This window comes from Dama dama, chromosome 15 (assembly GCF_033118175.1).
Source record: "Dama dama isolate Ldn47 chromosome 15, ASM3311817v1, whole genome shotgun sequence".
NCBI classification, from domain to species: Eukaryota; Metazoa; Chordata; class Mammalia; order Artiodactyla; family Cervidae; genus Dama; species Dama dama.
Window position 1 is genome coordinate 15818057 of NC_083695.1, and position 70809 is coordinate 15888865.

General features: G+C 46.5%; 2 protein-coding genes across 7 annotated transcripts; one reads left to right on the plus strand and one right to left on the minus strand.

The window, feature by feature from the left end:
• Positions 1 to 6992: 6992 nt before the first annotated feature.
• On the minus strand, positions 6993 to 34581 carry TAF5L (TATA-box binding protein associated factor 5 like). Of its 6 annotated transcripts, XM_061161528.1 has the most exons (7): positions 33740 to 33890; positions 32860 to 33014; positions 26088 to 26220; positions 23481 to 23625; positions 20262 to 20366; positions 13185 to 13909; positions 6994 to 8926 (listed from the first exon to the last, which is right to left on the minus strand). In XM_061161528.1, the coding sequence occupies exons 4-7, from the start codon at positions 23620 to 23622 to the stop codon at positions 8129 to 8131; spliced, it is 1770 nt and encodes a 589-aa protein (XP_061017511.1). In that variant the 5' UTR covers positions 23623 to 23625; positions 26088 to 26220; positions 32860 to 33014; positions 33740 to 33890; the 3' UTR covers positions 6994 to 8128. The 6 variants fall into 6 exon arrangements, with proteins under 6 accessions (XP_061017513.1, XP_061017511.1, XP_061017509.1 ...); XM_061161526.1 differs by lacking the exons at positions 26088 to 26220; positions 33740 to 33890 and adding an exon at positions 34443 to 34523; XM_061161529.1 differs by lacking the exon at positions 26088 to 26220 and having other exon boundaries at positions 32905 to 33014.
• Positions 34582 to 34770: 189 nt separating this feature from the next.
• On the plus strand, positions 34771 to 60005 carry URB2 (URB2 ribosome biogenesis homolog). The gene is made up of 10 exons (XM_061161531.1): positions 34771 to 34994; positions 36766 to 36904; positions 38937 to 39113; positions 40965 to 44286; positions 46925 to 47085; positions 49115 to 49225; positions 49722 to 49964; positions 53547 to 53634; positions 56182 to 56321; positions 59562 to 60005. The coding sequence occupies exons 2-10, from the start codon at positions 36779 to 36781 to the stop codon at positions 59757 to 59759; spliced, it is 4566 nt and encodes a 1521-aa protein (XP_061017514.1). The 5' UTR covers positions 34771 to 34994; positions 36766 to 36778; the 3' UTR covers positions 59760 to 60005.
• Positions 60006 to 70809: the final 10804 nt, after the last annotated feature.

The window sequence follows — 70809 nt, forward strand, 5'->3', positions numbered from 1 at the left end:
GGGCAGCAGGGTCACTGGGGCTGTCCCAGACAAGATGCCAGCATCAGGGAAACTCTCTAGTTCTCTGGTTTTTTCCTTCATATTTTGAAAAAATAGTCTCAAGTTCAGAGAGACTAAAAGTCACTTGCTCCAGGAAGCATATCGGTCATCAAAACTGAATGATGTGAACAAAACCTAATATAGAGATAATCCCAGTGAGCAAACGTATGTGGGTCCTGAAGCTCATTCTTTAATCTACAACCCGCCTCCCTTGCCCTTGCTTTTCCTTGACTCCTGTCGCCAAGCTTCTCTCTGCCAGCAATGTGCCTCTTGCTCACCTCTCTCCACTCTGGGCTTCTCTTGCCAGCATTCAGGAGGCCTAGACAGCACAGACCCATCTGCCTGTGACGGCCTCACTCAGGGGTTGTGAACCTCTTTGGTGGGGTGGCTGCATGGCTTGTGAGATCTTAGTTCCCCAGCTAGGGATTGAACTCGCAACCAGCGGACCACCAGGGAAGTCCCTTGTGGGCCATGAACTTAATGCAGGCGTTGTGACCAGTATTAAAGGTAGTATCTCACAGCACATCATACGTGGAAATGGTTTTCTACGTGCTGTACTCTTTTGAGGCTACAATGGAATTTATGAAACACACTTTTGAACATTTCTGGAATCGGGAGAGGACGGGCCTCACAACTGGATGCCACCTTGGCCAGGTGGCAGCTGTGACATGTGAAGTCGTTTGTCAGTCCAGGTGCCAGGCCCTCAACGCTGCAGTCACTCGTTAGTTCTGTCAGCAAAATATTTAAGGATGATTTAGGAAGGAATAAGAAGCCTGTTTGCTTTCAGAAAGCTTCTATTGACACCAAGATAAAGAAGGTGCCAACAGCAAGCCTTGCCAAATGGGTATTGATGACCTGGAATAAAACCCTGGGGACAAGAGCCTGCCCTCTTCTAAGCTATCTGTTCCATCCAAGGTGTATTTGGGGTCAAAGAGGGGCAAACTTAGACACTGATGATTGACTCAGGAAGTTGGACTCAGGGTGAGGAAGCTTTAGGAAAACCCATACCAATGTATTTCACTTATAAGACTGTGTAAGTTGGAAAGTGCTTCAAATAAACATCAGTTCAATTCAGTTCAGTTGCTCAGTCATGTCTGACTCTTTGCGACCCCATGGACTGCAGCCCACCAGGCCTCCCTGTCCCATCGCCAACTCCCAGAGCCTGCTCAAACTCATATCCTTCGAGTCAGTGTTATCATCCAACCATCTCATCCTCTGTTGTCCCCTTCTCCTCCTGCCTTCAGTCTTTCCCAGCATCAGGGTCTTTTCCAATGAGTCAGTTCTTCACATCAGGTGATCAGAGTATTGGAGTTTCAGCTTCAGCATCAGTCCTTCCAGTGAATATTCAGGACTGATCTCCTTTAGGATGGACTGGTTGGATCTCCTTGCAGTCCAAGGGACTCTCAAGAGTCTTCTCCAACACCACAGTTCAAAAGCATCAAATAAACATAAAATAAAACTTACAAACAATAACAAAGCATTGTTCATCATTTGATGAGAATTTAAAAACGCCTCTTATGTTCAATGAAACCCTGTATCTATGTGTTCTCTGTCACAGTATAAAATATATTTTTTTCCTGTAGGTTGAACTCTAAAAGTTTAAAAGCCTTGCTTTGGGAACTTTCATTAACATCAACAAAAACAAAAAAGGCAAACGAATTCTGTCTGCTTCCACACGTGTTTCTGCCCCTTTTAAGACATCGCCTGCACTAGCTCCACCCTCCACTCTCAGCTCACCTTTTTACTCTTTTGGAAATGTTTTAAACATAATGGAAATAAAGCTTACCTGCACCACATAACACATAAGGGACGGTTCTCAAGTGTCCACGGGGGTCACCACTGCCTAAGTCACCCCGACACACTAGTGGCCCCTTCGGATCTGGACTCCAGCCCTTACAGTTTGTCTTTGAACACATATTAGAAAATAATATGGTTCATTCTGTGAGATTTGAACTCTGTGTAAATGGATATTCTGTGGAATTTTCTCTTCACCCAACACTGTGAGGGACAGCCACTTCATCGCCATGGCTCTGCCGGTTTTTCTTGCTGCAGTTTATCACCACGTGACTACTCAGTAGTGCATGTCTCCTTTCTCCTCAGGAGCACTTGGTTTGTTTTCAGCTCTTGGGAATGGAGAACGCTGTTGTGTGGATGTTTCAGGGTCCACTCCTGGGCAGTGTAAGCCTGCCGCCCAGACAGCGGTGGGATGATAGGTGATGGCAGAGTCTGCCTTTCTCCAGCTTCGCTGTGTAATTCCAGACTGTGTCTGAAAGACATCAGGAATATCCATTCCCAACCTGTGTTAGGAGGGTCCCAAAACACAAACACTTAGAACTGTTGAGCTTTAATGGTGTTGTTAGTCTGATGTGTCTATAATAGAATCTCACTGTTTTTAAGTTGCATTTTCCTGAGTAATACAAGGATGAATAATTTTAAATTTGTTTACTGGCCAATTGAGTTTCTTTTCTGAAGTGTCCCTCTTTAAGACTTTTGCTTTTCTTCGCCATTGACTGTAGGCTTTTTTTCTCACTGGTTTACACGATTTCTTCATAATTTAGAATTCTGCAGACTAATATGTTAGACAGTCTCAAGAGGTTAGTTAAATTCATTAAATTAAAAAAACCCCACATCCTCCATTACACTATCACTATTTCAAATGCTGACATATGCTACCAGCTACCTTCCTGGACAGCAGAGAACAGAACATTCCCAGCCCTACAGAATGTTCCACAGGACAGAACCAGAGCACATTCCCAGCCCCGCAGCTGATTCCACTGCGAAGTACGGTTGCAGACTTTTTGTCTCTGTCCCTCCCATGTTACAGGTAGCTGCTCCCATTCATACCCTGCCCATGATTTCTTTTTGTGGTTCTTTTGATGAATGGATGTTTCTGAATTTAATCAATCCTTTTCTTCTTTCCTGTCTCAAAGCCATGAGAATATTCTTTTAAATGCTTTGTATTTCTGTCTTTCACATCTAGGTTTTCATTTACCCCAAACTGATTTTCACATGCAGTGAGGTAGGGGTCTAATTTTAACTTTTCCCCTGTGGACGGCCAGTTGTCTCGGTGCTGTGGTCCAGTTCTGTCCTTCCGTTTTCTTGGTGCCACCTTCACAGTCTTCATATTTGCTTCCTATTACCCTTTTACTTTTTGGGCACTTTCAATGCTCTAATTCATTATTCAACCATAACTTTTAGTGCTCTGCCCCCACCCCTCAAATCTAATGGATATTCTTGAATCCTTATCTCATTTGAATTCTTGGTAGTAAGCTGACCACTCTGATTTTGAAGCATTTTCTCCTCTAGGCTTCTGGAGGAGAAGCCCATGCCTGTTTTTCTTCCTCTGTTGGCTGTGACTCCTTTCTGACCTATAAATGTCAGAGAACTTCAAGGCATAGTTTTAAGCCCTGATTGCCTCCCGATTATCCTTGGCCACCACATCTATTTCCAAACTTTCCAATTCCAACTACACGTCAAGGATTCTTGCCTTTGTCAGGGTCTGGCTCAGTGATTGGCAGGCCTAATTCAAATTGGAGGTTTGACGCCAGTTCTACAAAGGTCACATGCCTACGTGACATGGATGAGGGGCTGTCTGGCTGTCAGAAGCCATCTCACAACCTTGAGGAAAGCCGGCCTATGAGGAAGGCAGCCAGGAAAAGCAGTGGATCACAGACAGAGCAGAATCCTCAGTGAGAGCCCATGAGATAGCTGACCTCTCCCCTTTGTTGTATGAACTAATAAGAGTCCTTACCTTAAAAGCCACTTGGAGTCCTGTTTCTGTTCCGAGGGGCAGAAAGTGCTGTAATGAAGACAACCTCTGAACTAGCCGGTCAGGCTCGACCTCTCCTGAGCGTGTCATCTGTCCCTCTCTAAAGGCCAGTCTGACATCTTCACTTGGTTCTCTCATAAGCACCTGAAACCTAAGAGGTAAAAACTATCTTTTCCTGGAAACTCTTCTTCCTCTAGTATTTTCACCACAGTGGGTGACAACACGAGCCACCAGAAACACAGGGGTCAGCCACGTGTCCTTTCTTCTTCCCTCCCGTCCCGTCCAGGACAGAGTCCAGCCAAAGCCCACTCTGAAGCACGCAGCACATCTATCCTCTTCTCCTCATGCCTTCTGTGGCCACTCTGGCCCAGCCGCCTGCCTCCCTCCCCTGCACGACTGCGGTGAACTTCCTTGGGCCCCCTGCTCTGTGTTCCTTCTGCCTGCCACTGATTGTTTTTAAAATCAGTAATTCTGTCATTATCTGTACTGTACTAGTTGAGAGAGTAGACTGTGGAGTGCGACAGATGGGCTGGTTATCTATTGCTACACAAGAAATCAGCCCAACTCCAGTGTGGGCCGGGATCCTGTACACTTATGCAATGCCTCTGCCTCCTGGTCAACCAGGAGCAGCCATATTTGAAGGCTTGGCCAGGCAGAGTCTGCACCCAAGCTCACCGGTGTGGCTGTCAGCAGAATTGGGTCCTCGCTGGCTCCTGGTTGGAGGCGGCTCTGAGTTCACTGCCCCAGGGGCCACTTGGTAGGGCAGATGGCTTCCATCTCGCAGCAGTGCCCTGCAGTGCCTGGCACTGTGTTCAGTAAACAAAGCCTAGTTATCCTGACATTGAATTCCAGTTGTGAACGTGAAGTCTGTATGCCCCCTGTTGCCAGTGACATTAACAGGGAAACTCTTCTATATCCTGCAGTGGCTCCCACCACACCAGGGATGAAACCCAAACTCCTGATGGTGTGCAAAGCTGTGCCAGTTACATGTGGGCTCGTCACACTGCCTCGGCCCTGCTGGACCCCTTGGTGTACCGGGTCCCCTCCTGGACTCCACCTGGCTAACTCCTTCCCACCCTCCAGGTCTGAGCTGAACTACTTCTTCAGGTCCCTGGGTTCACTCTTCCACAGCATCCACAGCGTAGTACAGCACGCACCACACACTGAAATGATGTTTCAATGTGAAACAGTCCACAGCCCTCTCTCAACTAGTAATCTGGTTATCGTTTGATTAATACCTGCCCCCTCTCTAAACTCAAGCCAGGGACTTTATCTGTTTTATTTCCACCCACTAACACAACATTTGATCGTAACAGACACATTACATTAATGTAACTTTTTTTGAATTTCAGTCACTCATAGGCGAGTATCCAATTTATTGAAAAGCAAGAGAGTTCCAGAAAAACATCTATTTCTGCTTTATTGACTACGCCAAAGCCTTTGACTGTGTGAATCACAACAAACTGTGGAAAATTCTTAAAGAGATGGGAATACCAGACCACCTGACCTGCCTCTTGAGAAACCTGTTTGCAGGTCAGGAAACAACAGTTAGAATTGTACATAGAACAACAGACTGGTTCCAAATAGGAAAAGGAGTACGTCAAGGCTGTATATTGTCACCCTGCTTATTTAACTTATACGCAGAGTACATCATGAGAAGCGCTGGGCTGGACGAAGCACAAGCTGGAATCAAGATTGCCGGGAGAAATATCAATAACCTCAGATATGCAGATGACACCACCCTTATGGCAGAAAGTGAATAAGAACTAAAGAGCCTCTTGATGAAAGTGAGACTGAAAAAGTTGGCTTAAAACTCAACATTCAGAAAACTAAGATCATGGGATCCAGTCCCATCACTTCATGGCAAATAGATGGGAAAACAGTGGAAACAGTGGCTGACTGTATTTTGGGAAGGCTATATACATGCCTTCTAAATTTATTTATATTTCCTTTTCAGAGTTTTTTTTTTTTAAGTTTTTCTATCTTCAGGGCTATATCCTTTATCTAAAACTTGAATATTTGGAATATAGACCCTCTCTATAACATACCTGAGACATGACTACTCCATGTTGGGTATAGATAGATAAAACAGTTCTTCCAGGTATCTTAGTATTTCATGAGTCCTGTCTGCCTCACAGGATTGCTCTGAAGATAAAACAACACAAGAGAGGAGCCTGAAGAGCTGAGTGTAACCATGTTCTTAGGCACCTTGTGGACATAAGGACACACACAGACCATTACAATGTTTCTAAGATTCTGGGAAAGTAGTGAGAGGCATTCTATAAAGTTAAATTACTCCACATTAAAATTAACCCAGAAAAGAAAATGGCCAAAGATGCAGCTCATTAAGAGCCTGAAATGAAACCACAGTGTGTATGTGATCTGTAGTATGAAGGCTGACCAAACTAAGGCACTTTTGTGTTTAATCAAAGAAATTCTGCATTAAAAGACAAACATGAAACCTAAAATCAGTGATATTTTCACTTCTGAGAATGATTCAGCTCAATTTAGGAATTCATGGTTTCTAGCAATAGACCACACAATCTAAGAGCTCATTTATTACAGATAAGAACACATCTGAATCCCAGGCTTAACAGTAGACCATGTGGAAGGTGATGCTGTCTGGCTAAGTTGCCAAAGATTTCTTAGAATGTCTCAAATACATGAGTTTTTATGAATAAGAAACATTTCCTGTTAATTAGTATTTTAGGCTCAAGTTAAAAAAAACTTTCTGGGCATAGAATTCTAGTGTCCTTGTCAGAAAATTATGTTTTAAAAGTACATTAAAAAAATTCACACATCATTTACATCTTTAAATAAGTCCTTTACCTGAAATGGCTCAATAAATGGTTTGAGTTAATTAAATGACATCATTTGTAATGCCCCTTAGGGATTTTATCATGGGGTCTTTAAAGAAAACTGAAGTAGGATCTCACCAAATAACTATAGATAGAAAAATATATGTCATCTCTGGTCAGCAACTGGCAAGTTTGGATGTGTGAAAAAAGTGTTAAATGCTTTCAATAATCCCTGTGAATGCCAAGATGAAACACAATCTGAAGCCAGCTGAACAGAATACAAGGGGAGACAAGAGGGCATCTGGGGAGTCCAGTCTGCACCACCGGCTGTCACTCCGAAGACAGGTGTGCTGTGCCTTCCAAAACAGCTCACACACCCGCCTGTCCTCAGTTTAAAAGAGATGCCAACACTGTTTTTTTGAAACTAAACACATTTTAATAGAAAACAAAATACAAAATAACTCTTTTCAGAAAACAGAAATATTTAATCCTTTTCCCACAAATTAGAAGTCGCTTCATCCTCAGAGCATAGTTTTCGATGCATGTGTTCGTACTTATGATTTGTTTCACAGACTGTTCGTTAAACTGCTATCGCAAAGCAGGTGGGAGGGATGATCTCAGGAGGAAAAGATGCTGGAAAAGCCACACCTCGGAATCATTTGGAAATTCAACATTTTTTAATTCTTTCTTTTGACTTTTCACTTCTAATTATTTTCATTTCTTTACCACAATCCGACCTTTTGGGGGACAGAATTGTTAATAGAAGTGCAGCCACAAAAAGAATCTTTCTTTCCCACCATTGCTGCAAGAGCCCAAGACTTTCTCAGTCAAATCTGCCCACCCACTTCTAGAAACATATCAGCTGGAGTGGTCCAACTGTCACCCAGAAAATTTCCCTTTCTCCCAACACACTGTGCGACCAAGTTCTCTGAATTCCCTGAACCTCAAAATTCCAAGTGTCACAGCCAGTGCCAGGAGTAAAACCTGAAAGATGAGAGCAGAGAAGCCCCCTCTGCCAGTGCTAGGTCTCCTCTTCTCAATAATAATTATAATAACAATAATAAACAGTCCTGGTTCTCTGTAATCACAGAAAAAGAAAAACATTTGCCAGGATGACCCTGCCCCCTTGCCTAATTCTCACCCCCGCATTCCTACCTGGAGAGAGTCCCTTCTACCCGGTGACCCTGCGGCACTGCTCCTGGGGAGGGTGCCTGGCAAACATCCTCAGGTCAAGTGCAGTCCCAGCGAGGCAAGGGCACCTTGGCGCCAGAGATAGGGAGGGGCCACACGAGGACACAGTGGGGTCTCCGTGATTCCCATCTCACGTTTGCTCCCCATCACCACCCTTCCTGCCCCTGTGCTTCCACACCTGGGGGCTGAGTGGAGAGTGGTGGGTTCGGGACATCGGCAGGGCAAGGGGGGACACGGGGAGTCTTCACAGTCAGTCAGGGATTCTGTCTGTCCTAAGACTTGCCGTCTGGAGCCCTTCGCACGCCCCAGTCTGTCATATCAAAGATCCAAATCAATGTTCCTGACTTTCTTGTGTGATTCCGGTCACCAGGAGGAGGTTGCAAGCCATAAACTGCACGCTCAGAACATTGCTCATCTGGCCGGTATAGACGCCCACGAGCTCGCTGGACGAGCCGTCCGCGGGGGTGCTGCAGTGCGCGCTTCTGATGTCCCAGACGCGCACAGAGTTGTCCATGGACGCGGATGCGATCAGGCTGCTGTCCGGGCTGAAGGTCAGGCTGGTGATGTTGTCCGTGTGGCCCCGCAGCTCTTTGTAGAGGGTCCCGGACGCCAGGTCCCACAGCTTCAGCCGCTGGTCCTCGCCCGCGGACGCCAGGTACTTACCGTTGGGGGAAAAGGCCAGGGAGAGCACAGGGCCGCGGTGGCCCGTGAAGAGCCTCACCGAGTTCCCCTGCTGGGTGCTCCACAGCCGCACCGTCTTGTCGGTCGAGCCCGTGGCTAAGTAGTTTGAATTGGGGTGGAACTTGACGCAGTCCACGTCTGCCAGGTGCCCAGCATAGATTCGCAGTGGGTACGTCCGATCAAATGACCAGAGCCGGGCCGTGCGGTCGTGGGACCCGCTGGCAAAGTACAGGCTGTGCGGGCTGATGTCCAGGTCCCACACGGGGTAGGCATGGCCCTGGTACCGCACGGTGTTGGTGAAGCTGCCCAGGTCCCAGTACCTGATGGACATGTCTTCGGAGCAGGAGAGCAGCCCTGAGCTGTCTGCGAGGAACCTGGTGCTGTACACTGGCCCGCAGTGTCCCCGCAGGACCTTCATCTCCGTGCCCGCGTTGTCGTCCTCGTCATCCTGGGGGTCGTGGGGATACACAGGAGAAGAGTTTAGCGGTCTGCCATGGAGAACAAAATGTCCAGAAACAGAGAGACCTGCTTGGGAAACAGCATTTACCCAGTACCTGACTCTGTCCTTCAGGGTGACCCCAGGAGAGCACCTTGTAACTGTGTAACTGAATAAAAAGTCTCCTACAACTTATAAATTTGCTTTCTTTAAATTCACCTTGCAGCTAACACTCTAGCAAGGCTACTACTGCAGAGTAATGACCGTGGACCTTACTCTTACACTGAGCACAGACGTCAAAATTCAGAAGTCCATCAGTAGAAAAAATTTATTTTTGATGTTATGTTCTTGGGTTCTTTGATTCTACGGGCATGTCTTCACCTGTCAGTCTTGGCTGCTTTGCAGGCCACAGTGCTCCCTGTTTTTAGTCCACTGAGAAAAATCACCCCACAGCTGGGGTCAGTGATGGAGGCAGATGTGGTTTCACTTCAAGATGTATACAGAACCGCTGTGGGAGTTTAGCCAAAAATAAAACCTGGACATTTCACAGAAATAACCGTGGGCCAGGCAAGTGCAGTCATCAGTAACTTACACCCACGCTCTGTAACCAGACATGAATGGCTGGTACCCAAAAAGAAAGAACAGTTTTGAAACCGTGACTTTCTGCATCGGCCCAAATATTTTCCCAAAGTGAAAAAGGAGGCAAGGATTCAGAATTCCTCTCAGAGTCGAGTGACTCTTGTGATTCCTGGAAATAAACCCCTATGTGTGGGGATAAGAAAGACAACTCGTGGTAAAAGGGGCAGGGGTGGGGGGGAGGCCCCCTGCTGCACACCCAAGCATATTCTCTGGGTTCAAATCTACTTTCCTTTTGTTCTTGCAGACAAGCTCCTTATAACTGCAAATATCTCAATCCTGGAATTCATACAGTCAAATGAGTTTCAGTTTTACACTGGAAGAATAAGGAGTTAAGATGAAGCTTCTTGAACCAAATGGGCCTTGCTGGCTGAGAAATAAATACCTTTGTGAGCCTTTGTACAGAAAAGCCATCCTTTTAATTTCTATTTGAAAACTATTAAATTAAAAATAGAATGAATGCCTCCAACGTATACATTTTTGAGAAGAGTTAAGAGAAAATAAACATTGATGTTCATGGATATTCAAAATGGCTATTCCGGATAATCAACATTGAAAATACATAAGCATTTGGGAGCTTAAGGTTCTACTGAGTATTACCAAGAATATTAGTAATTTTCCTTTCCAAAGAGGTTACAGTAACACTTTAAAATTTCAGGAATGACTCACTGTTCTACATCAGAACTTATCTCTGAGGTGTAAGACATCTTCATGTGGAGCAGGAAGTCCTGGCATTGGTCCCGCCTCCGAGTGCTTGGGGCAGAGACAGGAGGACGCGCTGGGAGACAGGCAACCTTCTCAGGGGCCCCATGACTGTCCCGAGCCTGTGCAAAGTGCCTGCTGACTCTATAAACCAAGAAACAGGGAAACCAGAACAGTCCTGCAGGCTAGCCCTATCAACTCCCTGCCAGGACCACAGCTTAAAATAGTTTGGCCACATTGTCTTCTGTGGCTGAGGCAGCCCCACAATGGCCTCAGTGCAGCTGAGCTGAAACCCTGAACAAGCAATGGGTCACCCATGCCTGACCATACAGACCCCTCCCATGCTAACAGGACAACACCCCAAATGTTCTCCAACTGTCTAACCACTGCCCCCCACAGTAAATTCTACCCCAGATGCATCCCAAATGGGAATTTTTAATTTGTAAAGTACATTCACGTAACAATGAACTGTATTATATACATTATAAGATAAGTTTAAAATAGAAATTTTAAAAGAATAAGAAAAATAAGTATAAAGGCTCTTTGAGTACTACAGTCTGCTGACCCTGCCTTAGACCAAGGAGCCCCCAGCACCCTAGCTGGGGGTCAGTTAGGGTCAGCGTGGTCAGTCCTCGGTCAGTGTGCTTTGGGATCTGAACAAGCCTTGGGTTGTTCTCCAATCAGCCACCAATGGAGCTGAATGAAATTAAATATGGCTGGGCTTGGGAGTGGGTAAGACCTGGAAGCAGGTGAGACACTGCTACTGTGTTAGCAGAGAGCAGCCTGATCGAGGAGAGAAAAGGTGGCTGCTGGCCAGTGTAAATGGACATGTGCTATATGTGTAAATACACAAGGGTTTCTAAGGCTTAGGACTAAAAGGCAGAATGTAACAGATTTCATTAAAACTTTGAAAATACTGCTTACATGCAGAATGACAATATTTTGGCTATAATGAATTGAAAATACATTATTAAAATTAATATCAACTACCTCTTCTTACCTTTTTAATGTGCTGACTAGAAAAACTTGAATTACACATATGGCTCACACTGTATTCCCATTGGCTAGCACAGATCTGCAACAGTCTGGTACACAGCTACAGAACTGAGCATTACTGACAACACTGACTTCACTTCTCAAACCTGAAGATGGCCAGGTTGGGGCAGAGTGAGCAGACGTTAATGAACTGAACACAGAGAGGCGCTGCTGGGCGGAGGCTGCTGTCCTAGCCACATGACTGGACAGGAGGGCAAGTCCTCCTTTCTGGTACCTGTGGTTTTATCATGCTGCACAAACATTAACAACGTGCAGCTGCCCATTGACAAGCTCTCTCCGTCGTCCAGTACGGGGCAAAGTGGGAGGGCAGGCCCGCTTTCCACTCCGCACGTCTCCACCAGGAGGAGGCTGCTGCCACCAGGGTGACAGGAGCAGCAGCGCTGCACCAGCAAACAGATTCCCAAGGCTAATCAATATTCTCTTCCAGTGGAAATGGCAGAAGCTGAGGCCAGTGCTGTAAATCCAGCTGAATTGGGGGTAATTTTATGCTTACACAGAAGGTTTTGGTTATTGCTGTTGATTTTTTAAAAAATGAGATAAAATTCACACATAAAATTCAGTGGTAGCCAGCGGAGAATCTTAAAAATTTTTATTTTAACCTAATGTTCTTTCCATCTTTGCACCTATCTTTCTACCTTTGCTATCTTCCTTTATATTATTTTTTAATGCCTAGACTAATCCCCAAACCAGTATCATATCATTAAAACTAGTAAGGTCAGCAGGAATAATTTTTCTAAATAGAAAACTGAGAGTAAATGAGGGCAGTATCCCTCACGGCATGTGAAGAGCCCCCAAGAAGCTAGAACTGTCCCCAATGAAGAGAAACTTGATAATTCAAATATGTGTGCAATGAAAAATATTCTGGAGGGCACTACAGATTCTAGAAATCAAAGTTCGTGCATCAGAATTTAGATTCTTTATTCATCATAACAAACTCCTCTAATTTTCCTCTTTCAACTTCAAGAAGCAAAGACTCAAAGGCCATACTAACTGGAAAATGACTCAGAAAACAGGAATAAGTAAAAAAGGCTGACTTTGTACATCCAATATTCTTGACATCCTTACCAGCAATGGAAATTAACTTGAGTGACTTTTTTTTTTTTTTTAAATCCTTAACCTTTCAACCTAGTGCAAAGAATTTTCCATCCAAAGTAAGTTGAGTCTGAGCTACCTGAATTCCAACGGTGGTATGAAAAAGGTATTCTCCCTGCAAATTCTGAGGCACCACTCTCAGGCAAGGTGAACTCTGTGACGTTCCATGTCTATTTTGCCCTCGCTTTCTCTGAGCCAGTGCTTCTCAGTGACCTGAAACTCAGGCCATTGGGCCAGCCCTTTTCAATGACCACCCCCAATCAAAGCAAACAAGATCATTATGCTGACTGCTGGACGAAAACAGGATACCCTGGGTGAAGTCAGAGGACTGCACTGCTGTGAAAGGCCGAGGGCACCCAGGGTGGGGGGGGGGGGGGGGTGGGGAGGGGAAAGAGAAACAGCATCCTAGTTTACTCTTGGGAAACGGCAATATACTTTTTGACCCAGTAATCCTACTTCTGATTGCTTATATATGCACACATGCGCACTCACACACATAGCTAAAGGTCTTTAGGCTCAGCAATGATATCCACATTTCAGGCAGTAATACATACATACTGACCATTCATTAATGACGTTCAGCTCACGTTAACATTTTCCTCTTGGCCAAGGCTGGCTATTAGCAGGAATTCACTGGTTACAGGTCACCAGGCATTAGTCTGGCATTAGTTATATGATGAGGAATATAATGAAGTTCATTTGCGATAAGATCTGTCATGCTTGGTAAGAATACTCGAAGCACATTAGTAAGGCAGGTGCAGGGAAGAAAAACCGATATACCTACCTCCTCCTCTAGGATATCACAAGCCAAGTGGATGCGGGACACGTCTACTTGATGGGGTTCTGACTTTAACTTTTTGGAGCGCAGACTCCACAGTTTTATACAGGAGTTGTCGAAGCCTGCCGCGAGCAGCTTGCTGTCTGGGGAGACCTCTGCAGTGTTCAGCAGCTGCTCTGTGTTGTAGAAGGCGTAGAAGCAGATGGTGGTGAGCGAGGGGGGGCCGTCCTTGACGCGCTTGATGCTCTCCTGCAGGAGCTCCAGCGCGGCCTCATTCTGCAGGATGGGTGCTGGCACGTCGGCAGGCTCCAGGCCACCGCCCTCGCCGCGGGAAGAGCCCCCGCTGGCGTAGAGCTGGTAGTCCGTCCTCTTGGCGGGCTGCACGTCCAGGTGGATGTGCCAGGCAAGGACCCTGCACAGCGCGGTGTTGTTGTCACTCTGGAGGTAGCGGAGAAGGTAGTTGTAGCTGTCTTCCTGCAGACGAACCACGTACTTGTTGTCCAGGAAGGCTCGCAGCCGGAAGTTAGACAGGATGTCCTGGATGGTCTGTGTGGTCTGGAGCTGCTCGATGACATCCTTCTGGCTGGCGTTCTGCAGAAACATTCCATGGAAGCGGCTGTAAAAGCTTTCCACTGTGCTCTTCGGACTGTTCTGGACCAGGTTGAGATGGAGGTAGACAAAGAGAGGGTAGAGGAGAGGCATCACTTCGTGGCTGTGCTGGGAGTCAGAATCTGTAAGGAAAAAGAAGTGAAGCCTTTACAACCAGCATGGTCTCCTGTGGAGCGCACAGTCCCCTTCTGGCCAGGACCCTACTTCCTGAGGCTCTGGATTGAAGTATAAGCCCAACACAAAGTTCTGGAAACTTGTAGACGAAGCCTTTGGACCAAGGAAGGAAGATCATAGACTCAGAAGGTCAGCAAGTCTGGAATCTGATGCCCAACCTCTTCTTACACACATGCAAAGGAGCCTGCATCCAGGCCTTTGGGTTAGCACTTTCCCCGAAGTATTAGCATTGCTCAAATTGGGATCTCAAACCTCGGAGAGACCTTACATGGATTCTGGGGATATCTGAGTTCTGCACAGAAACTTTAACTTGACAATTTAAAAAGGAAACACAGGTAAATTCAGGGTTATCTGGATGGCCTTCAGCAAGTACTGGCATACAGTTTTAGCGCTCTCATCTCCTGCAGTGACATCGAAGCTCTGAGTTCAGTGGGCTCATGGACACGTACAGTTCCCTGGTTGGCATGTCCCAGCACTAAGACGACACTGTTCATCCCTACGTGTCTCACGTCTCTCAGTGTACTCATTTTGATTTTGCTGATTAAAAAGGACAACTTCTCTTTGCAGCGATAATTTATAAGAGGAACATTTTCATGTCATTAAAACTAAACCATTTACCAAAGTGAGACTGAAACAACATGAAACCACATGACAAAGAATGTTCAAGTAAGTGTATACTTTGGTCACAGGCTAACGAGAACAGCACAGAGGTGTGTGTGTGTGACACCTAAGTGAGGGAAGGTAGAGAGCTGGGACAGGGCAAAGGTCCCACGGCCACATGCACAGAAGCAACGGCCAGCAAGGAGGGACACCGGTGCACCAGCGCCTTGGGGGAGCCAGGGAACACCAGCCCCTGGTCTGTGTGGCGCAGTGAGCTATTTATGGCAAAATCCATCTGTCACATTCACTGGCTAATCTGAACTTTAGTTTTTGTGATTTTGCTTGTACTTTATTTGTAAATGAGTTTAGGTTCAAGCAAAATAAATGAAGCTTAAAAGTTTCATGTCTAGTGTAATGTCTGTATGTACCTAAGTAAATTAATATAAAAATGCTTTAAGTTAGCACTTATAGAACATTCTGCTAGTATTTTCCTTTTTTATTCCATGAAAAGGAATCCACACCTGTCTCAAGATTTAGGAATACTGAATTAGGGCACTTATCTCTCTAATCGGAAGGGAGATGGTTCCAGCACGCTACCTCTGCTTAATGCTCTATTTTATCTTACCACAGGTGAATTAACTGCACAGTATGTGCATTTAAGGATAAACATGCCCCCACTCAAATGCATTCTTAGAAGATGAACTTCAATTACAGCGATCTCACACTGAATTGGGGCTGCTGCCCAGCTGCTTCAGGCTCTTGCCTCTGAGCTGACAGGCGCAGGGTGCTCTGGTGCTGGCTGCGTGACTGAGCCTGACTGCCGAGGGGAAGCTGCGCTGCTGCTCCACAGCGGGGGAGAGGAGAGCGTGTCCACGACATAGGAGGTCACGTACGGCACCTCAGTGTGACCACCCCTGAGGCGACGGTGGATAAAACAAACGCAGCAATCCAATCAAGGCAGGACCACGTAAAGAACCAGGACCAGCTGAGGTGCTAAATAAAGGTAAAAGCAATACTGAATAGGGAGTAGAAGGTAGTTAAGGATGAGCTATGACCATGTGACCAGTTTCAGACCCCAGAACTGTAACTATCATGAGTACTCCTCCTCATTTTATTGTGAACATGTTGGTGTGAGTATCTGTACATAAGCAAATATCTTTGTTTTCTTTCTTATCCCCTACCACAGAATATAAGTTAAGCTGACTTTGCATCATAGTATTTACTCCTCTTGTTGGCTGGGCCACATGGCATGCAGGGTCTTAGTTCCCTGAGCAGGGACTGAACGCAAGAGCCCTGCAGCGGCAGCACAGAGTCCTGACCACTGGACCACTAGGGAAGTCCCTATATCAGAGCACTCAAACCACAGGATTTCAAGAAGAGCAAACACTACCTGTGGGCTTTGTTTCTTCTTCTGAGAAAGTGATTAGGAAATTTTTGGCTGTTGTTTTTCAGTTGCTAAGTCATGTCTGACTCTATGTGACCCCCACGGACTGCCAGACTTCCCTGCCCTTCACTCTTTCCCAGAGTTGGCTCAAATTCTTGTCCATTGAGTCAACAATGCAATCTAATCATCTCATCCTCTGCCGCCCCCTTCTCCTATTGCCTTCAATCTTTCCCAGCATCAGGTCTTTTCCAATTAGTTGGCTACTCGCACTGAGAGGCCAAATATAGCTGTACCGAGCATTAGGCAGAATTATGACCTTGTTAATCATCTTTATCTGGAGATTAATTATGCTTTAAGAAGATGGGTATGGGTGCCAAGTTCATAGTGGGTGGACTTGTGATGGTTAATTTTATGTGTCAATGAGGCTAGGACATAGTGCTTAGATTTTGGGTCAAACATCCTAGATGTTTGCGTGAAGGAAATTTTTTAGATGAGATGAACATTTAAACCAGTAGACTAAGCAGAGGGGGTTCCCCTCCCTATGTGGGTGGGGCTCATCCAATCAGCTGAAGGTCTAGGGGCACAAAGAGAGGAGGGGACTTTGCCAGCAGACTGCTTTTGTACATGAACTGTGACTCCCCTGGGTCCCCGTCTGCAGGCCAGCCCTGAAGATTTTGGACTTGTCAGTCTCTGCAATCATGTGTGTCAGCTCCTTAAGATAAACCTCTTTATATATACATTCCATTCTGTTGGTTCTGTTTCTCTGGAGAACCCTAATACAGATTTTGGTATTTCTTTGAATACTATAATTCTTCAGAAGACCTCTGGAAAATTTCAACCTCAAAATACTAACAAAAAGATTAAATTTTATGAATTAGACATCCAATATATTCTATTGGGGTGAAGGGCTGTTTTCAACTCCTTACAATCTTAAGTTTCAGGCTTATTTTTGAAAATGAGAGGTATTTTGATTTACTAAGGTCAGGATTAAAAAAAAAAACACTAGCCATCTAGAAATACTGCAGTACTTTATGGATGCAGTACTTTAAAACTTAACTGATATTCACTGCTGTTTCAGTTCATAGTTTCAAAAGCTGTTTAATTATTCCCTCTTGTCTGAAAAGAACAGTATATTAGGTATAAAAAATACCCATCAACACATCTGGAACAAGGTGAGATTAACTTGAAGTTTTAGCTCAATTTTAATCTTGCTCCCTTGCAGTCACAATATATACCTCATGTTTTACTGAAAGGACACTAAATCAAACAAACACCGGTCCTCATTCCCTGGCCTTTGTCCGCAGGGCTGGGCCTTCAGACACAACCCACCTCCTTCCTCTGTCTGTAGGCAGCACCACTGGCCTGACCCTTCCCATCCATGCCTGTGGGCTCCTCTTCCTCCCTTGCTCTTCAAAGGCTCACCTCACTTTAAGGAACTAACACTGCGTGTGTGCCTTCAATAAGCCAGGTACTTACACCCAAACTGTATCTAAGAGTCCCAGGTATCCCCAGGTTCAGATCCAGAGTGACTGACTGCAGTCGATGCTCTTCCTACTGTGTGCCCTGGAGAAAAGGCCCTCAACAGGTGAGCTCACAGAACCTCTCACGCTATAGCTTCGAGAGGAGAAATATGTTGCAGGTGCCACAGCCTTAGTACTCACTTTCTCCATTATCTCCTTTAGGAGTTCTCATCTCCTAGCCTTTAATTTGTCCTTTCCCACAGCTGATGCTGAGTTCTGTACCTTACATGCTATGCAGCAGGATGCCATCATCCTAACCATGTAAACCTGACTTACCTCTGCTCAGTAAAGCCCGTCATTCTCAGCTCTCCCTCCTTTACTCCTGGATATCCCACCTTGACGATGAACTATGGACTCAAGACACCACTTTCCACTTCTGCAGCCCTGTTTCCCTCCTCAGGGCCTCTGTGGACTGGGGTTGGCCTCCATCGCCCCTTAACACACACTCTGTCCACTGCTCCCATACCCACAGTCACACCCAGGCTGGTCTCCATCACGCAGGATGAAGGTCACACTTCTCAGCCTTTCTCCATTCTGTCTTTCTCTCCAATCTGAATGCCCATTTTCAACAAAGGGCTCCTTCAAGGTTCCTGAAAACATAATCACCACCTCTGCCCCTGTTCATGCCTCCGCACAGAGCCCGAATCCTTCTACTTCTCTTCCACAGATGTCTGAACTCCAAGTGCTAATGTAAAGCCCACCCTCCTCAAGAAAGCCGCCTCTAAGTGCCACACCCCCACCTCTCCCCCTTTTCAAATGCGGACTCAATACCTGGCGGCTGATTCCACACTGGTTAATGAGAACACTTCCCTCCTGTCACATCTCATGCAGAAACGGTGACGTTCAGCCCTCTTAGCGTTAACCTCAATTCAGATTAATGACTATATGTTATACTTCCATCTTGGGGCTCAGGAGATAACTATTCATTTGATTTGGCTGACTACTCTTCAGAGACCTGATGGTAGAGAAAAATGTTCCAGGAAAAAACATTCTGTAAGGAAAAACCATATATATTCTCCCTCTCAAGACAGCCTGTGACCAAGGACTGAAGAATCAAATTATAGACAAATAGGCAACTTTCTCAGTTGTGAAACAAGATGAGAAATTACACAGAAAAAGGCTAATAGAGATTATCTCAGCGACAGATTTGGAGCTTCCCAAGTTGTCTGGCTCCTTCATGAGAGGGCAGGCCCCCCACCAACACACTCTGTTACCCCTAGCCCCAGTGCCATCAATGCCTCATGTACATAGAGTCTGAACAGATACAAGGGCTAAATGAGGCCAGGCAACTCTTTCTAAACCACCTTCATCACTAGATTGATGAGAGAAATCTATTAAGGGGAAATCATAGCTGTATTTTAAAAACCAAGTGAAATAATTTTCTAAAAACAGATTTTAAAAAATTTAAAAATTGCTTAAAGTCTCAAAAACCAATGCCAATAGTTAAAAATATCTCATCTCCAAGTTCTTGCTTACCTCTGATTGAAATTCTTTTTATAAATCCAATTTTTCTTTTTTTATCTTTAGCTGACACAGAAAGCAACTGATCACTGTTCTGAAATATTTAACATTCATATGATATAATGATCTTACTGGAGTTTCTTTCCAGTTTAAACATAATAGACTTTTTTTATTAAACTGTTAATCTTCACAATTTTTAAATTTCTGTAACAATTTAACAGACTATTCTCTACTTATGAATCCCATCACTCAACATCTGTGAAACTGATAAGATAACCCTCTCTAGGGTTTTATTTTGTAAACTTTATCTCCTGTAACACTGTGGTCATTTTGCCCAACTACAGAATGCAGGAAATGTGGATTCTTTGCTTTAAAACACTAGCCGCTATGCGGGTGAAGTAAAATTAGAACTCTGTGTGTAATCAGGTATATTATTTTTGGTTTATATACTGATTGCTTACTAAAATTATTAACTCAAGGATTGTTCAAATAAGGAAAGAAAAATAGAACTACTTCAAAGTATTTGAACTATAATTTTCTACTAACCGATGTGGCGAATTACTCTCCATCTGTTGAGGACAGAGAAAGTTTTGTATTTCTTGCACCTCAAGGTGTTTTGTGTAAGGAAAGTACTCAACAAAAGACTCTGATTAAGAACCAGAATTAACGTAGTCACTTTTACTGCAATCATCTTTCCAACATTAAAATTATAATCAACCGTCCTAGGACTAGTCAAAATCCCTTGGTTTTGCCTTTGAATAGCCTCGTTCACTCCATGTATGAGGAACTACACGCACCAGGCAGGCTACATGACTGCATTTTTAAAAGTGAATTATGAAACCTCATTATAATTCATATCTACTGGTTCTGTATTTCCACGGTTATTACACCACCCACAAACTGCTCTAAATTACAACTTTTAATTTTTTGTGTTGCTGATTCATGAGTATGATAACTCTCTTGCACTTTTGGAAACAAGGGAAAAAGGCCATTTTGAGATGTACTGTCTTACCGGCAGTGATAGCAACGTCCATTTCACATCCGCTGCATGTAAGGAGGCATCCTTACAGGGCTGACTGAGCCTCCACTTATTCAGCACAAGTTACAGTCACTATGCTGAAGGCCATGGACTAACGAATAGCATGCTCAGAGCCCTTTAGCATCTGATTTAACTCTCTCAGGAGTTCCAACAAACTATAAGTTTGAATACAAGACTTGTGTTCAACTACCTTTGGATCCTTGGCATCTAAACCACAGCTGGAACATAGCAGGTTCTGAGGGAAATGTGCATCACCCCTTTTTAACAAGAAAAGGGTGCTGGCGCTGAGTACTTACCGGTGAGAAAATTCCGCAGCCGTCCGAACTGCACTTCATACTGCTGGGGCTCTGCCTGGCAAGGGGCTGCGGACACTATGTTGGCACAACCAGATTCTGATTGGACTACAGAGGAAGAGACACACAAGATGCAGACAGAAAGACAATCATTAGCCTAAAACGTGGCGGGATGGGTGGCAGCTGGTGTTGAGGGGTGTCAGTAGCACTGGGCATCTCAGGACATTTTCAAAGGACGCTGGGCTTCTGGTTAAGTAGGACTGACACATCTACCTGCCCAGCAGAGGAACGAAAGGTATCAAGCACAGGATACACAAGCCAGATGAGAGGAGAGGTGCAGAGACTCATGAGAGGCTCCTTGGGATGCAACTGAGCCCAGGACCTGGTACTGCACCATCACGTGCCCTGGGATGGGTCTACCTTCAACCTCGGTGCTGGGCATTTGGGACCCCTTTCACTCTGGAGATTCACACCTTGCATTTCTGAGACATTCTCTTGAGTCATTTTGTTGGCACTCTCTTGTGTTCTCTTTCGTGACTCCTACAATTTCTAGATAGGCCTACCGAACTGATCCTTTAACCTCTCCCAGATTCCATTTTTTATCTTTCTGCTCTACTCTCTGGGAGGCTTTCTCAACTTTCAACTCTTCTAATGATTTTTCAGTTGTACTGTCATGTAAATACATGTATATACATAAATAAGTGGTTCTGAACTGTGGTGCTGGAGAAGACTCTTGAGAGTCCCTTGGACTGCAAGGAGATCACCAGTCAATCCTAAAGGAAATCAAACTGTGAATATTCACTGGAAGGACTGATGCTGAAACTGAAGCTCCAATGCTTTGGCCACCCGATGCGAAGAGCCGACTCATTAAAAAAGAACCCTGATGCTGGGAAAGACTGAAGGCAGGAGAAGGGGACGACAGACATGAGTTTGAGCAAGCTCCAGGAGTTGGTGATGGACGGAGAAGCCTGGCGTGCTGCAGTCTGTGAGGTCACAAAGAGTTGGACATGACTGAGCAACTGAATAACAACACAAATATTTGAACGTTCTTTTTTCTCTCAAAATAGCATTCTCCTGTTTCAAGATTATCAGTGATGGTATTTCTGAGGTTTTTCTTCTTTCTGCTGTTTGTCTTCTCCAAGATGCTTCTCATCATTTCTTTTCACTTCCATTTTTCATGTGAAGTAGATCAGTTTCTTTCAAGGTCTGAACCAATACTCCCTAGTTTTCTGAAAGTCAGCATCACAGAGCTGATAAGAACTCTGGGCGTGGGTTTATCAGCCAAGAGGACCCGGGTAGCATCTTCCTGGTGATGTCTTCAGGTCTCTTCTGTTGGACAGGGCGGATCCACCAGGGACCAGCGATAGTTAATCACCTTCCTGGTCAGCAGGTGCTTGGCTGCCAAAGTTCTCGGTAATGGGAGGAGGAAGAAGGCTGGAATACTCAGGATGTAAACATACACTTCATCACCATTTTGTGAGTTCATGCTTTTCAAAAAGAAAAGCAAAGTTCTCCTACCCTCGTTGCTGGGAATGCGAACCTCAGGACTGGAAAAAGGTGGCTTAGGGCTGAGGAGCCATCTTTGGCAATAATCTGGATAAAACACTGACACACGTGTAATTAAGCATGGAAGTAATTAATGCAGCAGGGCTGTAGAGCCATGACATACAACACAGAGAGATGGGGAGATGGGTGAGAATAATCAGTGTCCCCTCTGATACTCAAGAGACTTGATGGAAGGCTGCACATGTAGGAACAGCCTCCTCCTGCTGCCCCTCCATGAGGAAGCCAGTCTCGAGTCCTGTCACAAGTCCTCCCGGCACTCTTCTGATGACTGCCTTTCAGCTCAGGCTGTCCTCACTTCAGACTGGCTCATACCGGAGGCTTCTGAGTAGCTCCCCTGGTTCTCATCTGGCCCTTCCTCGGTTAACACGGACACTAGAGTCATGTTCCAAAAATCCACATTTGGTACCTTGGATGCTCCCCTTCAACTCTCCCCCTGATAAGCTCCTAATGGTTCTTTGGAAACTCAGCTCATTCTTCCTATGATTTACTGACCCCTGACTACATGCTGGGAACCACCAGACCTTCTGGGAAGCCCTCTTGACCTGCAGATCTACCTGTAAAGAGTATGTTCTTTGTTTGCATGGAGGCTGAGCATGCCCCTCACAGGATTCACTATGTCGCTCTCCCACGAGTGCTGATTTATCTGCCTCATTTCCCAACTGTAATGTGAAGCACCTCAGAAACCAGGATCAAGTCTCAGCTCTCTCTAGAACGTCTCAGCACCTGGCCACCGGCAGGCCTTCAAGATCGTCTGCTGAATGCAGACATAATTATTCAGATTACTCAATTAAATTATTCAGGATAAAATTTTATGGTAATCATATTTCATGCTTCTCACTTTTCCTGGCAGTTTTCTAGAAATAACAGGCCCTCTCCTGATATGCCATAGTATCTAAATCAAGACAACTGAGAACACAAATTTAACAGTTTGGTTTAACAGTAGGTTGCCCTACTATCAGCAACAGCACAGGTTCCAATGAACACAAGGCAGCAGGAGCTTACCAGACTGTGATGCCAAGCTTCGAAGGAGTTACTCATGTCCGGGACCCTGGCCATCTTACTAGAAACAGTACAGCACTCATTAATCTATTCCATCACCTGGCCCCGCCCTTGTCAGGGGAACCCAGTTGAGTCTGAAGGGGAGGGACAGTGAGTGAGTCTGACATGGAAGATAAGGAGGCAGATGCCTGCTGGGCTTCTTATGAGGAGCCAGTGCTGAGCTAGAGAACGCACTGTAACCTCAAGCTTCACCCTTGGCCATTTAAAGACGCTTATAACCAATCTAAAAGTACTGCAGGAAAAATTTCTCAAAATTTTTTCTAAAAAATCCAAATCCAATTTCAAAACAATTTCAAACAACAAAAGCAGAAACACATTCTAAGCCTCAGGAATATGCGTATGATGCCAACACTTACAACCACTTCCCAAAGGACTCATTCTGGAGAACCCGGCCTTCCATGAGTGAGGCCCAGGTGAGACGGGAGGGGCCCATGCAAGAGGGAAGAGACAACCCTGCCCCAGATCAGGGAAGGAGAAAGTCGCACACAACATGAGGTAGAGCTCAAAAGCCCTGGGATTCCAAGGGAGGACGTGTCATGATGGGTTTTCAAAGAGGCACTTGGGCCAGCTGCTGCCTCTGGGAGAAGGGCAAGGTACCTGCGAGGCTGGCAGCCATCTCCTCGGTGCTCTGTGACAGCCGCAGGCCTTGCTTCAGTGGGCCGTCCGCATCCCCGTACTGCCGGCGTTTGAGGTAGCAGGACACGGCCATCTGGATCTGCTCGGTGCGGACCCGTTTCATGACCTGTGGGGGAGTCACATGGACAGCTGGATGTCATGATGGGTAGGGGCCACCTGGCCGATTGGAGAGCCTCAGTGACCAACCTCACCCTCTCTCCCACCTGATCTACTGTCCCAATGACCACCTGGCCAACTTCAATCATGGAAAATGAGAATAGCTTAAATATTAGGTTGGTACAAATGTAACTGTAGCTTTTGTGTTGTTAAATTTGCTGTCTGATACTGGAATACATTTTTAAATAAATGTAGTTATGTTATATAACGTTTTAATGACATTTCTTACCTTATTTTTTTTGCTAATGACTTATTACTTGCTGTTTATTTTATATTTATTTTAGACTATGGAAATGAGGTTTGACAAAATGCAAATCTGAACAATTTTCTTATTTGAGTTCAAAATGGGTCATAAAGCAGTGGAGACAACTTGTGCCATCAACAACGCATTTGGCCTAGGAACTGCTAATGATCAATTAGCTAATGTGGTGGTTCAAGAAATTCTGCAAAGGAGACAAGAGCCTTGAAGATGAGGAGAGTAGTGGCTGGCCATCAAAGTTGACAGTGACCAACTGAGAGCAATCACTGAAGCTGATCCTCTTACGACTACACAAGAAGCTGCTGAAGAACGCAACGTCAACCATTCTACAGTCATTTGGCATCTGAAGCCAGTTGGAAAGGTGAAAAAACTTGGTAAGTGGGTGCCTCAGGAGCTAACCAAAAAAAAAAATCATCATTTCCAAGTATTGTCTTCTCTTAATATACACAACAATATACCATTTCTCAATCAGATTGTGATGTAAGACAAAAACATATAACAACCAGCGATGGCCAGCTCAGTGACTAGACTGAGAAGCAGCTCCAAGGCACTTCCGAAAGCCAAACACACACCAGACAGGGTCCCAGTTACTGCTCAGTGGTCCGCTGCCTGCCTGAGCCACTACAGCTTTCTGAATCCCAGTGAAACCATTACATCTGGTAAGTATGCTCAGGAGATCGATGAGATACAGTGAAAACTGCAATGCCTGCAGCCAACAGTGGTCAACAGAAAGGGCCCAATTCTTCTCCATGACAACGCCTGACTGCACGTCACACAACTAATGCTTCAAAAGTTGAATGAATTGGACTACAAAGTTTTGCCTCATCTGCCACATTCACCTGACCTCTCGTCAACCAACTACCACTTCTTCAAGCATCTGACAACTTTTTGCAGGGAAAATGTTTCTACAACCAGCAGAAGGCAGAACCTGCTTTCCAAGAGTTTGTCAAATCCCAAAGTGCATTTTTATGCTACAGGAATAAACTTACTTCTTGTTGGCAAAAATGTGTTGACTGTAACAGCTTCTATGTTCTCCTATTTTGATTAATAAAGATGTGTCTGAACCTAGTTATAATGATTTAAAATTCACGGTCCAAAACCACAATTACTTTTGCACCAACCTAATACTAGAGCCCCACAGGGAGAACGGTTACATGTACATGCACGGCTGTTCGCCTGAGTCCCTTTGCTGTTGACCTGAAACTATCACAGCATTGTTCATCGGCTGTACCCCAGTACAAAACAGCTAAAAAACAGAAGCCCCACAGACTCCCCCCTCCATTCAGATCAGTGTGTTTACACGTCAGTCACGCTGTCTGCCACTCTCCTGACCTGTAACACCAGGTACAGACAAGCACCCAAACAATAAGGGGACGTGTGGACGCATCAGAAAACTTCTCACCAACCCTTCTATTTGAGCCGCACAGGTTCTCACTGCGGTGACCTCCCTTGTTGCAGAGCACCAGCTCTAGGGCACATGGGCTTCAGCGGTTGTGGCTCTTGGGCTTAGGTGCCCCACGACACGTGGCTATCTCTTGGACTAGGGATTGAACCCATATTCCCTGCACTGGCACATGGACTCTCAATGGACCACCAGGGACCACCAGGGAAATCCTCTCATGAATTCTTATAAGGGAGAAAATGCAGGGGTAATATTCAAACTAATTCGAGGTGGTAATTCAAGCTAGTTTGAAAGTTCCCCTTCAAAAGGACTGTTTTCCTTGACTGCTAAATTTATGATCAAGAATGACAGAAACTCCTTGGACTTCCCTAGTGGTCCAGTGGTTAAGACTATGTGCTCCCAATGCAGGGGGCCCAGGTTTAACTCCTGGTCAGGGAACTAGGGGCTTCCCTGGTGGCTCAGATGGTAAAGAATATACCTGCAATGCAGGAGACCCAGGTTTGATCCCTGGGTCAGGAAGATCCCCCGGAGAAGGGAATGGCAACCCACTCCAGTATTCTTGCCTGGAGAATCCCATGGACAGGGAAGCCTGGTGAGCTACAGTCCACGGGGTCGCAAAGAGTGGGACACGATTAAGTGACTAACACTTTCACTTCAGGGAATGAGCCCACGTGCCGTAACTAAGACCTGGCCCTGCCAAATACATACACACACACACACAATATCAGGAACCACTGATGCTGCTATTGACCTCAAACACTCCGCTGCCTGGAGTAAAGAATACTGCAGTCCAGATGAACACTGACAGCTGGATGAATTTTCTAAGTTCACTCCGGTGATGTAAAAAATATTTTCTTCTTCAGAATCAAAACATGGTGTCCCTTCTGGAATGCAAACAACATTATCCGTACACATGTGACTGTCCCCATTAGGGTAACTTTCTCTAAATCAAGGGCTTCTAATTTTTCTGTGTGTAGAAGATGTGTTTTCGATAATTTATTTGGATATGTTTAAGTTTTCAGTTTCAATTATAGGTACTGGACTTCTCTTTTGTGATTTCCTCCATTTGTTTTAAGATTTAAAATTCCTCGTGTTTCAAAAATCTGTTATTCTTTAAATATTAAAAAAATTTATCCATATATAATTTTTATCCATTGGAATTTCTTTCAGTGAATAACCAAATAACTATTTTATCCATATACTGCACCAAACAAGCTGTTCCAAAATCACTGACAAATAATCCTTGCAAACTGACTCATGTTAACTCTTTCAAAACATAATCTAAAGATTTTTTAAAAACATAATCTGAAGATTGACTTTTCATTGCATAAAAGTCATACAACAGAACAGTAAAGCTGGAGATATGCATATACAAAAACACATATATTTATATACAAATATAAAATATTACAACATCATAAATGTTATTTTAAAGCAAGTATATAGAATGATTACATTATCTAGAGACAGTATCAAATATTTGTTAAAAAGGAGAGGCAGTGGGTCTGACATGGTTGAGTCAGTGATAGAATTCTTAGTCTCCAAGCTCTTCCAAAGCAACCAAATTCCTCATATTTTAGCTGAAACTAAAACTTTTCCAGATTTCCTACTAAACATCTCTTATTGCCATGGGAATGCAAACTATCAATGTATGTCCCTTAGTGTCTCAAATAAGATGGGAGTTAAGAGGTTACCTGTCTGACAGGAAAAAAATGTACACAGGAAAAGACATGGGAAAACTGACAGAGCAGACCCTGAAATGACAGGTGAGCCCAAGGTGGGACAACGTAAGAAGGGGAAAAGAGACAGCAAAGAGAAAGCAGCTAGAACAACAGTTAAAAAAAAAAAAAAAACAAACACAACTGGCCCTATTGGGGATTACTACAAACTAGTTTGTAAATACAGATTCTAATGAATTTGCCCAAGTTAGCTGCCCCAAACAGTAGCTTCTGGCTCCAAACCACCACTTATGAGGATGTTCCCGGAAGGTAGGCAGTGTATCATCTGCAAGGCCATGGATCTCAAGGGGAGGAACGTAGGCATTAAGTCTCTTTTACAGCTGCACTCAACTAAAATATCAGAAACATGAGCCAACCGACTTCCCTGGACTAGATTCCAGTGCACACGTATTTTAAATGAAATAAATAACAAGTGGAAAAAGTTCTGCAGAGAAATCAGTCCCTCTTCCTTGACTGATTTCCCTAGATGCCGTGTTGTTTTTCAGTAGCTAAATCATTTCTGACCCTTTTGCGACCCTACAGACTATAGCCCAGCAGGCTCCTCTGTCTGTGGGATTTCCCAGGCAAGAATGCTGGAGACGGTTGCCATTTCCTTCTCCAAAGCATCTTCCTTACTCAGGGATTGAACCCACGTCTCTTGCTTGGCAGGTGAATTCTTTACCATTGAGCCACCTGGGAAGCCCGATCTCCACAGTACGAACACCCATAAATGGACACATGAAGAAAAGAAAAACCAAAACAAAACGAACCCTCCTTAAAATGGACCTGTCTTTTTGAGAGACTCAGGCATGAGACCAACACTGCAATTCCCTTACCTATTTATCTTCTCCCATATTTATAAAATCTTTTAAATTTAAATTGATTTTCAATCTGATTACATCTTTGTCAAAAAATTTCAGGTTTTCTCTTAATTTTCAATTGACATAAAATATTTTAACTTTAAAGTTAAAAATACATACATACCTTTCTTTTCATATCACATTATTAGTATTTATGGAAACTAAAATGAGGATTCTGACCTAATATGTATCTATTTCTCATGCATTAATAGTTGTCTATTATTTAATACTTCAACAAAATTGCTACAGAAGATCAGGACAGGATCACCTTCCTGCCTCAAAGTAATGCCAGGAAGAAAGAACCACAGCTGCTCTCTTAACACTCTCCCCTGCAGCCTAACCCCACCCACATGTTCAAATGTGTGTGGTTGGAGGGGTGCTTAAAGAGGCAGCCCCAGCCCAGCACTTCATGGGCTAAGGACTACCCAATTCCATGAGATGCCTATAGAGTACCATGTGAATAGTGTGTCTCCCCTCACTCCTAAGATACAAGGTGGCAGCTCTGAGGATAAATGAATTCAAAACAAATCTAGGCAAACTTACCATCACTATCCTCAAATCAATTCTCTCAGTATATGGACAGCAGCTAGGTGTTTCTGTTTTTTTTTAAGTGTATGTTTTCCAGTTGTAACTATGTTTAAAAACTGACAAAAATCATTTTATACTTTTGAAATGAGATGTAAAGTGCCTACTAAGGACTCACATATCAGTTCTCTTCTTTCACTGCAGCATTCTACATGCTTGCAAAATCCACTGACAGATCATTCTAAGTAGCATCTAAAAACCTAAGTTTTTGCATTAATCATCATGATTAAATGCTTTGTGGAAATATAAATCATAGCTTAAAAATAAATGAACCAGACTATTCTTGATTTCAGTCATACATCATATAATTTTAAAACCTGCAGAATACACTTGAATTAAAAGCTGTGCTCTTTCCCATGGTGTCCTAAGAAACAAATGCTACAAGAATAAGGCTCACAGCTCGGGGCTCAGGAAGCAATGTACAATCTGGGAGGGGATAGGGTGGAGCAGAAACCATACAGTCTGGCAGCCAGATGACAGAGAAATTGATCTTCTCTAACATCAGCTGAGACCTCCATAAAGTCCCAGAAGTCTTTTCTTATCAATTACTTTCTTTTCCTATAGCTTCCTACCCCCAGCCACTCCAAACCTGCACTAGTCTCCTTACCCAGCCAGCCAACATTGGCGAGCTGTTTACTAAGACTTGAGATTCCTCAAATCTTGTCAAATCTAAGTCATTGTCCCCCTACTATCTTACATGGTTTCCAGGCTGCTGAACACCCACCTCCCCTGCAGGCATGTCTTCTGGTTCCCCTTTTCCATACTTCACATTCCCTGCATCACAGCACCGTGACACAAGACTCTATGCTGTTTGTAGTCAGATCACCTTTCTGAGCTCAAGACTGAAAGATTTCTCTATCTGGATGCTGCCAACATCTAAAATGCAATGTGCTCAAATTCTCTTCCTTCCATACTTCCTCCTTCTAGTTTTCCTAGCCAGCTTAATGGTGCCACCAACCACCAACAGAGACAACAACAACAACAAAAACCAAAACAAAACCAAACCAGCAAAAACTAGTGGTCATCTTCTCTTATCTCCCCCAACCTCACTTCTAAATGGCCACCATCTCCTTCTATTCCAGACAGGATTGTCTTGGAGCCACTGTGCTACTATATCCTCACTGCTGCTTTTTGACAGCACAAATCACTTCTCATCTGGACTATTACAACAGCCTCCCACCTCTAGGCCTACCTCAAACACCCTTTCAAAGGTGGTCAGAGAAAAAGACAAATCTGATTATGCTGCTCCATGCTAAACATCGTCCTCCACAACCTAGGCCAGCTGCCCTCTCCTGCCACCACTGTTGCTTAGCTGCCCCAGATAGACAGTTCCCTAGAGCAGGGCTTTTATCTTGGAAATTCACATTAAAAATAAAGTGAGCTTTGTCTAGCTCCTGCTTGGAATTCTCAACGGTTTACTTTGGGCGCGTGATTTCTCTGGATTTTTATGAACCAAGAAAGCCACGAATATTTAATTCCTGCTTCAACACTGTTTTAGGGCTCAGAAAACTTATTTCTATACAAAACTGTGTTAATGTGAAAGGGTATGGCACAATCTATAGCATGGCTACCTATATCTACGATGTCTGATTTTATAAAGAAAACTTTTCACATGTACTCCATTTACAACGTCTGCAGACAGAAGAAACAGGATATTGTGCTCTCAGAATAAGGGGGATATGGTTTCCTATGTTTATCATTCTCTCTGAAACAGGATTCAAATGAGGTTTTGGAGATGCTTTAGTGACATTAAACCCTTGTGTGTGTCTCAGTGGAAAGATCACTTTTTTATTCTAGAGCAGTACTGCCCACGTGCTTCCCATCTGCCAGTACAGGAGATGCCGGTTCACTTCCTGGGTCGGGAAGATCCTTTGGAGAAGGAAATGACAACCACTTCAGTATTCCTACCTGGGAAATCCCATGGACAGAGGAGCCTGGCGGGCTACAGTCCATGGGGTCACAAAAGACTGGGACATGACTTAAAAACTAAAATAACAGTACTACCCATAGGACTTCCTGCAGTGATGGACATGTTGTACATCTGCACTGTTCAGTGTGGCAGCCACCAGCCACAAAGGGCTATTTAGCAATTAAAATGTGACTAATGCAACTGAAGAACTGAAGCTTTAATTAAAGCAACCACACGTGGCCAATGCTTACTGTATTGAACAACACAGTTCCAGAGCATGGTATTATTTTGTGAAAGTAAAGCAGCAGTGTCATAACTTAAAACTGTCAATTCACAAAGTTTTGCAAAATACTTCTGATTACTGAATTGTAAAATCTCCAAAAGTTTAGTATTTTGCTTGTAAAAATGGTACTACCTTTTTCTTATTCTCAAATCCTGTAAGGTTACTAAGATAACAGTTACATTTAAAAACATCTTACCAGAAAGGTATCTTATCTGATTGCTAAACAAAGATTTATGAATGGGAATTTTCTATAGTATTTTCTAAAGCTTGCCAATATACAACGTTCTTCAAACCATCTTCAAGTTAAAAAAAAATAAGAAGGGAAAAGGGAATTTGTTCCAGCAGACAAGCAGAGCAGCAGTTACTTTCTGTAAAACATTCAAATAAAAACAAGCTCAAACCTAAGACAACTTTACCCTTGCAAGAGGAAAATTAATAAAGAAAAATATATGGTTAACTTAAAAAAAGGTTCCATTCCTAGATCAGGAAGATCCCCTGGAGGAGGGCATGGCAATCCACTCCAGTATTCTTGCCTGGAGAATCCTATGGACAGAAGAGCCTGGCGGGCTCTCGTCTATAAAGTCAGAAACCACTGACCAGCAAAGAGGCAGACACCACTGAAGCGACTTAGCATGCACGCAAGCATCCACTTATATCTTCAACATCTATGCCTCTGTGGTCAATTTAGCCACTCTGAATCATCAATTCCATTTTCTATAACACATCACCTTCGCATCTATCAAATCACCTATGACACAGCACTTCTTGAACCCACACATCACCGGAAATCTCAACAAAGCCATCAATACCCATTCAGGTGGGCATACCTTTTTTACTTATCATTTATTAATACTATTCTGATTGTATAAATAATCCCAAACTAGCATTGACTGAGATTGTTTCAGTCCAGTACCTATCACAAACGGCACCTTGTTGTTGGAAAGCGTAATTATAGTGTTTGTAATAGGAGACACTTAAGCATGTGGTGACACTTTCTTTTAAGAGGGATACTTTGCCAACAAAGGTCCATCTTGTCAAAGCTATGGTTTTTCCAGTGGTCATGCATGGATGTGAGAGTTGGACTATAAAGAAATCTGAGCGCAGAAGAACTGATGCTTTTGAATTGTGGCATTGGCGAAGACTCTTGAGAGTCCCTTGGACTGCAAGGAGATCCAACCAGTCCATCCTAAAGGAGATCAGTCCTGGGTGTTCATTGGAAGGACTGATGTTGAAGCTGAAACTCCAATACTTTGGCCACCTGATACGAAGAACTAACTCATTGGAAAAGACCCTGATGCTGAGAAAGACTGAGGGCAGGAGGAGAAGGGGGCGACAGAGGATGAGATGGTTGGATAGTATCACTGACTCGATGGACATGGGTTTGGGTGGACTCCAGGAGCTGGTGATGGACAGGGAGGCCTGGCATGCTTCGGTTCATGGGGTCGCAAAGAATTGGACATGACTGAGTGACTGAACTGAACTTCACGGGGGAGGTGGGGGGAAATCCTGCCTTGTAGTTAGGCATATACAATACATCCCTAAAGATCTTTTCAAGAGAAAAAGTTGCCTGGAATGGTCTCCAGGTTTTTTCATGCCTTCTCAAAGTGCTCTCTAAGCTTCCAGATTTGGATTAAAATGCCTGCCTCTGGTAAGCAGTCCTTTTCCTTTCAGAGTCAAAAGGCAGACATAAAGCTGCCAGGACAAGTGGCTGAGCCTTCCCTTCTTTCAATTCCACATTACTACAGGTATAATCTTTCCAAAAAGCTAATCCGATGCCATCTGTGATCAGCTTAAAAACTTTCTCCTTCCTCCACCAGTGGGGAAGATAAAAAAAAAAAAATCCCATCTCCACCTAGTCATATCAAGGTTACTCTGATCTGTCTTTGTTTACAAAGCAGGTGGGTACCACCCCGTTGTCTAGCCTTAGGGGCTTTGGTCAGAGGCTCCTTCTTAATCTGGAGGAAGCCCTCCCCCTCCCCTCTCCCCCAACTGGCACTCCTATGTGGTTTACCTAAGTCTCACTCATGCCTCACAGCCCAGCTTGGCCATCTCTTCCTCGAGCCTGATTCCGTCTGCCCACCAAACCCAGGAACAAACTTCTATCCTGGGAATCACCACACTACTTGTTTCCTACACCACCATGACACTAATACCTAGCACTTACTGACCCATAGGGTAGGGAACATTCCTCAGATGAGAAAGTTGAGGCTCACAGGAAGTCAGACAGGTGCCGTGGGGTCCACAGTGCCAGGAGGGGCGCTTGGGTCACCTGGCTGCTGGGTCTGAGCTCTTCCCCTTTATGTCTTGCTGCTCCAAGGGTTCTCTTGGGGAACAGAATAGTGAGAACTTACCACACGCTTGTTGAAGGCATGATCAGAATAGTTACCACCTGAGAAGCTGCCTGTCACAGAGAGGCTAGGAAGGGCTTCCAGCACTGTCCTGGGTAACGCTCGGTTTAACAGCACCTTTGGGGCCTCCTTCCAACTGAATCATCAAACAAACAAAAATCCTTTCTCCAAAGACGTCCTTCGTAGGTATTATGAAGGATGTCTGTTTGCAGAAGTAAAACCAAAAAATTGGTTGACCGCATAGTTAAAGGAGGCCTTTACCTAATTCCCCAGTGACAGAACCAAGTATAAACTTCACACATTTAGAGGCAGAAGCATCAAAGTCACTCCCTAACACACTAATCTGATTTACTGTTGATAACCAAAAACAAACAAAAAAATGCTCAAGGTAAGCCCACTTTTCGGTTTTCCAGTTTAATACAGATTCTTAAGGCAGGAAATATTTATAATTCATAAAAAGCAAAAGTTAGCATGCTTCACATTTAATGCAAAAAACTTACGCCCACAAGGAACCTACAAATTACCAAAAAAGTAACTGTAATAGCCGATAATTAGTATTAACAGAACACACCCTACTTGTCAAGCATTTTCATATACGTTATTCCTTTCTTGGGTATCCTTTTTAAAAAGTCCACTTTTAAGTTATCAGTCAATACCCCAGAAGAAGAAACGAATGCTCATTGAGATTATAGGTAGTTACATGGTTTCCATAGAAGGCCGATGTAGTCACGAAGCCCATCCACTACGAGAAGCTTCCCTGAGTGTAAGGACAGGGCCCGAACTCCTCTTCTGACTTCCACCCTCAAGCAGGGCTGGGATCCAGACCGAGTTCGGCCACCGCAGTCCCCTGCCCCCCACCCCCGCAACGCTGGGTCACCTAGGAGCAAACGGTCCCCGCGCGCCTCGGGTCCCGCAGGCCGACTTTCAGCTCCAAGACCGCCACCTGCAAGGTCAGAGGTCAGAGCTCAGCCGGCCTCCGCGGGGGGCCGGCCCGGGGCGCCCCCGCCGCAGTCTGAAGGGCCGCACTTCCGCCGAGCCCAGGACGCCGGCTCCCTCACCTTCGGCTCCCCGCCCACGCCTCGCCCAGGCGCTCCGCGGCCTCGGGCTCCGCGGTGCACAGCCCGCAGCCGGCTGTCAGGGGTGCGGCCGCCTCGAGGGCGCCCTTGCAGGTGGGCATCGCCGCGCTCGTCAGCGTCCTCCCCGCCACCATGTGCCAAGTTTCATCCCGACTTTGGCCCAGAGACACTCCTCTAGCTTAAACGCCCGAGAGAGCGGGCCCGCGCGCCGGGCCTCCGGGCGGGGCCGCCGCCCGCAGCCACGCCGCCCCGCCGGCCCGCCCCGCCCCCACTGCCTAGGCCGCGCCGCCACCCGCGCCCGCGCCCGCGCCTGCCGCCCGCACTCACTGAACATCCCAGGCGGCTCCCGCTTCCCCCGCCGCCGCTGCCGCCGGGGTCGCCCCGCGTCCGCCTCCGTCGCCTTCGCGGCAGGCTCGCTCTCCGCAGCCGGCTCAGCCGGACCCCCGAGCCCCGAGCCCCGCCGCCCCCGCGGCGGCTCTGGGCGGCCGCCCCATGACTGACTAACGCGGAGCCGCCGCGGGCTGGGCCGGGCCGCTCGGGCCTCGACGCGCAACTGTCTCCGCCAATGGGCGCGGCGCCTCGGCGCTCGGCTGGCGATGTCTGGCGCGCGCGCCGCCCCGCCCCCGCGCTCCTTCCGCCCCGCCCAGCACCGCCCAGCCCAGCCCTGCGCGGAGGGCTTTGGGCGGAAGAAGCCAGGCCCTCACGTGGTAGCTCCGGGGTCGGTCCAGGCGTCGCTCCTGCTGTCGCTGTCAGTCCCCTAGAGGTCCCCGTCCGGGACTGACCGCCGGGAGAGCTCCCGACTCGGGGACTGCCCTCCGACCAGTCCGCTGCCCCTCACGGCAGGGCCTGTGTGAGTTCCTCACCTGGGGTGGCCTGCAGGTGAGTCCCCTCCCGGCCGGCCTTCCGTCCGAATCGCGGCTCCTACCAGGTGACCACGTCCCTCCAGGTGGGCTCCCCACCAAGGCACGGCCCTCCCCGCTGGGTCGCTTCTTCGGCGGCCTCTCGTCTGGCTCCTGGCTGTTAGCTTCCTTGAGTTCCTCAGGGTTCCGGCGTGTGAACGCGCAAGGACGGACAAGGCTTTGCGGTCCTCGCGGGTTTGTGGTCCTCAACCCGGCTTTCCACGCCCGCTCGCAGAGATCGTTGCGATCACCGGGAGCCCAAGGTTGGCAGGTCTAGGAGAATTGTCTGGGGCGTCTTTGTAGCTAGTTCTTCAGACGCCTTTTAAGTACTTTGTAGCTGTCGTGATGGTCGTGATGGCTGTCTAACATTGAATTTAACAGTTAGTAACGTTTGGATGTATATTGGATGTTTTGACACACGGGCAGACTGACATCTTTTGACTGTTCTGGTCTCTGTAGCAGAGGAAGGGTACTTTGATTCCTTATTCCCTTGTAAAGATGCCTACTGAGAATTAGTTCTGAAGGTAGGTCTGTAGAATTTTGGACCCCTTAGATTTAAAAAATCCAGTGATCCAGCTCTCAGGAGAGCAAATTCTTTTCGTTTGAGAGTATTTAAATTAGAATCGTGAGGCTGCGATTTTTTTTGTTGTTATTTGTAGTGCTGTGGTCAGTTGCCTCAGTCGTGTCCGACTGTTTGCGACCCTATGGACTGTAGCCCACCAGGTTCCTCTGTCCATGGGGTTCTCCAGGCAAGAATCCTGAACTGTGTTGTCATGCCCTTCTCCAAGGGATCTTCTGGACCCGGGAATGGACTTGCATCTCTGTGTCTCCTACATTGCAGGCATATTCTTTACCCACTGAGCCACCTGGGATCTCTTTATTTCAGTGTTAAGTATCATGAAAAACTTTCTCATTTGAAGAACTGGCTTGTTTACTTTTATATAATGAAAATGATTTAACCTGATATGTTTTCCATTTTTATTATGACTTGTAGGAAACTCAAAGCTACATTTACCTCAGTCTTATAGGATTATAAGTGGTTGGTATGTTTGTATTGCTGCTTTAGTCATCATTTTTTTTTAATTTTATTAAAAAAATTTTTTTAGTCATCATTTTTTTTATATTGTATTTTTCCAGCATTAATTGTATAACTACTGTATTCTGTAGAGTCTTTATAAGCAGTGTATTTTGGTAAATTAATGAAGTTACCGTTGCAGCTGAAATAAGTCTTTCTATTGGGACTGGGTTTATACTTTATTTCTTTTGAACTTGGAGAAATATTATCATTTCCAAATACTGCTTATCTTTTTAAATTGTTTAATGGAGTGTATCCTAATACATACTGTACAGTATGTATATATTAGAACATTTTTACAGTAACAACCTTTTCAATCTAAAGCCATGTATGAAAATAAAGTAATTTGAGTGTTCACAAGTAATTTGAACACTTTGGGTTTTATTTTAGCGAATTCCTGCACACTGATCTCTGAGGATGTGATGTTTGCTCACAGCAGGAATACTTGTACACATGTGTGTAATCCATCTTCTGTCTGCTCTCATGTGAATTTCTTCTAGAAAACTCAAGCATCTTACATACTGACTTCTGTCCAACAGTGTTTTAATTCATTGAATAATTTTTTTAAACGGAGTATAAGTTATGTAGACAATAAGGTACATAATATTCGTTTTTGTTGCCTATTAACTTTGACCTTTATATAATGTTTTTTTTTTTCCGTTGCTTTAAATTGTAGGTAAAGTGCCGAAATGGCAGCTGTTTATTCTGGCATTTCTGTGAAACTTAAAAGCAAGGGAACGTCCTGGGAAGATAAACTAAAACTAGCTCACTTTGCTTGGATTTCCCACCAGTGTCATCTTCCAAATAAAGAACAAGTAAGTTTAATGTGAAAGTTACATTTTTCCAACCTAAACTAATGATCACTTATTAAATTGCATATTGATGTTCAGTTAAAATTTTAAAAGATTAGAGAAAAGGTTGGAGAAGGAAGCATAGTTAGAAAGTTAAAAGTTTCAGTGAGAAGAAGTTAATAGATACTTCGCTAACAAACTTTTTCTGTTACAAAACCTCAGCATTTCTTTTATGTTTGGAAATATCTCTTATATTCCAAATTATGTGGGTGTGTGCTAAGTTACTTCAGCCATGTTCAACTCTTTGTGACCCTATGGACCGTAGCCTGCCAGGCTCCTCTGTGTGTGGGATTCTCCAGGCAAGAATACTGGAGTGGGTTGCCATGCCCTTCTCCAGGGGATCTTCCTGACCCAGGGATTTAACCTGCATCTCTTATATCACCTGCATTGGCAGGCAGGTTCTTTACCACTGGTGCCCCTTGGGAAGCCCCAAGTATGTGCATCAGTGAACAAATTTGGACTTGGGTTACAGGAATTAGGTTCTGAGTCTGTTGGCAGTTTCATTTATTTGTAAATCCTAAGTGATGCTCCATAAGCAATTCTTATTGGTGCTTTTTAAACATGTTTGGAACTTGATGAATCAAAGGTTGGGAAGTAGAGAAGCTTTAGCATTTGTAATAACCCAAGGGAAAATAGATTATAAACCGATAGATTAGAAACAAATTAGGAACCAAGAAGGACATGGTTCTTTGTTAACATTTCTCAAACTTATCTGACTAAGAAAAACTGTTAATATAATGGAGACACCAGGATGATGAACTCATTAAATTGGATTAAATTGGTGCCTCAGCAGTAAAGAATTCACCTGCCAGTGCAGGTGATATAAGTTCACCTTATATCACACAGGAGACACAGGTTCGATGCCTGGGTCGGGAAGATCCCCTGGAGAAGGAAATGGCAACCCACTCCAGTATTCTTGCCTGGGAAATCCCATGGACAGAGGAGCCTGGTGGGCTAATGTGTGTGGGGTTGCCAAAGACATCAGACACAACTTAGTGCTAAACAACAACAATAAAGTAGTTCAAAATGTGTAAAAGATGGATTTCAGCTGTTGGAATGATGAGATCCACTCTGTACAGCACCAGCAGAACTAGTAGTTTCTAAATCTGGCTGTGTGTAAGAATCGTTGCTGCCTGAGTGTCCCCTGACAGCTGTGGCAGGCAATTTGGTCAAGGTTTCCACTCTTCTTGGGAGAGTGTTTTCCTCTTAGCATTTGCACTATTCATGCTGTTATTGACAGTTCTGGTGTCTTGAGCTGAGGCCTCACCACCTTTCCTTGTGTTTATGAATAAGGAATCATGTCACAATAGTGAAAACTATCTTATGTTCAGCCCTCCTTCTAATACAGCATTTGTGAATCATTCATGGAAGATGCTGTCTTCTGAATGCAGGAAGTAGGTTTAGAGATGAAGCTGCAGGTAACTCAGGAAGCCAGGACACAAACTCTGGTCTCCTGACTCTGCGTCTTTGCTTTTGTGTGTCATTCTTTTTGTGGCCATCCTGAGCAATTGTTGTGCTTTTAACTTTTAAAATTTAAAAGTGATTAGTTAGAAGAAACTGTTTCACTTGAAACTTTTTATTGGCCCCAGGTGAAGGCAAAATTAGTTTTTTTCTTTTATTTGTTTATTTGGCTGTGCTGGGTCTTATTTGGGGCACACAGTATCTTTGTTGCGGTATTCAAGATCTTTTAGTTGTGGCATGTGGGATCCTGTTCCCTGACCAGGGATGGAACCCAGGCCCCCTGCATTGGGAGCATGGAGTCTTAGCCACTGGACCACCAGGGAAGTCCCCAAAGTTAGTTGTTTTTTTTTAATTGATTGTTTAGTAAACATATTTTAAGGTACCAAAACATAATATTACCAAAGTTAAGTTTTAAAGAAAGTTCTTCCCCCTGGCAGTTGTATTTGGTTATTCATGGGATGTCCCTATAAATGTCCAGTGTTTTTCTTGATAAAGAAATTCATTTATTTTTAAGTATATTTTTTTCCAAATTCAGGTATTGCTTGATTGGGCAAGGCAGTCGCTGGTTGCATTTTATAAGAAAAAACTTGAACTGAAGGAAGACATTGTTGAAAGGCTTTGGCTCTATGTAGATAACATTCTACATAGCAGAAAACTGCAGAACCTCCTCAAGAATGGAAAGACAGTTAACCTTCAGATTTCCCTCATCAAGGTAATTAACAGTTTCCTGTGTTATTGTGTGTTACATGTATCTCTGTTGATTTCCTGTTAATGCCCGAGGCTTAATTGTCTTATGGTTAATTATATCAAGATGCAGAAAATAAAAAGGTAGGAGGGGAGATGGCTTCCCAGGTGGTGCTAGTAGTAAAGAATCCACCTGCCAGTGCAGGAGATGCATGAGACGTAGGTTCGATCCTTGTGTCTAGAAGATCTCCCAGAGTAGGAAATGGCAACACGCTCCAGTATTCTTGCTGGAAACTTTCATGGATGGAGGAGCCTGGTGGGGTACAGTCTATGGGGTGGCAAAGAGTCGAACTCGACTGAGCACACACACAGCACAACAGCAGGGGAGAAGAAAAAGTAGTACACTTAGAGTTATAATAATGATTGTTATTTATTGAATGCTTATCAAGTTCTCTACACCAGGTGTCCCTAAGCCCTGGGAGTTAGGGACTGGGCTGCGCAGCAGGAGGTGAGTGGTGGGCAGGCCTCATCTGCCATGGCTCTCACTACTGACTGAACTAAGCACTTTATATTATTTAATATTGAATAAAAGATGAGAACTTTTTCATAAGCTGGTTAATTACCTTTTTAAAACATTTTTTATTTATTTATTTTTAATTACCTTTTTAATTAGAGAATGTATCCAGCAAATGATGCTACTTTATACCTTTATCCCCCCACCTTTTTGTTGGACTAGAGGGAGATCAAAGGTCAAAATCTAAATGAGAATTTCCTCAAAGGTTTCTGACTCAGTGGGCAGGAGAAAAGCAGTAGAGGCTGGGAACAGAGGAATTAAATGGTTGATGCCTGATGGTCCACAGGCTTTAGTGGTTCTTGAAATTATGTTCTGAATTGCGTCACTTTTTAAAATAATAGGTCAGGGGTCACAAAACTGGATTATTCTGAATGGTCCTTTGGGGATGTGAGAAGAAATCTCACATCTTTATATGATCTTTAAAAGGTCACCTTAATTTTTATGTATGCTTTATAATTGTATAAAATACTCGTACTATGGTGCATGTGTGTAATTTATAACCTTATCAGGTATAAAAGTGGAAAAAGTTGTATAATCAGAAATATTTGGCGATTATTGTAGTAGAGTGCTCGCATTTAAGTACAAAGTATTTTTGGTTCAGCTTTTCCAGAGCCAGCAGTTACATGGATGGAGATAAACACATCTGTGTCACTGGGCTACTCATAACTTAGCACCTGGGATAAATTTGATTCTCAGATGCTGTGAGGCTGGAAGCAAGTCGCATAGCCCATAAGTGAATTTTGGAATCTGCCTGGCCCTCATGATTTCTGGTTTTTGTGAATTTCAGAATTTTGAAAGCTGTAGACTGGGTTTGCTGTTATAAGTAGTAACTGGCAACGTTTGCTTTCTTCTTTTAAGAGTGCCTTTTGCTTTGGCTTTTTTAGATACAAACAGTATTACTGATTATAAAAATGTGTTTTGGATCACAGAATCATAACCAAGGGCCACTGCCCCATCTACCTGTAGTATCTAAGTTGACTTATAGGTTTAGGTTCTAAGAAAACATGAAGTCTTTGGACTTTAGACCTTATAAAACTCTGCTATTTAGAAAGGGACAGAAGATATATAAAGGTATGGAGCCCTTTTCTTGATTTATATTGGTAGGAGATGGATGTGTATAGGAATTAAGACGGGTCCTCTGCCTTCCTTTGATGTGCTAAGGAAAAGTCAGGTTCATTTAGATGTGCTAATCTGGGCATTTCTTTCTCATTAAGATCAGGGCAAGGAATGCTCATTGTGTTGTGTCTTTTGAGTATCTGCGGGTTTAGGGTCAGTGACGAGTTTCCTTTCTTTCTTAATACTCAGATCATCAATGAAAGAATAGCCGAGTTCTCTCTTTCGGGATCCCAGAGGAACATCTGTGCTGTGCTGAGCTGCTGCCAGGGTATCCTCTCGACACCCGCCCTTGCTGTCATCTACACGGCCAGGCAGGAGCTGATAGTTGAGCTGCTGAGCCAGCTCTGCTGGTCGGCCTGTCGGCAGCCAGGAGCCGTAACACCCCAGTTGTTTGAAGTCATTCACCTGAGCCTCAGCCACTACCTCTCACTTCAGCAGCAGCAGGTCAACCCGAGGCGCGCCTTTGGGGAGTTGACTGGGCACCTGCTCCAGCCCTGCCTGATCTTGAGACACTTTCTCTCGGGGGGCACATGGACTCAGGCTGGCCAAGGCCAGCTGCGGCCAGTGCTCGGCCGGGACATTAGGAATCAGATTGAGGCCGTGCTTCGCGGTGGAGCTTTTCAGCCCGAGCTGCTCCCTTCGTACAAAGAGGAGCTCTTGGACCAGCAGCAAGGCGACTCAAAGATGGGGGCCATGAAGAATCTCCTAGCTCCCCTGGGCACTATGATTGCCAGGCTGGTGGACGCCGGCTCCTGTGACCCTTCCCTTCAGGCTTTAGTGGTGGCCAACTCCGTGGCCTTGCTGTACAAACTCTTTGTAGAGTCTTACCTCAAGGAGGGGAACCAGCTGCTTTGCTTCAAGGTGCTGCCTCGACTTTTTGGCTGCTTAAGAATTTCCCACCTGGAGGAGCAGAAGCAAGCCCTGTCCGTGTCCGACTGGACCACAGAACTCCTGGTTGTGGAACAGCTTCTAAACTCAGTGGCCAGTAACACTATCTACAACATCGCTGCTGACCGAATCCGGCATGGTGAGGCTCAGTTCCACTTCTACCGTCGTCTGGCTGAGCTGCTGCTAAACCACCCACAGGCCCTCGTGCCAGCCTGGTTCCGCTGCCTCAAGGTTTTGCTCTCCCTGAATCATATGATCCTGGAGCCAGACCTGGATGACCTGTTGGCTTCAGCATGGATCGATGCAGAAGTCACAGAGTCGCGGACCCAGAAAGCCCAGGAGGCACTGATCCGCATGCTCTTCCAGACATATGCCAAGCTCCGGCAGGTGCCCCGGCTGTTTGAGGAGGTGCTGGGGGTGCTCTGTCGCCCCGCGGCTGAGGCGCTGAGGCTGCCAGTGCTGGCTGCCGGCCCTGCCGCGGTGCTCCAAGAGTGCCTCCCGGAGCTGCCCATGAGCCAGGTCCTGGACACGTGGGCCTGTGTGCAGGAGCGGTTCCAGTCTCTGGTCTTGCCTGGCTTGCGGGGTGACGAGGACATGGCCCTGAAGTCCCTGTCGCTGAGCTCGCTGCTGTACTGTGTCATGGTCCACGCGCGGAGCCTGGATGCTGGCTCACCCCTGCCCGTGGTCAGGCGCACACAGCAGGCCATGGATGGGTTGCTGCAAGGCCTTGTGAAGCCCCTGCTGGACCTCCTCCGCAAGCCCTGGCCCTCAGCGCCTGAGCTCTGGCAGCAGAAGGTCGGCGACTCTGCCCTTCTGCTCGCCCACACCTGGGCCCAGGTGGACACTGTGCTGCGCTTGAGCTGCAGCCCGTACCGCTCTGAGCCCGGGGCCCTGGCGGGCGCCGCCCCAAAGCCCTCGGGCCCCCTTCCGCTGCTCCCGGGCGTGGAGGCCAAGCATTGGGAGGAGATAGAGGAGTTCACGGTTCAGTCCAACTCCCTCGGTCGGTACTGCTTGGAGCAGCTCCACCTTCAGAGAATGAAGAACACCTTACTGCAAGCCAGTTTCCAGTCTGAAGAAGCCCTCTGTGCTCTGAGGCGTGATGCTGCCTACATCCTGGGCTCTGGGAGAGCAAGTATGATCCGGGGGACATCAGCTTCCTGGGACGGCCAGGTCGGGACAGTGAGTGCGCTCACCTACCCCATCGCCCACTGGCACTTGGTGATGTCCAATCTCATGATTTTAACATCATATCTTGGTCCAGATGACCTACAGTACCTGGCCAGCATCCTGCTGAGAACTTTGCCAGTGAGCAAAGCCCGGGAAGGCTCAGCGGAGGAGGAACCAGATATCACACTCGGAAAGATCTCCCAGGCCGTCCTCCACAGCCCTCTCTTCCCCGAGATGCAGTCCCTCCACTCCGCGTTCTTCCTGGGCTTGACCGCGCGCTGCGGCAGCATCTTGTATGCCGCTGCCCGGAGGCAGCCGGTTCTTCTCCGCCAACAGCTGCCCTGGCTCTTTGAAGAGGATTACATGGTCATGGCTCACTGGGAAAGCAGATTCGCCAAAGTTGGATCTGAAGGTGTAGAGCCAAGAGGAGAAATTGCCCAGAACGTACTCTCGTTGGTCAGGGGTGACTCCCCCATTCAGCTGGAGGGGGAGCAGTTGGAGAGCACCCTGCAGCTTTTGGGGGTTCTTTCTGCTCTACAGCTGGACAGCCTCCTGGCACCCTGCCACGTGCGCTGTTTCCTTCTGTTACTGTCTGTGGCCGTCTCCTCGCTGGGCAGCTCTTGCTCCTCCTCCCTGACCCTCAGGCTTCTGAGGACGTGCTACCGGCTTCTCGGTTGCCTGCAGAGAGGCAAGAGTGCCCAGGCAGTGCTCAGGGTCATGTATGTTAGCGATATCTTTGAGATCACACTGACCTCCTTGTTCAGAGCCAGCAAGAGGTTTCTTGTGAGTGTGGATGACCCCTCTTGGCTGGAATTCCTCCAGGTGGTGGGAACGTTCTTAGAACAGCTCCTGCAGATGCTCATCCAGAGAAAGCTCAGCCTGGGGCTCAATTTTGGGAAAATCCTTGCATTCCTCTCAGGGCACCAACTGCACAGTGAAGTGACTTCAGGCAAACGGTCAGGAAATCAGACTCCTCTGGGCCAGCAGATCGTGCTGGTGTCCTTAACCAAGGTGTGCCAAGTGCTGGGGCCTTTAGTCAAGGAGCAGAAGCAGCAGGACGAGGCCCCGGAAGTGCTACCCAAGCTGTTGGAGGAGGCGGTGCTGCAGGCGGGGGCCCTGCTCCAGCACTGCGTGGCCCCTGGGGCTCCGGGCCGCCTCCCGCCCGCTGTCATCTCGTCCGTGGGCTCGCTCTTGGAGGCCCATGTGGCCCTGCACTCCAGGCACAGTCGGACAGATGTTTCCAAAGAGACAGACAAAGTGCTGTCCGCTTACACTGCCCTCTACCAGACCATCTATGCTCAGGTCCTGTTGGAGTTGCCAGCTCTGGTGGGAGATCCCCCATCTTTCCAGGCAGCTGTGCAGTTTTTAACTCTGTTCATTTTGGTCCCAGAACTACACCCTCAGAAGGATTCTGTGTGTACCTCCGTGTTTCATTCTGTGAGAAAAGTCCTTGCAGGTGAGATGTTTTCTCTTGAGCTCCTTGCGTATTGCAGAGCTTTTGGTGAAAGGTCCCTGAGTGGCAGCTGTTTTTGAAACAGGTGTGCGTTTCAGAGGGTACTGCGCCGGGAGCTGGTAGACGCCATCCCTGGTGTTTGTCTCCAGCGTCTCCCTTCTTCGTGCATGTGAACGTTACCCACAATTGTTTCCCCACTTTTACACAAGTAGCAGCCTTCTAGATACAGTGTTTCGCACTTTAGTTCCTCACTTACTTTGGAGGTTGTTCTAGTCTGCAGTCTGGAGTCACTCTTCTCTGATGGAGTCTCTTTGTCCTGGCCCCAGAAGCCAGCGTCGATGGCTTCATCCCGGTTTTAGGCCCTCCAGGGTCAGATCTTCAGCACCACCAGTGGACCTCAGAAAGATTCACCTGCCAGCTTTTTAAAGTTGCAGGTGACTTAATTTATAGGGAACCTCATGAAATTCCTAGAGGGCGGATGTCATCCCCCAGGCCTCAGTGGCACTGGCCATTGTGGGGCCGTGGGTCCTGATTACAGCGGCTTGGCCCGTGATGTCGTTGCAGTGTTTTAGCTGGATGTCACCCTTGCAGGCCAGCTAATCAGGACCAAAAACCCAGCCAGTGTCCTCATGCAGAATCCACTCCCTGCTGTCCCCAGGTCAGAGGTCAGCAGACCAGAGTCCCTCCCTAACTTGATCTCCTCAAGGTAGCACTGTCCCCAGTTGCTGTGGGCCTGTTTTCTTCTTATTTGCTTGTTATTGAGGTGGAGGCTAGTTAGGATCCTCTGAGCTGGGGCGGGGGGCCCGCCAGCCTAGCCCAGCCCTCACAGTGCACACTGACCTCTCTCTTTCCTGGTGGGGAGGCTGTGGTGGCAAGCTGGGGCTATGGTCTGCTCACACACACAGATGTTCTTGGGCTCTGCAGGAAGAGAGGCCTCCTGGGCCACGGCCAGGGCAGAGGGCTGCTCCCTCTCTTCGTGATCTGCTCTGGGTGCGGACTGAGTGATGCGCCTTGGTCACGTGTTCTGTGTTCTGTTTCACTCTGTCAGCGACTCTCTTAGGGAATGGTGTCACCTTCTTAATGGGTAAAATCCAGTCTTCTGTTAACTCATTTAACACTTCTGTTAGAGCATTTAAAACCAGTGTCCTGAGAAATGGCCCCTGGTGGTCTAAAGCTCTGGCCCCCTTCCCCTTTGTTAGATAGAATGGAGTGTCCTCCTTTATCCCTGAGACCCCTGTGATTGGAGGCGGCCTCTGAGTCCTAATTATGTGTCCCTGGACTTGTGGTACCTTTTACCCCGGAGACAGATCTGGGTCACGGGGTGAGTCCTCATACCCCACTGCACCCCCAGATCACAGGCCTGAGTATTGCCAGGGTTGCCATGGGGGCAGGCCTCATGCACCTAGACTTGCCTCTAGAAGGGACCAGGGTGGTGAGAGGTCTGGAGGAAAGGCCTAGGAGGGTGGCCCGGGGCTTTGGGCTTGGAGAGGGAGGGTTAAGGTGACTACCTTGGTCCTTGGGGGTGAGTCAAGTAGGTCTCAGCTCAGAAAAATGAGCATTTGTAAGAAATGCTGGCTGACAGGAGAATTGACTACCTCGATTCAGTTATAAAAAACCATCACGTTTAAAAATGCTTCCTATATGTGTGGAACTGTGTCCTCCGCAGAGATGGGCAGAAATGAATGAGGTGTTGGTTTTGACCTAATTTAGTAAACAGACGTTCACACAAATTACCTGAGTCACAGGGTGAAGAAAGGCTTTGAAGTGACCAGCACGGTGGACTCTGGCAGGCAAGGCCTCCCAGGGGAGATGGGTGAGGCGGGGGCAGTGAGGTCACGGTGCTGACGTTCAGCCATCCAGTGTCTGACCAGCTATAGGAGTTGGTGCTGTCCCACCCATTTCACAGATGGGAGAGTTGAGGCTCAGGGAGGTCACACCTCCAGGATCCTGCGGCTGTGGGACACTTGGACCTGGATGTTCTCTCTCAGAGCCTTGGGCCTGTCCACCCGCCCCCAGTGCTGCGTGTGGTAAACAAAGACTGGGGCATAGGAGGAGCTTGCTCAGGGTGGGCTCATCTGGCTGGAACAGTTATGCTGGGGTCAGATCGTAAAGGGCCTTGGGCCTGCTAACTGTGTGCTCTCTGATGAACCTGTGGACCCTGGGTGTACTTCATAAGACTGTCCTGCATTAAGTAGGGGTACCGGGGTGACTGCAGCAGGCAGGCGCCATGAGCCTGGGCTTCTTTCCATCCCTTCAACATCCCCATCTATGTAAAAGTACCATCCCACCCCTGAGCCCCTACTGATTTCATAAAAGAATACAAGACAAGTAGAGAAGAGTATGAAGCAATTGTCAGTCACCTGCCTCCCACGGTCCAGAGATAAGCCCTGCTAAACATCGCCATCATCATCATCCTGGACTCCTTGCACTGGGTGCACAGGAGCTGTGGGCAGGGCGCAGGGGCCAGTGTGAGAGGGCAGTGTCAGGCTGTGAGCGTGCCCTGCTTTTTCACTTGCACCATGACTCTCCATGTCCCCGAGGTGCTGGCCCTTACTGACTGCACACCACTTCATCGTACTGAAATGGTTTACTTTAACCTGCCCTTGTCTGCCATATCTCAGCAGTCCTGTTTCCCTCACAGATCCTGCGATTCCGGCTCAGGTAGTTGAGGAGATTGAGCCTCACCTGGGAGCCTTGTTCACCCAAATGTTAGAGGCTGGGACGACAGAGGACTTCCGCATGTGGCTGCAGTGTGTCCTCCAGGGACTGGACGTCAGTAACCTGTGGAGAGCAGATCTGCAGGTGGGTTGCTCCTTTGGCTTCAGTGGGAAAAGTTAGGAATGGCTGTGTCAGCGCTGAATGACACAAACGTGCAATATCAATCCGACAGAGACTGTAGGCCCCGAGGAGTTTGGGACAGAGCTGTGGACTCGGTAGCCCAGGTCCTCAGTGCACAGAGGCTGTTTCCAAAGGGGAACTCTTTCAAATTAGAAGTGTGTTCTTATCATATGGAATACTGTTGGGCTTCCCAGGTAGTGCTAGTGGTAAAGAACCTGCTTGCCAGTGCAGGAGACAATGGAAGAGATGTAGGTTCGATCCCTGGGTCGGGAAGATCCCCTGGAGAAGGAAATGGCAACCCACTCCAGTAGTGTTGCCTGGAGAATCGCCAGAGGAGGAGCCTGGCAGGCTACAGTTCATAGGGTCGCATAGAGTCAGATACGACTGAAGAGACTTAGCATGCATAGCACGCACACATTCATAATATTGACACACAAAAAGTTAAGTCCTACTCTCCATTGCTTGAGATCACTCACCTCATACTTGTGAAAATGTTACTTGGTTTGGTCACATACCAAACGTGGCTCCCACTTGAGACTCTCAGGGTAGCGAGCTGCCCTTGGGCCCCCTGCCCCAGCCTCCTCGGTCGTTGCTAACGAAGCCCTGCCTTCACACTAGGTCAGTGTGTCCTGGGAGCGTCTGCAGAGCCAAAGTGCTTGGGTTTGGCCCCTAACCCCCTGAGCAGCAGGCCGGCTGGAGGCTGTCACTTGCATAGGAGGGCAGAGCTGGGGGCTCACTGGGTCCCAGGCTCTCTCTGCTTCACGAGGGCTTTCTTGAGTCCTGGTTAGAATTGGCACCCAGAGCTGGGTTTTGATGTGAGTGGGAGGAGAGCTGGTGGGAGGCAGACTGGGGGCAACGGGGAGCTGGCCTCTCCTCCATGTGAGCCCCGCCACAGCACGTGCTTGCCTCTCTGGGAGTTTGCACTGTGTGTCTGTGGCCCTGAAGGTCTAGCTTGGAGAAGCCTCTGGGCTTCCCTTCAGTCAGCCAGTGGACACAACCCAGGAACTTCAGTTCAGACCTGGCAGGGACTGCCCTGGCATTCAGTGGTTACGACCCTGGGCTTCCACTATGGGGAGTTCGGGTTTGATCCCCGGGCAAGAAACAGATCTTGCATGCAGTGTTTATTTATTAAAAAGAAAGAAAGATACCCATCAGCTAGTCAGAGGAACGCCGTGGAGGAGGTGAGGCTGAGCTGAGCTCAGAGATAAAGAGGATTTGGATGGAACTGGGGTGTTGCTGTGGAGACAAGGGAGGTGGAATGGGTGAGTGAGTGGGGAGATGGGTGGCAGGGGTGGGCAGTAAGCAGGCCCTTGATGGGGAGACACAGCCTGCAGGGAGGTGGAGAGGGGAGTGGATCTCAGCAGAGAGAGTAGGGGTGTCTGGTCAGAGGGAGCAAGGGCAAAGCGCAGAGGCGAGGATTTTGTGGTGGGGGAGGCTGAAACATTAGGAGAGGAGGAGGGGCCCCCATGAGGCCCGAGTTCATGGGGTGAGACACCCACATGGGTCACAGTCACTTTCCTTCCTTCTCATGGTTTAGAACCATCGCCGGTCATCACGGCACCTGGTCTGCTTGTCATACTCTGCCCGCGTCTCCCGCTGGCCGTGCTTTTTGTCCCTCAGCACAGATGGGTCTCGTGGGTAAGGTGCAGTGGCCTCCTGGTGACAGCGCCGTGATGAACGGGGGCTCCGATTCAGGTCTCCGCAGACTCTTCTGTCTCTCCGTCCTGGCATGTTTATGTGATGGGCTCAGTGAGGCGCTGCAGAGAAAGCTCTTCCTCTGCCACCATTCTGCCTACGCGGTTCATGTATTCCCTCAGGCGGTGTAAAGGATGGCACCCTCAGGACTTGACCTGAGCTGAGTCTCATTCCCACCCCAGCATGGGGCTCCAACAGGCTCTGCTCTGTCACAGCACCGTGACTGCTCTGCTTCCTGAGATGGGCCTCCTTCCAGAGCCAGCTCCTTCCACTGCTAGTGTTATCATTTGTCCCCTAGGCTGTGTTGTCGGCTGCGACATTGGTTAAGTTACTCCTGACCTGTCCATGCAGTGACGAGAAGGCCCGTTTATTCTGGCACGCGTGCCCGCAGATGGTCACGGCTCTGACGGTGAGTACCTCTGGGCTGTGCATACCCCTGTCCCTGCCTTTCAGTCGCCTCTGCTTCTGTCACGTGCTGGTTTTCTGTCACGTGCTGGATTTATTATGCAGAGCGTGTTTCTGGGGCTGTGTCATGAAGTCAGCTGTAAGCACTGTGCTTACAGCTTGTGCTTATGTCATTATCAGCTCTGAGTCTAACTTGTGCTACATGAGCATCGCCCTGGATTAGCACATTCTCAGGGCGTAGGGTCTAAGCCTTCTCTCTGATCTTCTGTTTTGTTGCTTTGTTGTTTCCCCGGGAATCTGCATTAGTGGGCAAAGCCCCTTTGTACTTAGGTGTGGGTAGGGGGAGCATCAGGAGGAAGAGGGTGGGAGTGTGAACGGGGGTCAGGGTGGGACCTGGTCAGTGCTGGAGTCTGGACTTTCTTACCTCTGTCACTTCGGCTTTGGGGCTATTTCCCTGGAGATTTGCCTTCATTTTCTGTCCCTTGTTCCTTGCCCTGTAGCTGCAGACCCGAGAGGCTTGTCAGGAGCAGCCCTCGGCCCTGGCTCTGGTGGGGCCTGTCTTGGAAGTCCTGGCTGCGCTGCTGCGGCAGGGGGAAGGGACCATCAGCAACCCGCACCATGTCAGCCTGGCCTTCAGCGTCCTGCTGACCGTGCCCTTGGACCACCTGAAGCCCGTTGAGTATGGGCGTATCTTCTCGAGGGCACACAACGTGCTCTTTTCAATCCTGCAGTGTCACCCAAAGGTGAGGAGGGCAGGGTGCATGTGGGCAGGGAAATGCACCCTTCAGAAGAGCAGCAGCAGGAGGAGCGTAATGGTTTGCAATCATTGCAATTTTTGCTTCCAGTGGTTTCCAGGGCCCAAGCGGTTTCTAACGCACAGGAGTGTTTGACGTTCACATCAGGCTGTGTTGAATCTGACACTTCAAACATATCTGTGTAGTAGGTGTTTCTGGAGGCCCATTAGAAATTATTCTGTTTTTGTAGTTGTTGTTTAGTCACTAAGATGTGTCTGACTCTTTGTGATCCCTTGGACTGTGGCCCACCAGGCTTCTCTGTCCATGGGATTTCCCAGACAAGAATACTGGAGTAGATTGCCATTTTCTTCTCCAGGGGATCTTCTCAACCCAGGGATTGAACCTGCATCTCCTGCATTGCAGGCAGATTCTTTACTGTTGAGACATGGGGATCATATATTTAAATGTCACTCACTGGCTTAGATCTCATCTCAGGTTTATAATTCAGTTGGATACAGTGAGTGAGGCATCCTGAGTTCTGGTTTTATAGTATGTTGCTTTTTAAATAAAATGAGACTAGGAACAAATGCTTCATGGAAGAGACTTCAGTTCAGCTGACATTTACTGAACATGTGCTGTGTGTCTCGTTTCACCCCTGCAGCAACTCTGTAGTCAGTGACGATCCCATTTCATTGGTAGAGACACTGATGCTCAGAGCTCCTGAATGATTTGATCAGTGTCACCCCGCTGAGTCTGAATTTTAGCTAGAAGACTGGATTTCCTTGACCAGTGTTTGTTTTGCTGTGCCACTGCTCTACGTGATACATGGGAACTTCTAAATAGGACAGATACATATACACATAGGCAAGTTCAAGTGTTTTTAAATGTTTTAATGCTCTAAGTTTGGAGACCTGCCAATAGTGTAGTTTTTGAAAAATTTATTTTTTGGTAAACTAAGCACTCCATCCAATGTCCTCCCCACTTAACAATCACCTTTGGCCCTGCCCATCTGGTCAGCATCTTTGTTTGTTAGATCCCTGCTGATTCTTAGATTACTGTGTGACTGTCGCGTATACATGCAATAAAGTGGAAGTGAAGTTGCTCAGTCGTGTCTGACTCTTTGCGACCCCACGGACTGTAGCCTACCAGGTTCCTCCGTCCATGGGATTTTCCAGGCAAGAATACTGGAGTGGATTGCCATTTCCTTCTCCAGGAGATCTTCCCAACCTGGGGATTGAATCCAGGTCTCCTGCATTGTAGGCAGACGCTTTACTGTCTGAGCCACAGGGAAGAGGTCAATACCAATCAATTATAAGCTGGAACTGCAGATCTTGCAGAAGCTGTGGGATTTCATGCAGCTTTTGAAAGTAACATTGGAAAGCTGTGTGCATCTCCTGCAAAACCAGTGATGAATAACCATTGAGCAGAATTAGACCATTAAATAATAGGAGAGACGTGACAAGGATAACAACATGGTGTTGCAGTAAAGAAGGATGTGACCTGTGACAGCCTGCGGGGCACATTGCGGGGAGCAGGGCCCGTGCGTTGGGTCATGTGTGTAGTAGGTGATACAGAAGGGTTGATCCAGACCCCCGGCTGGAATCTGCTCGGGTGAATCTGAAGGGAACAGCACAAGTGAGCCCAGCCAGGGTACCCGGCAGTACAGCAGCTGGTGCCACTCTGAGCTTTTGGTATCTTTTACTTACTTGACCCTCATGACAACCTGTCACTATCCTCAGTTTGCAAGTGAGGAAATAGGCACAGGAAGACTCAGTGCTCTGTCCAGGACTGCATGTTCAGTCGGGTGTGAGCTCAGGTGGTCTGACCTTGGGTCTGTGTGCTTCTCATCACTGGCGTCAGGATGAAGCGAGGGCCTCAGTACGCGTGGTGACACGCTGACAGACTTGGCAAGATGACTTCTTTCTGAACATGTTGCTGAAGTTGATGGTTTGGCATAAAGAGTGGTATATTATGCTCTCCAGACTTTGCTTGAATAAACTGTACCAAAGAAAAGAGTCCTCGCCTTTGATTCACTCCTTGTTCACCCTGGGCCTTAGAGCAGTGCTGCCCAATAGAACTTCTCCTGGGCTGGGGGTGTTTGTACCTGCGTCTCCCACGGGAACTGCTGGCCATGTCTTGACCGTGTGAAATGTGGGCTAGAAATTGTATGATTAGGAACTGAATTTTAACTTAATTTAAATTTCAGTAGCCACATGTAGCTTGTGGCTGCTTTATTTGACAGTGTCTTGCTTTGATTATGATTTCAGGATCAGTTCAGTTCAGTTGCTCAGTCGTGTCCAATTCTTTGTGACCCCATGGACTGCAGCATGCCAGGCTTCCCTGTCCATCACCAACTCCCAGAGCTTTCTCAAACTCATGTCCTTTGAGTCAGTGATGCCATCCAACCATCTCATCCTCTGTTGTCCCCTTCTCCTCCTGCCCCCAATCCCTGCCAGCAGCAGGGTCTCTTCAAATGAGTCAGTTCTTTGCATCAGGGGGCCAAAGAATTGGAGTTTTATTTTCAGATCAGTCCTTCCAATGAATATTCAGGACTGATTTCCTTTAGGATTGACTGGTTTGATTTTCTTGCAGTCCAAGGGACTCTCAAGAGTCTTCTTGAACACCATAGTTCAGAAGCATCAGTTCTTTGGCACTCAGCTTTGTTTATAATCCAACTCTCATACATGACTACTGGAAAAACCATAACTTTAACTAGACAGACCTTTGTTGCCAAAGTAATGTCTCTGCTTTTTAATATGCTGTCTAGGTTGGTCATAGTTTTTCTTCCAAGGAGCAAGTGTCTTTTAATTTCATGGCTGCAGTCACCATCTGCAGTGATTTGGGAGCCCCCCAAAATAAGTCTCTCACTGTTCCCATTGTTTCCCCATTTATTTGCCCTGAAGTAATGGGACCGAATGCCATGATCTTCATTTTCTGAATGTTGAGCTTTAAGCCAACTTTTTCACTCTCCTCTTTCACTTTCATCAAGACACTCTTTAGTTCTTCTTCGCTTTCTGCCATAAGGGTGGTGTCACCTGTGTATCTGAGGTTATTGATATTTCTCCTGGCAATCTTGAGATCTCAGGACGGTTGAGTATAAAAGAATCCTGTGTATAACTTAGATATCATTTTTCAAGATAAAGTCCCAGCCAGACCTTTTCATTGCTAAAAAATGAGAAATTTTGTTTCTCATTTTAAATGGGTTTGCTTTATGTAATCTTTTTCTCTAGTGGCCATTGTACTTGAATACATTGGCTACTGTACTTTTTGTTATTTGTTTCTACCCATATCCAGAATGCACCAGAAACAACTTAGAGTAAAAGACAGATTCAGTAAATTCTAAACTAGGATCCTTCATTAGATTCCTAAAGTTATGCAGTGTGGGAGCCCTACTCCAACCATGAAAACAGGATGTAAAGCAGTTAAGTAAGTAGAGTGAGCATTTCCCTAGAAAGTCCTGGCTAGAAGGAGTTGCTGCAACTGTTTTGAGTATTAAAGTTAAGAAGGAAATAAATACAACTTCCTTTAAAGTAGAACTTGAGATACAACAGTTGCCTCTGTATTTTTATATTCTTTTGTCTCTTATTGCAGGTAATGCTGAAAACTATCCCTTCTTTCCTGAACTGTTTTCATAGATTGGTGTGTTCAGTTATACATGAAGGACGGCAGAAAGATACAGGTAATTCAGAGAAACGGTATTATGCACAATTTCAAATGTGTTTATTTTACAGGTGTCTTTGGCCACACATGTTACCAAAGGTAAAAAACCACCCAACTTAAACAACTCAGTGAAGTTTAAATAAGGTACATATTCAGATCATTAAAGGAATACTCAGAACAGTTTTTTAAAATGTCACATTAAAAAAAAAAACTGTCACAGTTTTTACTATATCCACAGCAGTGAATGCATTTGACATCCCCTAATTGAAATAGTTCTTTTCTGGAGGAAAAAAAGTGTGCGGATTCAAGAACTACCTCTGGAGCTCGTAGGTCAGCGGGGAGATTAAAGGGGAGCAGGCAGTGGCCGAGCCAGCTCATCACTCAGCTTATAAAAGGGTGGAGTCTCTGCAACTCACCATTGCCACTGTATCTCGGCAAGGTCATGTTTGTTTAACAGTGAAGCAAACTGCCATGTGGCAATCGCATAACTTATGTGTACAGCTGGTTTTCCAGCCTTGAAGTTGGTTGATTCTTGCTAAACTTCTAATTTGTGGGAGATTCTCATTATTTAGAAATTTGCATATAAAGTGAAGCTCTCTATACTGTGCTGTTTCAAATTTTTGTAGCATGAACATACCGTGTGATGTGCCTGGCACAAGGGTGGGTGTGCTGGGTGCTTGGGACTACAAAGGAGGGCCTCGGAGCTCAGCTTGGAGGGCATCAGGGGGGAAACCCCAAGGCAGTAGTTCTGGACTAGAAATATATAATCACCCAAGTATATGGTGGTAATCCCCACTTGTGAATCAGGTTAATGGGTTTAGATTTGGAGATTTAAGCTACTTAACCAGTTACCTTTTGCAGAAGGAGAAAAGGTAAAGTTATTACTGACTGTAATTCCCAAGTTATTCTGCCTAATTTTGGGGTCAGCTAGTAGCACGATTAGGTATTTTGCATTCTCTTGTGACTTTTTGAGTCTATCTGGCAACAGGATTTGGAAACAGGCTCCTGCCCCTGTGCTGGCCGTGGGCGTGACCCCAGCTCTGTGCTCAGGCTGCTGAGATCAGTTCTGAACTCACGAGCAAGAGCCTGGTCCTGGCTGTGCCAGCCACTGCGGCAGAAGACCTGGTCCCGGCCTGGCAGTCAGGGTGGATTGGATGTGTGCAGCATGTGGTCATCAGCATGCCCTGAAGTTTGATCTTGGGCTCTGGGTTCTGCCTCGTCGTTGCTGGTGTGGCCCAGTCACCTCCCGTCAGGCCAGACTGGGCTCTCTGATGTGTTCATGGCTTAATCGCAGAGCCTGTTAGCTGGTTATTTTTTTTTATGGGTGGTTATACTCTTTAATGGCCACATGTTAAATTTGGACTGGAATAACAGGTGCCAGGCATTCCTGTGTGAACCACATGTGTCTTCAGGGTTTCAGGAGGGAAGATGTGGTATAGATTAGAAGCTAAAGAGGCTCACTCATGTGTGTCACTTATTGACGCGTTCAGTGGAGTGATGGTAACTGCTGATGCATTTCCATAAAGTAGCATTCACCGAGAAGAATTGCTTATGTGTAAGATATCTGTGTGTATGTTCAGTGTCTAAAAAAAGGCATTGTGCATTCCAAAAATTAAGCTCATTGTTGCATAATATATGTGTGAGAAGCTGCATCCGTTTGAAGTATATACTTCAGTGAGTTTTGATGGATAAATTCATGCAGGAAAGCACCATGACAGTTAAAACAGCATTTGTTTCATCCCCAGAAGAGCCCTCTTGGGGTCCAGCCCCAGCCCCTGGTAACAACCAATGTGCTTTTTGTCATTATAGGCTTGTTTGCATTTTCTAGAATTTAATAAAAACAGTGTATTACTATGCTGAGGGAAAACCAGGGAGGTTGCTCTGCTGTGCCAGGGTACCCAGCCCACCCTGCTGTGACAGACTTGGGGGGACATGTGTACCCTGGGTTGTGGTACATTTCAGACTGTTAGAATTCTGGGGAGGAGTTTAAGGCCTGGGTGATCCTGGCACTCTAAGGTGGGAAGAACTAGGAGTCTGAAATAAATCTGGGAAACTGGGTAGATCTAGTAATGTTAGTTGAGTCATATATATATATATCTGACTATGAAAGAAAAATCCTAGACAACTTTTGAAACTTAACGAGGCAAAGACACAATTAGGCCATCTTATTTTTAGAACCATTTGATATCAAAAGCCTTTTTTTTAAAGATGGTTTTTCTTTTTTCTCCCCCATTTAAATTTTTCTTTTAGATACCCATCTCCTTTTTAAATATAATAGCAATCCTAGATTCATCCTGAAATCTTGGTTATTCTAGTTCATCTCTTAAAAAAACAATCGTGGACTCTTGAGTATTGTAAGTGTTCTTCTCTTTGTAATATAGATAAATATTTGGATACATTGTCTCCCCCTAATTCTGTCTTCAATTTGAGCCAGTTGAAGAGTCTAGGAAAACAAACAAAACAGAAACAGAAGGTTTGAATAACTGGGGCATGTTGAAAGTGTAAAACTGAAGAGTTAAAATGCATGGTCTCTGAATTAATCGGCTTGGGAACGCTGCCCCCACAGGAAGCGCAGAGGACCTGCCGGTGGTACTGGAGTGTGCCCGCCTCCTGGAGCGGATGTACAGCCACGTGGCGGCGCGTGCCGAGGAGTTCCGGGTGTTCTCCCCCTTCATGGTGGCCCAGTATGTGGTGGAGGCACAGAAGGTAGGCCGGGCCGCCTGCCCCCGAGGGCTTCTGCTCACAGCCCGCGATCACAGGCCTCCTGGCGGTCCTCCCTGGTGGCAGCTGCCCCGTGACTGCAGCAGCCCGGCAGGGCCACCGAGATGGCCACACACAGACGCAGAGGCTGGCGGCGCGGGGCTTGCCGGCTCCTGCAGCCACCCTTAGGTCTCTTATGCTCCAGCGCAAACCCTGGGCCTGCTTTGCTTGGTCTCTTGGGTCATGAGGGAGAGGAAAGGAGGGACCCAAGTTCTAGAGCAGGAGACAGAAAGAGGTCCTGGGGTCCCTCAGCAGCAGAGGGCTCAAGGGTTCATTGTGCATGTGACTCAGCTGCTCTCACTCAAATAGGTGACCTGGGGAAGATCCTGGTAGACTTGTTCAGTCAGATTAAAGGCTGTAGTCCCAGATTGTCTGACTTTAGGCTTCTGGATAATTCATTCATTCTTCAGCAGTGATCTCACTTTGGCATGTCAATGTGCTATTTTTGTAACTCCACAAGACCCCCTGTGACCTGTGTATTAAGTTCATTATAATACTTCATGTCTTATTTGTTATAATGGAAAGTCAGAGGCTTAAAGTACAGTATGTTCAGGTGTGTATCTGTCTACTTATGTAGGATATCTTGCTCCTGATAGAATATCCTATTGTGAATCTTGTAAGACTGGTGGTGAGCAGCTGGTAAAGTGTTACATTAGAGGAGTCAGCATTTCCTCAAAGGAGGGTCATCTGAATGGGATTCCTCAGAAGCCTGGCATGGTCTTGGCTTCCATCCGGACCCTGTTTCAGGGCATTTCCACAGCCCTGACCCTGCTCCCTCCATCAGCAGAGATGCCCATCATGTGGGCAGGTGGGTGGGTGGCTGGGAGGCAGGTGTATGGGAGCCAGAGCTGCACGCAAGAGCCCCTTCAAGTCATCCTTTGAATGAGATGTGGGCTTGGAGTTTGGTTTCCTTGCAATTATTTAGCATTTTTATAGACTCTTGGTATTTCCCAGGCAGTCATTAATGTGAGAGCTTTTGATGGAACACGAGCTGAAGAACAGAATGAGACACCACAGTATCACTTACCTAAGGACAAGAGGGGAGTCTGTAATTTGAAGTGTGAAGTCACTGATTATCATCCCGAGATTTACTGTATGAAAAGTCTTTCGCATCTCAGCCTCATTATACATGTCTAATTTATGCATATCAGTATTTTTTGATTTTTAATCTTGAAGACCAAAGGCTTTGGGAATTATCTCAGGGAGTTGTGTCCCAGAATCCATTGGCAGGACAGTCTACGTTTTACCTTTAATTTGTTTTTAATGTTGGTAATGAAGAAAGTATTCCATGTGCATTAGCAGCTTCTACTGAGAGAACCATAAATCTTTTGAGACCAGGAAGACGTGTTGTTTTAATTACAGGCTGGATGGCAGGGGTAGCTCGCCTTCCCCTCGCGTTCTGGAGGCAGGTGCCGTCGGTGAAGGTGTGTCAGTGATTGGGGCTGACGACAGTGAGACAGCCTCGGTCAGGGAGAGGCAGCCGCTGCTGAAGACCTTGTTACTTCCATGCAGTGCTGTGTTACCCTGGGTGTGTGTCAGGGAAGTTATGGTCACTTTTATCTTGTCTTTTACCCATAGATCAGATGTACAGTTTTCCCTCTTTATTGATAGCTTTGGCTAAATTGTTTGCACTACTCACCTGGCCTAGGGTCCTTTTAAAAGTTACCTAGAAGTGTTTTCATTCATTGGCCAGTGTTGTAGAAACTGGCTTCCCCCGCCTTGTTTTAAATAAGTTGTCTAACGTGAAGATGTGCAGTGCTTATGTTGTCCTGATCCTACTGCCTTCCTGTTCCCGCACTCGACCCCACCCCATGCCCTGGGCTTTGCCTTCACCAGGAGACGCCAGGTAAAAGGATTGCGACATCTGAACTCCAGCACTCGGTTCAGATATCTGTTCTGCCCCTGGGTAACTGTGCCTCTTCTTGCCTTTGGAAGGGGGATTATTTGTTTAGTGAGTGATGTGAATGAGTGAGCAAGTTCTCACCCCAGGTAGTGAGGCTAAGGACTTCTGTTTTTAGTTTGTTTCATTTTTTCTTTCCTTCCATAATACCTTAGTATGGAATCACAGACCAGTCATTCCTCCTGCTGTCCTTGAATGTTCTTATCATCTATAAAACAATAAAGTTTAATTAAGGTGATCATCTGTCAAATGCTTTTTGAGCGATCATGTGAAAATAACCATAACTGTGAAGAATAGCATCATTAGTGGTAGAAACAAATCGCCTCTTTAGGACTATGCCTCCCAGAGGTTACCTTGGTGAATCATGCCGCTTCTAGTTAATAAACTGTATCCTTGCTAGAAGCTGCATGTTTGCAGAGAGGCCTGAGCTGCTAGGTCATCAGGACACTGATAAAGAACCAGCCACCCCCCAGGCTTGTCTGCCCGAACCTTCCTGCTGCTTCTGGTTGCAGCTGCTGCGGTGTGCAGACTCTGTGCAGCCCAGGTCCCGTTGGAGCCTGCGAGGCCCTGGCAGGGTGAGCAGTGCCTGCTGTCTTAGCCTTTTTGTCCAGATACCAGTCTGAATCTCTGATCTGAGAGTTTGCACCAGTAGCAGATGTGGTCATCTGCTAGTCTGCTAGTCCAGATCTGGACTGCCCACTTCTCCTGCTGTGGCTCAGATTTTGGTTAACCCAGATTCTTTAAATGGTAATTAGAAATCACATCTGATGCTGGGCCCTGTGATGAGATCTATCAGGGATCTGCTTGGAGAATGCTGCCCGCCTGCCCTGCTCTGGGGAAGGTGGTGACTTTGCTGCCCTCATCCCACAGGTAGGATAGCTTCCAGTGAGACTGGCCACATGGAAGAATGTGACCCATAAGGTGACTGTTACTATACAATTTTTAAATCTAAAGCTTCCAGTTTTTAAATACCCCTGGTAAGCACAGAAGCATCATTTACTGAATAGCAAAGCTACCTCTGTGCTTTCATGATGTTTTACTCCAGGTTTTTGTTGGCTTGAGTTGACCTCTATTTCCTCCAAATAAAAACTTTTAAGGTATGAATATTCAATTAAGTTACGTGCAAAATGACATTTTATTTGTTTATTTATTTATTTTTTAAATGACATTTTAAAAGGAGCATCTTTTCTCAAATTGGCGGCCAAAGTTGGACTCCCTCATCAGGTATTCTAGGGCCTGGCATCTGCCTGTTCACTCTCACAGATAAATGTATCCCCTCATCCCAGGTCACTTTGTATCCGGCGGTGAAAGTCCTCCTGCAAGAGGGTATCTACCTCATCTTGGACCTGTGCATTGAGTCTGACATCCAGTTCCTGCGGGCCTCACTGCAGCAGGGGGTGAGAGACGTCTTCAAGGAGCTGCATAGTGACTATGTGAAGTACCACAAGGCCAAGCACGAGGGAGAGAAAAGATATGCTGTCTAAGCTGTGCCAGGACATGCCACCATGGCCCTGGGCCTGGGCGAGCTGGAGGATGTCGGGCTTCAAATGCTTGAATTCACAGCATTGAAACATGTGCAAAATCCTTTGGGGTTGATATAATATGTATTGCCTTTTACAGTTATTTTTTCATACCGAATATTTTTTAATGTATTTTTTTAATGCAGTAAACATTACAATAGCATCCTGAAAATAGATCCTGGTGAGTTGAATAAAAATTGCCAGATCTCCCTTGTGGCTGTTCCGAATGTGGTTCTTTGTTAGTCCAGCGGTTTAAGGTCCCCTCTTCCCGCTAGGAACTATGTACTCAGTTGCTTAGTCATGTCAGACTCTTTGCAACCCTGTGGACTGTAGCCAGCCAGGCTCCTCTGTCCATGGATTTTTCCAGGCAAGAGTAGTGAAGTGGGTTGTCATTTCCTACTCCAGGGGTTCTTCCCAGCCCAGAGATCGAACCCACATCTCCTATGTCTCTTTTGTTGGCAGGCGGATTCTTAACCATTGTGCTACCTGGGAAGTCCCTAGGAATTATGTAGGACTTGTTTTTTTCACTTCAGGTACATGGTTATATAATGAAGCCCAATTTAAATCTTTTTGCCTTTTACGTTCTTCAAGCAACATGCGGCATGTTTTTGACACACGGCTTTTCTGCCCTCCTCTCGAGGAGGTGCCTTCCTCCTGCACCTTTGGGTGGAGCTGGGCACGTTGGAGCATTGAGACGTGGTTGGCGTCAGCCGGATGGCTGCTCTGGGCGGGGATAGTGACCCCTACTGTGCAGGTGGATGCTTGGTGAGAAGATTCTAGGCCTGGGGTTCCATGTCCTTCCTGCTTCCGCACACAGAAGTTTATTTTGGAATTTTATTTTCTTCTTTTTTAAATTTTAATTTAATATTAAATACTCTTGTTTTTCTCATATTGCCTAAGCAATACATTCCATTGTAGCAACCTCAGAAAATAAAAATAAAGGAAAAAAATGTAGAAATATCCCGTCTTAGCTGCCCAGACAGCCACAATCATCTTTCCACCCATGCATATATATTTATGTAGATGTGTGTTTAAGTAAATGTGTAGTTGATAAATTGGATCATAAATATATTTTTTTGTTGTAATTATCTGGCTTTTTTTCCTGGGTAATATTTTAGTAACATCTTAAGGACTATACAGATACTAGACACACTTTGTAGAGGCTGCATAGTGATCTGCTGAGCAGATACAGCTGTTTTATTTAATAAATCCCCCATGATAGATGTCAGATTCTTTCCAAATTTTCTTTTACAGACGATGCTTGCAGCCAACTCTTTACTTCTGTCTTTAATTATTTCTATAAGATAAATTCCCATAAGTTGTATTGTTTGTCAGAAAATCTTGTTGGTTTTTAAGGATTTATATAAATATTGGCAAATTGCCCTCCAGAAAGTGTACAAATTTATTTTCCCTCCAGTGAATCAACTTCAATTATTATTGATTTTCTTTGTTTTAATGCCTCTTTGATGGTGAAATGTTATTTTGTTTTGAATTTCTCTAATTACTAAGAGATTTTTCATTTTTTATATCTACCATTTTATTTCTTAAATAAATTATGCAATTATGTGTCTTATGTAATATTAGCCTGTTTCTCAATTGGGATATTTGCTTTTTTTCTTACACATTATCTTTGTGAAATTTATGTTGGAATTCTCTTGATGCCCCTTTTTTAGTCAGCCAAAATATAAACTTGAATTATTTGAAGGATCATCACTAAGCAAAAGGCTTTTTTTTTTTAGTGCTAATTTTTCAAGCACCTGTAATTGTAGCAGACCATATAAAATGGATTTTTTGGCTGCCTAATGGAAATACCCCATTTTCAGGCCTCAGATTTGATTGTATTTCTTGTGTTGGGTGACTGAGCCTGTGTAGTGCTTTACTGGAGGTGGGTCCAGGGCTCTCACATTTTTTACTTCATGCTCTGTGTTGGCAGAATTCTGTCCATGTGTCTGGTTCTCTGTATCATCCTCTGAGGGGTTGATGGTGTTACTTCTTTCTCTTCACACCTGGAGATGGTGTGCTAGAGCCGGTTGGGGAACTTTCAAGAACACAGATTATAAACAGAGCTGGAATTAAAACCATATTTTTGGCTTAGCCTCCTGGTCAGATACCCTGACAGGAGAGTCACTGATCTCCAAGACCCTCACAGATTTTACGCCTGTTTTTTCTCTGCCAGAAGTTCAGGAATACCCCTGCTTTGGGACCATCTGAGGGCACAGGCCTGGAGCAGTTCCATGGGTGTCCTGGTGGTGGCACTGCAGGGCCACGCTCCAGGCTCAGAGGGCCTGCAGCCTGGGAGAGTGGATTAAGGGGGCTGTGGATCCAGGCATCCCTGCAGCGAATGACCCCACCCCCACCCGCCCCATCATTTCCTCAGTCATCTCTGCTTGAACTCTAAATCTTCCTTGGAGGAGGAAAAATTTTCCACTGTTTTGGTTATAACAGGGAAGAGGAAACCGCATTCTTAGTGATAATCATGGGAGCTCAGCTGTGCTAATTTTTACTTTATTAGACTAGACTTCGGGGCTTCACTGGTGGCTCAGTGGTAGAGAATCTGCCTGCCAATGCAGGAGACTCAGGTTTGATCTCTGGGTCAGTAAGCTCTCCTGGAGTAGGACATAGCAACCCACTCCAGTAATCTTGCCCGGGAAATCCAATGGAGAGAGGAACCTGGTGGGCTACAGTCCATGAGGTTGTGAAAGAGTGGGACATGACTCCGCGACTAAACAGCAACAGACTAGACCTCGTGGGGAGAGGGGTGGCCCCAGTGAGCGGGCGTCGGTCCATCTGTGCCAGGTGGTGTGGTCTTTGTGGAGCTGGCTGCCTGCTGGGGGTGCTGACTGAGCCCACCACCAGGTAAGCAGGGTCACTGCAGGGGGCATGAGTGCAAGGGTGAGGGCAAGGCTGCCCTGGGCAGGTGACGTCTGGGATGACACCTGCCTGAACGACTAGGAGCCAATAGGGGCCTTCAGGAGGCTGCACAGACGTCACTTGTCTCACTGGTTTGGCCAAGGACAGGCACCTGAAGGGTGAGACAGAGGTGTTGGAAGTTGGGTAGAGAGAAGGATTAACGTGGGAGCTCTGCCTGGGATGCGATTTTGTGGGGCTGCTCTGGCTGTCCTGGGGAGCAAAGCCCTGTCTGTGCCATACCCCATGGACCAAAGCAGCCGGGCCTTCGCAACCTGTCTTCTTCCTCCACAGCTCCCCAGCATTGGTCAAGAAAGGCTCATACTTTCCTGGGAGGGATTTGGGTTGAAAGTTTCTTTTGCCTGATTTCTCATGTTATCTTCAAAATAATTCAGCTGCAACTCTGCCTCTTCTGTCTAATCAGCTTTATGCTTTGAGTTTTATGTCTACTGCATAGGCCAGGGCTAGATCACTTTTGACTCTTTGCTCCCTCCTGTGTGTTCCTAACACTCTTGTTTATCTTTCTTGTTTCACTTTCCTTTCTGAGGGTGTCAAGCCTCTCAGTGCCTCTCCTCCTCACCCTAACGGGTGTCACTTGTGTGATCCTGGGCTGGAGCACCCTGGTTGACTGCTGTTGTGGACTCTGCCCCCCTGTCCACTCCTGCTCCCTCCAAGCCCCTCCCACTCCCTCCAAGCCCCTCCCACTTGCCAGCGATGTGGCTCTGGGTCCCGTCCCCGCTGTTCCCTGCCAGCCCCCTGGCCCCACTTCCTAAGGTCGCCACGCCTGTGCCCACTCGGCTACCAGGCGCCAGCAGCTGGCCCGCCCTCAGAAGCCTCCACACACCAAGGGCTTGTCCTCGGTGTCACCTCCCCTCCACACGGCGCTGCCTCAGCCTGCCGGGCGTCCCTCCACCAGCGTGCCCACCGTACTCTCACAAACATCCTCTCCTTTGTTGTTCTCTGGCTGTCCTGTGCCCACTCCTGCTCCAGGGGGCAGCACACTTGTGGCAGTAGGAAGTAACAATGACAGTGATTCTCCACAAAATCCTATTCTCAGTCCTCACCTGGGCCCACCTGTTGGGAGGAAAATGTCGTCTTCCTCAGAGGGAGACGTGTGTCTGAGGCAGCACAGCTTTGCAGTGGTCTGAATGAGTGGTGACTGGACTGTGGTGATGATTTTGTATGAGGTAGTAGCTGATTGTAGGATATAAATGTCATGGGTGAGAGAAAGAGGTTTGAAAAATGTCCATCCCGAATGCAGCTGAGAAGAGTGGAACAGGATTCTCCTTACAAAGGAGCGACTCATCGGGATGGGTGCCGGGTGCTCTGCAGGCGGCCGGGCCAGGCTCCACGGGCTCCGGGATTAGAAACATATTCAGGGAAACAGGACCATGAAGTTCCCAGCAGAGTGTGCCTGGTGGATGCCACAGTGGTGATGAACCCTACAGCAAGCACGGGGGCAGCCACGCCAGTCAGCATGCAGGATGTGGCCACCGAGGCCGCTCTCAGGACTGAGGTGGCCGCCCCGTGTGTTCAGATGCGGGTGCCCACAGCATGCAGGGTCCTGGGTCTCTGGCTGCTATCATCTCTATCTTCTGTATTCTGAGCTCTAATCACAGATTAAACTAGTCAGACGGGCTTCTCCAATGACTCAGTGGTGAAGAATCGACCCGCTGTGCAGGAAACATGGATTTGATCCCTGATGTCCCCTGGGGGAGGAAATGGCAACCTGCTCCAGTATTCCTGCATGAAAAATCCATGGACAGAGGAGCCTGGCGGGCTACAGTCCGAAGGGTTACAGCAAGTCGGACATGACTGAGTGACTGAGCACACACGCACACAAATGAGTCAAACAAGCCTTTTCCCATCTTCTCACCACATCCTCTGTCCCTCTTCTCTCCATTTCCCTTTCTGTTTACCAGTGTACCCAGAATATCCTCAATTTAATAAACTTGATTATCGGTCCTGTATAACCACCCAAATCACCCCAGCCTCTTCTTCTGACCACCAACGAGATATAAGGAGTAGTCTACACTTGCGGTTCCTATTTACCTTCACATCCCTCCTGCTGAAGCTGCTCTTGAGAAGATCCTGGGCCCAGTTTGAACCACCCAGCTCTGGGGCTCTCAGGTTGGCCCTCTCTTCCTCATCTCCAGGCACCTTTGGCTTTTCTGCCTCCTTCAACTCCAGGGTCCCAGGTGCTCACTCTCCCTCAGACCCCATGTCCCCAGGGGCCACTCCCAGTCTCAGCTGCTTCCTTTCCATCTCTCCTCTATCACCAATTTCCTCTGAGCAAAGTCCCTCACAAAATTTCCAGTTTCTAGTCCTTGAGTTGCCTTTTCTCTGGAGTTGATGACCATAGAGGGCAGTGTGGCTGTTAGGTCGTCCGCCTGGACTGTTACCTAACCCTGCTGGGCTCCAAGCACCCACCACCAGCATCCACCCCACATGCCAGCCCCTGTCTTCCCTCTGTCTCATGCTCCCTCTGGTCATCCATCCCATACATTGTGTCTAAATGGTTCAAACCTTGAAAACCTTTCAGAACCCTTTTTCTTCTAAAAATCACTGTCTTATCCTGGCATTGGAGGTGCTCTGTAATCTGACTACAGTCCATTGACAGCCTTTCTAGCTGTCAAGGACAGACCTTCACCAAGGTGTCTGCTGTCCTCCAACACACCCTGCTTATTAAAACTGCATCTTGTTCCCTCCACCCCAGTGTCCTCCCTAATTCATTGCCTCCCCTGGTCCCTGTAGCTTAAAACAGAGGCTTCTGTAGGCTAGATCTCTAGCTCAGCAGCAGTCGGATGCTGCCTTTTACCGTGTCCCGTGTGCACTCCCTCACCTCGCTTCCTGGCTGTGCTTCCTTGAAGGCAGGTCTGTGCATCTTGCAAGCCCAGCCTGACCGTGGTAGAGAAGGGTCAGGGAAACAGTTCTCTGAGCTCTAGTAAGTTGCAAACTCTATGCCAGGTGCTCTTTCTCCAAGCCTCCTCAACTGGGTGGGCAGAAAGGGAGGGTTAGATGTAAGTCAGATATCCAGGATGCTCAGGCCACAAATGACCAACCTGGGAGTTGAACCCAGCACCATCTTATTCCAAAGGCTTTCATACCACATGGCTGAAAACTGTTCCTCCCTTCCTTTAACAGTGAATGATTTTCCAATGCAAAGTCATCAGTAATTTTAACAGATGAAAATAGGGCTACCACAATGAAGTGCCTGGGTGTCTGGCACAGCTTGCTTTGCCCTCTCTTCCCTTCCTAATTCCCTGCTGCTTCTGGCTCAGCCTCCCTCCCACTTCCCAGGCTCTGCTCTTCCTTTCCAGTTCTTTCCTCCCCTCCCTCTTCCTCTTCTGAGCTTTGTCTCCCCCATAGTTTTCTGGCTCTGCCTCCTTCTCCCCCTACTACCCTTGTTGGACCACCAGGGTCTCCTTTTCTTTCAGAGCTTTACACGAAAATCTCTTTCTCTGGGAAGCCTTCTCTAGAAACCCAAACTAGAGCTCCAGACTCCCCACATTGAATGTCCTGTTCCCATCACTGCATTACCCCTTTTCCCTCAGTATTTATACTCCCAACTTACATGTATTTTACTTGCTAATTCTGCCTGGTGTCCCCTCTCCCGGTAGAAGTTGAACTCCACTTGAACAGGGACTGTGCTGTTTGCTGCTTTTTCAGCACCAGGGACAGCGCCAGCACATAGTAGGTGCTTGGTTCATGTTTGCTAATGAAAGCCCCTTGGATATTCTGGGCTATTAGCAGAGCAGTTTAAAATCCTGCTCTCCCCCTTCCTGCTTCCACAAATGTCAATGAAAGTGTCTTTGCAGAATAAATATTTGAGAGAATGAGCGAGTGGGCTGATGCTGTATGGCCTGTGAACCTCTGAGGTTGCTATTTACCACAGGGAAGCTTTACTGCAGCCTCCTTCCACTTAAAGCCCACCCACAGCTTACGTTTTAGTCACATCTGGAACTGTGATGCCAGCATTGTATTTTTTTAGCTTCTTAATTGTTGCAATTTCCAGATCCATCATCTGTAATCTGGCACATGTCAGGAGGGTGCTTTTAGCTGCAGAGGCTGAGGTTTTCTGAACCTGTTTGCCAGGTGCCTAGTTTTTGCTGTTATTTAGATTTGAGACCAGGCGAAAGACAGCTGTGCTGAATTTGAATTCCAGTGAGGCTCCTGGCCACACGTCCTGCTGCTGGCTCATCACCTCGCAGGGCTGGAAACGCAGGGGCTTGTGGTGCCCTTTGCAATGGGGGTGTGAAAAGCGGAGAAAGTATCCAGAGGAGATGAAGTGGGTTAAAAGCAGCCAGCCTGTCTGTCTGTCTGTAGTGACTTTGCATAAAGCAGGAGCACTGGGCAGATCTGAGTGCTTCCTTGCCCCTTGGAGGTTCTCTGGGTAGCTTTTGGATGTCACTGCTGGGTGTCGGTTGACAGGCTCTCAGAATGATTAGCCTGCATGTCCATTAGCTGTGTGTCCCGCGATTGCTGACCATTTCCTCCAGCTCCTTCCAAGCACATCTTCATAGAGGCGGGCACCTGGCCATGGGGCTGCTTCTTCCCTCCTTAGAGGGGATGAGGGAGAACCTTCAGGTCTTTCAGTGTCTCTGGTCAACTCTAGGTGACCAAACCTCAATATCTTAAAATGTCAGCATCCCAATTTCCAGTGGAAATCTCCCAAAGAGCCACATCTAATAACAAAACCCACCCAAATCCCAGGTGGTAGGGCGTGGCCACAGGGTGTTGGGGGAGGGGTGCAGTGGTTTAGGTGTCTGGTCATGTGGGATAGCTGGAGGAGCTGTGGTCTGAGCAAGTAGCCCTTCCCGTTGGTGAGCTTCTGGACCATGAAAAGTTTCACTATGAAATTTTCATGTTATTGAAAAATTTTGATGCATCTTGCTGATACAAAGGGCATTTTGGGAAAAGACCATGTGAGCTGAGATTGGTCAAGGGCTGAGCAGTGGGACAGGAACACACTTTCCCCTCAGATTCATTTCAAAGTTCCCTCCAGCTCTTCGGGAGCCTCTGATAACTGCCTCCCTCCCATCTGCTTTCTGCTCCTTGTGCTGTTTCAGGCTCCTCTGTGCTTTGTTGAGCTCCCCATGATCAACTCTTGAGCTTTCCTGGTGTCAGAAGTCCTGGGGAGTCTTCATGAATAAGAGAAGCAAAGTATGTGTCTGCTTAGAAACTGAAACTACTACCTACCTGCCTAGGATGGAAGGTCTTAACCTGGCCTGCAGGGGAGCCATGAACCCACAGAGACGCCATGCCTCAGTTTGCTTGCATGTGCATTTTTCTGGGGAAGGGGGCTTCTGTTGATTCTCTCTTAGCCTGGGCTCACTAGAAAGCAGCGTGTGAGCCAGAGGACATGTGTGATCTTACTTTGTTTCTGGAATATGATCCAGGGAGCAGGAGCGAGGGCAGGACCATGAAGCAGAGAGAGAGATTAGAGAGGAAGTTGTGTTCTGCTCCTGTCCCTTGGGCTGCACCTGCTTTGTTAGGGCTTCAGGTGGGAGATGGGGAGGAGGCTGCTGTCCAGAGAAGCTCAGGGGTAGGATGCTCAGTGAGGCCAGCTTGTGTCAGCAGGAGGTCACAGTCCACACAGAGCCGGACCAGGAGACAGGTAGTGTCCAGGGTCCAGAGGCTCTGAAAGAGATTCTCCAACTCTCTGCCTGCCTTCAGGGCTACCGGGTACAGGTGTACAGTTGGTGCACTGCCCCAAATTTCCTGACCTGAGTTCTGTTTGCTGAGCCTTGTATCCAGGGCTCTGTGCCCACCTACAGCTAAAAGCCTTTTTCTCTCGGCTCTGAGGGGATCCCGGTCACCTGCTTTTCCAGTGTGACCAGTGCTGTCACCCATACCACCTGCGCCTTTGCTCCAGCTCGGGCTCCCCAAGTGCAGCTCACACACCTCCTCATGAGTGCTCGTGGTGTGCACCAACTGCTCCAAGTTTGGTTCTGGAACCTGCTTCTCAGAGTTCGCTGGTGTTGCCTTGTGTTTCCTGTGACTGTTTAGATGTGAGAATTTGGCCCTGGGTTCTTTCTCTCCATCCACCATACCCTCCCAGTGTGCCTGTGGTAGGGGTGTCAATACATCTAGCTTATGGAATCTGACAGCCTTTGTGTTTTTCTTTTTAAATTATGAAACTATATATTTGGGCTTTCATTTAGCAAACACTTGTTAACTTTGTGTAGCAAGCACCATTTCTTAGTGGTGAGATTCTGGGGAAATGACTTAATTTCCCAAGTTTCATTTTCTCCTCTGTGACATGGAGATAATTATTTACCCCAGAGGGGTCTTGTCTTTTAAGCAGGATAATGGGTATTAAAGGACTTCACCCGCTATCAGCCGTGGAAGGAGTTCTACAGGTGTGGGTATTCTTCCCTGTCAATCCCCCGTCTCCCCCTTGGAGAGTAATATGATGCCATGGCCACTGCCAGCGTACTCACAGCCAGCCCTGCCTTCACCCTGTTCCCGTGTGACAAGCTCTCCGGGGACGGCACCTCCCACCCTGCAGTGGTGAAAGGCATGTTCTGGAAGTATGCTCCAAGGCTCTGCTTACTGCCTGTGGCTTCGGTGCCTCATTTTCCTCCCAGAACACAGGTCACAGAGTGGTTGGAGGGTTGAGTTAGGTAGTATGTGAGCGTGTTCGGAAGAGTGACTGGCACCCAGCAAGTGTTCAGTAAGCAGGGACTGTTCTCAGTATCATCACTATTCTATTACCAATGAGAGAGAAATGAGCCGAAATCCAATTTAGCTTTAGAACCAGTAGTATTTGAATTAACTTGTGTTGGCTCTAGGATGGAGAAGATCATCCTAGTTCTTAGAGACAATAGACCAAGCAAATGCAAAGCCCTGGTGATGTCAGGGGACAAGGCTGCTCTGGTCCTGTGAGCAGGTCTGCCCTTGGCTGCTGTCAACATCAGGGTCCTGAATCAAGGTTTGAGTTTTTCTAAGTTCATATTCCACTGCTGCTGGATCCTCAGAATAAATTCCTAGGAAAATGCCTTTTCTGAATGTTGATTCTTTGTTGTGAATGCTGAGGAGACAATACATTTTTCTGGTTCAGAACACAGAGTCCAAGTTAGACATACTTAATTTGAATCTTCCTTGTCATTTATTAAACTGAGTGAGTTTGTGCAAATCACCTAACTTCTCTTTTCCTTGGTTCTCCTGTCAGGAAAAGTGGGATAATAGTAGCACCTACCTTGTCTAGTTGTTTCAGGGAGTAAATGTGATAATGGACTTTTAGTACATTTTAGCATAGTCCCTGGAAGAGAATAACTGCTATTATCATTATTTCAAAAAACTTGCCCTCAAATTTTTCTTGTAAAAAATTCCACAATTATAGAAAGATCAAAGTATAGTACAACAAGCACTCATATGCTCTGCACTTGGATTGAAAAATGTAAATATTTAGACATATTTGCTTTATCTCTCTGTAAATGTGTCAAATTTATCTGTATCTACGTATGTAAAACTTTTGCTAATATAGTGTAAAAGGAAGTTGCCAACATCATGATGTTTCACTCCTAAAACCTTTTTCTTGTTCCTAATAATAAGGACATTCTTCTACATAGCCACAATCCCCTTATCACACCTAAGAAAAATTAAAATAATTTTATAAAATCATTTAATGTCAGTCTATATTAAAATTTTTCCCATTGTCCCAAGAAAGATGTGAAGTATCATCCCAAGGATTACTTGCTGAGTACAAGGAGGGAGGAAGAAGTCTTTGGTAAAGAGATCTGGTAAAAAAAAAGTCTTTGGTAAAAGAGAGATCTCGCCATGTTAACATACCACCACTAAGTAGTGACCTGCTTACACATTATCTCCTGAGAAATATTGCTGCCAGAATCCAATCAAGTCTCCAAACATGTACTATTTAATGTGGTAGCCACCAGGCAGTAATATGTGCTTGAGATGTGCTCTAAGAATAAAAAAACACATGTAATGTACACCCATGGCTGATTCATTCAGTGTATGGCAAAAACCACTACAATATTGTAAGTAATTAGCCTCCAATTAAAATAAATGAATTAATTTAAAAAATGTTTCATGTTTTGAAGATTTAGTATGAAGAAATACTGTAAAATATTTCATTACTAATCCA

Excerpts from the sequence above, each read along its gene's own strand:
- URB2 (XM_061161531.1), top strand. The coding sequence starts at position 36,779 with ATGGCAGCTGTTTATTCTGGCATTTCTGTGAAACTTAAAAGCAAGGGA. Across the intron at positions 44,287-46,924 it reads TGTGAGAAAAGTCCTTGCAG|ATCCTGCGATTCCGGCTCAG; the intron begins GTGAGATGTTTT and ends TTTCCCTCACAG. Across the intron at positions 56,322-59,561 it reads ATGTGGTGGAGGCACAGAAG|GTCACTTTGTATCCGGCGGT; the intron begins GTAGGCCGGGCC and ends CCCTCATCCCAG.
- TAF5L (XM_061161526.1), bottom strand. Across the intron at positions 13,910-20,261 it reads GCTGCGGAATTTTCTCACCG|ATTCTGACTCCCAGCACAGC; the intron begins GTAAGTACTCAG and ends TTTTCCTTACAG. Across the intron at positions 8,927-13,184 it reads GTGATATCCTAGAGGAGGAG|GATGACGAGGACGACAACGC; the intron begins GTAGGTATATCG and ends CACGACCCCCAG.